This window comes from Lactuca virosa, chromosome 8 (genome assembly GCF_052849685.1).
Source record: "Lactuca virosa cultivar CGN04683 chromosome 8, Lactuca_virosa_CGN04683_v6, whole genome shotgun sequence".
Taxonomy (NCBI): domain Eukaryota; kingdom Viridiplantae; phylum Streptophyta; class Magnoliopsida; order Asterales; family Asteraceae; genus Lactuca; species Lactuca virosa.
The window spans coordinates 232844466-232916554 of record NC_136433.1 but is presented as its reverse complement, the minus strand read 5'-3'; the positions used below and the strand labels follow the sequence as shown (position 1 = coordinate 232916554).

The window sequence follows — 72089 nt, the reverse complement described above, 5'->3', positions numbered from 1 at the left end:
TTGATGATTAAACATAATAATTATATTATTGTGGGTTGAAAACCCTATGTGCTCACCAAGTTTCCCAACCTGACCCACTCAGGTTATTTGTATCACAAGTGTCGATACGAAGCTACATTACACTGAAAGATTAAAAGAGATGTGGATCATTAGTGTAAATGAATGTAAGGTCTGTTTATGCTTATGTTTCTGTATTGACAATGACATCCCAAACTTTTAATATAAACAAAATACATTTCTTCGGAAATGCTTTGATAATATATTTATCATGTTTTTCTGGGAACAAATTCCACAACACTTTTATTTAAAAGGATACTCTGATTTTTAAAATAAAGCATAAACAAATCGGTCTTTTCTGGCCGGGAAATTTGGGGATGTCATAGTTGGTATCAGAGAATTAGTTTAAGCGAACTAGGAATTTGTTGGATTTCTAGACTTAAACTTTGAATGCTAAGCGATGATCGTGAGATGAGTGTCAACCATAATTTAGACACAAGCACTAGTTTATTTTAGGAAAGATGCCTAAAATGCTTTTATGTGCTAAATGCTTTACGTTTTCCTTATATCCTATTATTTGTTCGGATCTATGGTCTGTTGCCGACCGGATCTGGAAACCTTATGTGCTCACGATTCTAAGCGTTCAATTACGATATTAGAACTAGCATGTAACGTTTCAGAGTAATAAGGAGGATTTAAACGCCAATTGTGAATAAAGATCTAAATTCAACTAATTTGGTGTATAGATCAAAATGGCAAGAACCTGAAGCGGAGCTGGAAACGCGAATGAAAACAGGAATCAACGATCTCAACCCGAAGTGATTGAGCAAGTACCGGTAGTAGCAGCTGCACCTGAGCCAATCACAATGGCTGGAGTACAAGCCATGATTCGGGCTATGATGGCCGAACAGAGGGAAGAGATGAGGCCGATGTTGCACGAAAATAAGGATGAACCTACTGTGCACATTGTGCAACCTGAGTTGATCGCCGAACAATCAGAGGAAGGAAATTACAGTCGCACTGTAAGCGAAGTTGAACCCCCAGTGGCAAGAAGGAATGACTCGGAGAGGGGAATCGACCGAGATAGACGTACGTATAAGAACTTCGTGGGTGCCAAACCACCAAGTCCTTCAGGAAGCCCAAAGCCAGTAGAGATTATGGACTGGATCTCCGAGATGGAGATGGTATTTGAAAGTTGCGACTGTAGTGATAAGCAAAAGATAGTATTTGCAGTCAGACAACTAAAGACTGGAGTTTTAAGTTGGTGGAAGTTGTTGGCAGATACAATGCCATAGGGAGAAGCCATGCAGATGTCTTGAGAAGCATTCATGGAGCAGTTAAAAATGCAATACTGCTCAGAAATATATCTGATAGACCTAAACAACGAGTTTCAGAACCTGAAGAAAGGGAAGATGAGTATTGATGAGTATGCCACCGCATTCACCTAGAGGATGAAGTTGTTTCCCTACTTGGTGACTACCGAGCTCTCCAAGATAGACAGGTTTGCTAACGGACTGCCAACAGACTTTGGACCAACGGTCAAATGGCAACTACTTTGAAGACAGATGTTAGAGCAGCTAAGAATGTAGAGACCCAGATAAGAGAAAAGGGTCTAGAAAAAGATAAGGCAGGAGAGAAGACGAAGTTTGAAGGATCTTCAAGATCCAACGAGAAGAGAAAATTCTTGAAGTCTGGAGGAGGAGGAGGTGAAGCAAGATGGTGCATAAGCAAGAAGAAACAATTTGGAAAATATGGTGAGGAGGTGACATGTTTCAAATGTGGAAAGTCTGGGCATTACGCCAATGAGTGTACATCCAGCAAGAAGGTGTGTTATGAATGAAACGAAGGAGGGCATATTTCAAAGAACTTCCCAAAGAAGAATGAATCAGAAAGGCCAAATGCACCGCCAAAGCCAAGGGCATTCCAAATGATCCTCGACGAAGCACATAACAATGCAAGGAATCAGGAGTAAGTACTTTATATCCTAAGATCAAGATATGAAGTAGCCAATAGAATCTGGTGGTGTAGCCTAATAGAGGCATAATATAGGTTAAACTAGAACATCTTTGTAATCGTTTCAAGAAATAAGATAAACCTTGGTTATGTTATATGATGTGTTAAGTTGCTATATGATTTTCTTATATGGTGACTTGGAGAACTATCAGACAATACTTGGGACGAGTATGAGTAGGTGTGAATGGTAGTAGAGGCCTATACTACTAGAAGCACAAGACTCACACTTGGATCAGGGAAAGTCACAAGGTTACCAAGGAGCTAGTAATTGATTCCATTTATTTCATGTATTTCGTTACCATCGTTTTGGTAATGACTAAGAAGATGATTGATATTCCGACCCTAGTGGTCATATCAAATCGAGTCCGACTAAGACAAGTATGTTACGTGGTTTAGAAAACCAAGATCGATGTAACATCCGACTTAAGCCAGAATATTTAAGTGAAAGATAATCAAAGCGATCAATAGAAGTATCGCGATCGTTGTTAAAGAAAGAAGCTTGTAGCTAGAAGTGCTACATGCTAGAAAGTGGGTATATCACATTAGAACATGAAGGTATATTCCATTCTGGATTTTGACTCTAAAAGACCTGAGTCTAAGCATTGCATCATGTGACGAGAAGTCATTAGAACATGACCCATCGGTCTGTTACGATAATCAAAGTAAAGAAATTCTCTTAAGATAAGTATGTTTAAGAAGAAGTAGGAGTCTCCAATAAGGATCTATTTTGTAACTCGAAGGTTACGATTGAAAGTCCAACATAGGATAAAGAGCAGGTGCAAGATTTAGCACCGCCTGCAGTCAAGAAGTCCAAGACTTAGATATTGATTCGAAGGAGGATAGAAGCTACGGTTATTACCTAGGATGAAAAGATAACGTATGGAGTCATTATACAAGCCCTGTTTCGTTGATGATTCTGGGACGTAATCATCCTAAGGGGAGATAATTATAACGCCCGCAGATTCGGGCTAGTCAATTTAGAGACGATAAGCGTCAAAAATGAATTTTTATAGAGGATTATTTAAAATAAATAATCTTAACTAAGTTATAGTATATGTCACAAGATTTCCGTACATATAAAGAACACTGAAATCTGAGTTATAACGAAGAAGTTATGACTTGTCGAAGTTTCGCGACAAAACCGACACGACACCGGGAATCGTAAAAAGCGAGTTTATGATAAAATACTTTTTAGCCTTAGTGATCTAAAAGAAAGTTGTATAGTACGTCTCCACCTACGTGTGGATATAAAGAACGTCAAAAACGGAGCTTGTATACAAAAGTTATGACCTTCCGAAGATACAACTGTCTGAGAGCATGACACGTGTCAGAAACCCTAATCTGACTGGACTCACGACATAAGCATGATTTCTCACGACGTGAGGAGTCAAAACACCACTTTTCAAGGCTAGAATGCAGATGCCAAGTCTACGTTTAAGGCTCACGACGTGAGCATGATTTCTCACGACGTGAGGAGTCAAACGGACACTAATCGAGGCTAGAAAACACCTAGGAAGGCTACGGGATGACTCATGGAAGCTCACGACGTGAGCATGTGAGGCTCACGATGTGAGAGAGCCAAAATCAGCCTATAAATAGCAAATTTGACCATTTCATTCTTTACACCAAAACCTCTTTCCTCTCTCTCGTTTGCTGAAGCCGTTTTCCTTCCCGAGCCTGACAATGACGAACCGCTGACCGTTTCTAGTTAGATTCTACCCAATCACGCTACTAAAGTGAGTGCATAGTTACTTTCATCTGACAAAAAGATATGAAGTATTTAATATAAATTATGTGTTATGTGTGCACATTATCTGTATACTTGCTATTTATGTTGGATGAACAATTTTATACATGTTTTAATTTATTTAAACTGTATATGTATTTTATATCTACAAATATGTTGGGTAAAACATGGGTAGATGAATTAGATGATGTGTGATGAAATAAAAATTGATGAGAGGTCTCGATGTTTAAGATGATCTAGTCATCTAACAGAGTATAGACAATGACCACAGACTATTCTAGACAGTCCAGTGGAATGTTAGCAGGCTCGTAACCTGTAGGTGTTTTTGAACTAGGTGTTCATTAGGTATTTTTGAACTAAGTGTTCACTAGGTGTTTTTGAACTAGGTGTTCGTTAGGTATTTTTGAACTAAGTGTTCAATAGGTGTTTTTGAACTAGGTGTTCATTAAGTATTTTTGAACTAAGTGTTCACCAGGTATTTTTGAACTACGTGTTTACCAGATGTTTTGAACTACGTGTTCACCAGTTGTAATTTAAGAACCCTGGAAGCTATGGACTTAGTTCATGTTAGATAAACCCTGGTAGCGATGGACTTTGTGCCTATTCCTTAGGAAGATCCTTAGGAATGAATGAATGAAGGACAGATGATTCTTAGGATAGATCTCTAAGAATAAAGAAGATAATAGGGATGTGTAATTGGGTTGATTGTTTGATGATTAAACATAATAATAATATTATTGTAGGTTGAAAACCCTATGTGCTCACCAGGTTTCCCAACCTGACCCACTCAACTTATTTGTATCACAGGTGTCGATACGAAGCTACATTACACTGAGAGATTAAAAGAGATTTGAATCATTAGTGTAAATGAATGTAAGGTCTGTTTATGCTTATGTTTCTGTATTGACAATGACATCCCAAAGTTTTAATATAAACAAAATATATTTCTTCGGAAATGCTTTGATAATATGTTCATCATGTTTTTCTGGGAACAAATTTCGCAACACTTTTCTTTAAAAGGATACTGTAACATCCCGAAATTCAGGTGCATCTCTTATACCCTTCTTCTTTTCCAAGTTGTCAAGTTTGGCCCTTAAAGGAAATATTAAAGCAAATAAGTACGATGGGCGCACTGAAGAGTACGCTGCGCGTACTCATGTGCTTAATTTGGACGCGGATTCGCCTAGGTACGCTGGGCGTACCCAAGGTTACGCCGGGCGTAACCGGCCCATATGCAAACCCTAAATTGTGGCTTGTGCACTATAAAAGGAATGTTAAGGCCTTATCCTCAGCCACCATTTCAGAGAGTGAAATCCTAATAGAGAGCTACCCTTCGTTCCTAGCTTGTGTGTGTGTTCTAAGCTTCAAAGTGTCATTTCAAGGTGGTGAAAGAGAAGAGGAGGCCATTTTAGGAGCTAGAAGTTGGTGGACAAGAGTAGATCTGAGTTCTACAGAGGTTGGAGCTTCTTCCTGAGGTAAAAAGCTCAAAGCTTTCCTTGTCATTTGTGATTTGTGTTTCTTGGACCAACTTTTAGGGTTTTTGGTCCCAAGGTGGAGACTTTATGAGCACATGGTCTCCATAAGCCTAGATCTGCTATATTTCAGAGTAAAATGAGTTGTAGGTTCATAAAAATCCAATCTTGGACGTGAATATTGAGCCATGCATGAGATCTAGACCTTATGAGGAAGAGGGAAAGGTGTTAAAGTGATTAGGGACCTTTACAGCCATGCAAAGGCTTAAAGGTCTCGACTTTATGGATTAAGTGGTCTTAGAGAAGTCAGATCTGGAGTTTGAGTTTATGTCTTAACCATTTAAGACCAAAATCCATGAATGCATGAAACTGAGACTTACGCTGGGCGTAAATCTCAGTACGAGCAGCGTAAGGGTCTGAGACCCCGATTCTGGATCGCCGGAGTACGCTCAGCGTACAGGAGCTGGTACGCGCCGCGTACTGCCCCTGTTGACTTTCGTTGACTTTTAGGGTTTTGGTCAACATTTGGACTTTTGGGTCAGGGAGGGGTAAAATGGTCTTTTACCCTTCTGTGGGATTGTAGGAAGGGATGTGATCTAGTCTTTGAGAGCCATTATTTATTCGAGAGTACTGTTTATGTGTTTAGGCGGGGACTAGATCAGTGTTTTCGTGTGCGAGATTATCCGAGATACCCGAGGTGAGTCTTCTCACTATACATTACCTAGAGTGGTATTTATATGTAGACCAGAGGGTCTTGTGTGCTATGTGTATGTATGGGATTATGTGCATTGTGTTATATGTATGCTATGTGTTGAACAGACCGGGCCGGAGGGCCCAACGATATAGACCGGACCGAAGGGTCCAACGACACAGACTGGACCGAAGGGTCCGACGAGCTATGACCGGACCAGAGGGTCCAACGAGCTACAGGACTGGGGGGTCCCGCTGAGACACATCGACCGAAGGGTCGTATTATAGCCTCGAGTGGCGTATGTGTTGTATGTGGTATTTTGGAGAACTCACTAAGCATTTATGCTTACAGTTGTTGTGTTATGTGTTTCAGGTACTAGCGAGGATCGCGGGAAGGCGCCGACATGATCCGTACACACTGAGAGGATTTATGTATTTGAGGATCTTGGGAATTGTTATTGTGATAACACGTGATACATTGGAATACTATGATATTTTATGAATGAAAGCATGTTTTTTTTAAAATGAAAAATTGTTTTGGAAATTTACATCGTTACAAGTTGGTATCAGAGCCTTGGTTTGAGGGATTCGGGTGCATCTTCGGATGAATCTGAACTCAAACTGAGGAATTGAGAAAGTTTTCATAAAATAAACAATTTTTCTAAGAGAGTAAAAGATTTTGAGAAAAGCAGAACGGAGCAGTGTGTACGATCAGCCAGCGCCTGAACGATGATTTCCCAAAATACCCTTACATTATGTGTTATGAGATATGTTATGATATGATATGCATACTCGAGTAGGCTAGGTGTTCTTATTAGGACGAGAGTGGCCTGATCTGTAATGCCTTAGCCTAGGAGTTACTGCTACTATGAGATGCTTCGAGAGTAAGTAGGTAGCAGCGAGGAACTTATGAGTGGTCTACTAGAGAATAGCCTGAGTTTAGTGAGATATAGAGTACTTGTGATCTGGGATCCTAGTAGGAGGACTTAGGGTGAATACTGATGCGCTGTGGAAGGTAGTATAAGGGCCCGTACTACTGGAAACACCGGATCGGTGAGCAGTCCAAGTAAGAATCCTCAGGGTACTAAAGAACAAGTAGGGTTGAGTATCGAGTGCGAGTATACTCGAACGAGTCTCTGATTCTTTTGTGTTGTGTTTCAGAGACATCATGGTTGGGACGCGCCACCACCCAGGAGGCAGTGGTACCAGTGGTACCAGCGATGAGGAGATTCGTAGGTTGATTCACGAGGAGGTGGCTGCGGCCATTCGAGCTGAGATACCAGAGATGTTCGGGTCTATCAAGACCATGCTGATCGAGATTTTTGATGAGCGGTACGCTGCTCTTACTGAGGCTGTTGTTGCTACGGCCACCGCAGCCGTCGCTGCTGCCAGGCCGCAGGGGGTGACTCGTTGCTGTACCGAGAGTTCAGCAACACGAAGCCACCAGAGTTTGATGGGACGCAGGACCCGATTGCTGCGATGAGGTGGATTTCTGATATCGAGGGATGCTTCTACACCTGCTCGTGTCCGGAGCATCTGAGGGTTCGGTTTGCGCTGAACCAGCTTCGCTTGGGAGCGAAGGACTGGTGGAAGTTTGTGACGGCAGACTTCACTACGGCAGAGCTTACTGCGGTGACCTGGGAGAGGTTCACCACGATGTTTCGAGATGAGTATGTTCCCCCTGTGGAGAGGGAACGTCTGGCCCAGGAGTTCTTATCCCTCAAGCAGGGAACTGAGTCTGTGACAGTGATTACGAGGATGTTTCACGAGAGGGCGTTGTTTTGCCCTGAGCACGTGTCGACTGAGCAGGCACGTATGAGCCGGTACTTGAGCATACTGAGGAGGGATATCCGGGAGTTCGTGGCGAACTCGTCATACCGGACATTTGTCGAGCTTCAGGCAAATGCCCGGAAGAGAGAGATTGAGTTGGAGACTCAGGTTAGGGAGGAGGCCGAGTCTCAGAGGAGGGACAGGCGACCGGCACAGGTGCAGCCGGCAGCCAAGCGGGCAAAGCCCGCTGATTCGAGATCTGGGGGTCCGAAGGGCCGCACTTGTGGAAAGTGCAGCAAGAGCCACGAGGGAGGGTGCAGGGCTGGGGTGTGTTACAAGTGTGGGAAGGAGGGGCATTACACGAGGGATTGCCCTAAGGGATTCTCGGTTTGCTTTCATTGCAACCAGACCGGCCATCGGAAGGCCGAGTGCCCACAGTTGCTGCAGGGATCAGCGCAGGGATCTGCACATGTTGCTCGAGCTACTGAGACCCGGCCAGTGAAGGCCGAGGCACCGAAGGCTCGCGGGAGAGCCTTCCAGTTGACAGCGGAGGAGGTCCGCGCAGCACCCGATGTCGTGGCTGGTACTTTTCTTGTGAGTTCTGTACCTGCTTTGGTGTTATTTGACTCGGGTGCGAGTTGGTCTTTTGTGTCGTTAGCGTTTAGTCAACACATCAGTATCCAGCGGGAGGCGTTGAGTCGACCTCTACGAGTTTCCATAGCTGACGAGCGAGCGGTATATGCTACGGAGGTGATTCGGGGATGTGTACTCGAGATCTTCGGGGTTGAGTTTCCGATTGATCTGGTCCCGATTGCGATGGGGGACGTGTGTGTTATAGTGAGTATGGATTGGTTGAGCCATTTTGGGGCAGTTATAGACTGCGAGCGACAGTTGGTGACGATACGAGACCCTAGTGGGGGAGTTCTTACGGTGTACGGCAAGGGTACCCGTTCAGGGTCAGCATGAGACTTCGAGGGCGAAGTCTGGTTCTAGTGGGGGAGAATTGTAACATCCCGAAATTAAGGTGCATCTCTTATACCCTTCTTCTTTTCCAAGTTGTCAAGTTTGGCCCTTCAAGGAAATATTAAAGCAGATGAGTACGCTGGGCGCACTGAAGAGTACGATGCGCGTACTCATGCGCTTAATTTGGACGCGGACTCGCCTAGGTATGCTGGGCGTACCCAAGGTTACGTCGGGTGTAACCGGCCCAGATGCAAACCCTAAATTGTGGCTTGTGCATTATAAAAGGAATGTTAAGGCCTTATCCTCAGCCACCATTTCAGAGCGTGAAACCCTAATAGAGAGCTACCCTTCGTTCCTAGCTTGTGTGTGTGTTCTAAGCTTCAAAGTGTCATTTCAAGGTGGTGAAAGAGAAGAGGAGGCCATTTTAGGAGCTAGAAGTTGGTGGACAAGAGTAGATCTGAGTTCTACAGAGGTTGGAGCTTCTTCCTGAGGTAAAAAGCTCAAAGCTTTCCTTGTCATTTGTGATTTGTGTTTCTTGGACCAACTTTTAGGGTTTTTGGTCCCAAGGTGGAGACTTTATGAGCACATGGTCTCCATAAACCTAGATCTGCTATATTTCAGAGTAAAATGAGTTGTAGGTTCATAAAAATCCAATCTTGGACGTGAATATTGAGCCATGCATGAGATCTAGACCTTATGAGGAAGAGGGAAAGGTGTTAAAGTGATTAGGGACCTTTACAGCCTTAAAGGTCTCGACTTTATGGATTAAGTGGTCTTAGAGAAGTCAGATCTGGAGTTTGAGTTTATGTCTTAACCATTTAAGACCAAAATCCATGAATGCATGAAACTGAGACTTACGTTGGGCGTAAATCTCAGTACGAGCAGCGTAAGGGTCTGAGACCCCGATTCTGGATCGCCGGAGTACGCTCAGCGTACAGGAGCTGGTACGCGCCGCGTACTGCCCCTGTTGACTTTCGTTGACTTTTAGGGTTTTGGTCAACATTTGGACTTTTGGGTCAGGGAGGGGTAAAATGGTCTTTTACCCTTCTGTGGGATTGTATGAAGGGATGTGATCTAGTCTTTGAGAGCCATTATTTATTCGAGAGTACTGTTTATGTGTTTAGGCGGGGACTAGATCAGTGTTTTCGTGTGCGAGATTATCCGAGATACCCGAGGTGAGTCTTCTCACTATACATTACCTAGAGTGGTATTTATATGTAGACCAGAGGGTCTTGTGTGCTATGTGTATGTATGAGATTATGTGCATTGTGTTATATGTATGCTATGTGTTGAACAGACCGGGCCGGAGGGCCCAACGATATAGACCGGACCGAAGGGTCCAACGACACAGACTGGACCGAAGGGTCCGACGAGCTATGACCGGACCAGAGGGTCCAACGAGCTACAGGACTGGGGGGTCCCGCTGAGACACATCGACCGAAGGGTCGTATTATAGCCTCGAGTGGCGTATGTGTTGTATGTGGTATTTTGGAGAACTCACTAAGCATTTATGCTTACAGTTGTTGTGTTATGTGTTTCAGGTACTAGCGAGGATCGCGGGAAGGCGCCGACATGATCCGTACACACTGAGAGGATTTATGTATATAAGGATCTTGGGAATTGTTATTGTGATAACACGTGATACATTGGAATACTATGATATTTTATGAATGAAAGCATGTTTTTTTAAAATGAAAAATTGTTTTGGAAATTTACGTCGTTACAGATACTCTGATTTTTAAAATAAAGCATAAACAAATCGGTCTTTTCTGGCTGGGAAATTTGGGGATGTCACACTTTGTTCTCAACAGTTACAACAACCCAAGTTATGGGGAACATGAGGTTATTGGAATCCCTACCCACGACAGCTAAGAGTTCACCCTTGCAAATTCCTTTGAGAAAGCATCCATCAATCCCAATGACTTTTCTACACCCCTCTACCCAACCATCTCTTACACATCTGAAGCATACATAGAACCGTTTGAACATTGTACTTCCATCATGCATATGGTCCTCTTCCATACTTACAGTTGATCCTGGATTAGCTCTTTTGATTTCTATGCCATAGTCCCACAACCTACTATAATGCTCTTTCAGGGTGCCCTACTATCTCAGACAATGCAAACCTTTTTGCATTTCTACATTATCCAATGCTAACTATGATATTGTATGTGTTTGAGATTTGTGCTTTCATCTTCCTCAAACTAAGCTTGGAGTTTTCTAGAAGTACATTGAAATTTTGTTTCCCTATCCACTTGTAAGTCACTAAGCCTATTTTAAAAACTCTACCAAAATTATGAGTTCATTTAAGTGACTTAATCTGAAAAGTCCTTTCCTCTTGCATCCAAGAAGCCCACAATCTAAAAGGACATGTAGGTTCTTTACCTTTGCAACACTTCACTAGAAGTTTGTTTTTATCATTCTTTTCATACCACAAATCATATCCATGCTTAACATCATAGTTGGTAAGACAATGTTTGAGTTCACTAGGATTGGTGAATTTTATACCTAACACAGGAGCCATTTGATCCCATTGTTGCTCATAATTGTGCACAAGGTATACAGGAGGTACTTGCAACATTAGGATCTTCTTCCTCGTCATCATTAGGGAAAAGTTTGTTCAAAAAGCTGTCTTGCTTCTGAATACTTGCTCTTTCCCTTTTCATAGAAAACTCCTCATCATCCACCTCGTGTTCCCAACCCTCTTTATCTATTACATCAACTTCGTCTTCGTTGGAGTTGGTATCATCTTCAATTTCAGGCTCTTCCATTTCAATCCAGTCAAATAGGGGTTCATGCATATGGTCCACATACATAGTTACTTTCTTTTTCTCATGAAGATACTCAAGAAATTCATGATAATCACAATCGTTTTGCAATGTGGCCAATCCTTGACACAATGTTTGGCCATCTGGACAATAGTATACATCTTTGCACATCTTTCTAGTAATCATCTCTAGGTGAGCAATGAATTCAGAATACCCTTTGTCCCTGAAATCGGCGTACCTTATCTCCTTTTTATCTGGATCAAAATACGTAAATGGTCTCGAGAAGAAGTTCCCGTTGTACTGGACTTCAACGACCAATGTATCATCTTCAACCATCTGATTGTTGGTTGCTCGAAGAAAGAACAGTGGGGACGATTGAGTGAGAGTGAAGAGATAGAGATGGGGGATTTGTCTTGCCCTAATTTATGGAGATCAAATATACATGTAACACTTAAATGCCACCTAACCATCCACGTAATGTCCTAATAACCACGTAACACTCGTGTATACCATGTATGCACTATGTAACCGGTTAAACAGGAAGAAACCGGTAAACGGGACTATTTCTAAACGGTAATAACAACCTTACTGGTGTAATATGCACAAAAAATATGTTAGGGACCTAATATGGACAAACGGGAAACCTTACTACCCTCCTAAGTCATTAACCCATTAAATAAAGTTTATATAATACCGCTAAAAATTATCGATTTGCCTTATATCACTTCAAAATCCTTGCTAATTTGCAAAAGACTTTAGCAGAATATATGGTCATTTAACTAGAGTCCCCCTCAAAAAAAAGTTTGATGGAGACTATAAAGCTCCTAAAATATGATAAATGAATAACGCTCCATTTTAATATAATACTCAGGGCAGACGCAGGAATTAGTAGTAGGGGTTGCATAATTTTTTTTTCCAGTCAAACATAATATAAAACATTAAAAAAAATTCCGGTCAAACATAATATAAAACATCTAATGCAATTTTTTTTCTGGTTAAACATAATATAACAACGATCTATTAGAATTTAAATTTGTCCTCTTCGTGCAGACATCTTTTGAAACCGCTCCATTACTTTTTCATTCTCAACTTTCGCAAGTGCTTCGGTCTCGACATTACAAAGCAATGTGTCGTTCAAAAATTCATCGCCAATTTTGTTACGCAAGTCGGTCTTCAAGAGCTTCATCTTTGAAAAACATCTTTCTACACTTACGGTCGCTACGGGTAATATCAAAGCCAACTTTAAAAGCTTATAAACCAATGGATAAGACCGATGCTTCCCCGTACTAACCATCAAACGAGAAAGGTCGGAAATTCCTTTCAAACTAGTGAAGCGCTCATCTTTGATGCAAGAGTGATCAAATATATCAAGTTGTCCTTCAAGGTCTATCATATCTGAATCATCAAAGTCATTCTTGTATAACTTACCCAACTTCAATAACTTTGATTTGTCAAATTGTGCAAATGAATCACAAGGGCTCAAAGCACCCATGTATTCTAGTAATTGGGTGCTTGTTCCACTAAATCGATCCCGATATTCTGTGAGTTGCATATCTACCACCGTGTTGAAGATTTCAACCTCAAAATGAAACATATTAGTCTTTGTAGTCCTACGGTTTCTCGCACCAATATACAACTCTTCCATATCTAAAGTATCAATTTTGTGTGTTTGACAAAAAGATGATACTTTTGGCAAAATGCTAGCAAACCCTGTGTTTCTAAAAGATTGCAATGCCTCCATTGTCCCTCTAACCATCGAAGCCGCTTCTAAAATGTCTAGATCTTTTCTTTGAAGTTGCTTTGACAATGTACCCGTGAGGTATAAAATGTCATACATCATATGTAAGTAAAACACGAACTCATATGATTTAAAATATGCTAAGATTTCAGATGCTTGTTGACGGTTTGCCAATGACCCTCCCTCCTCTTTCACAAAATCTAAAACTACAAGAACATCCGCAAACAACTTCATCAAACTTGTGAGTGTGTTGAAATGTGAACCCCATCTTGTTTCTCCCGCTCGAACAAGTGTAGTCTCTTGATTTAACCCTCTTCCGGTTTCAAGTTCACCACTACACAAGCCTTTTTGCACCCTTTCTCTTGTTTGCTCTCGTAGTAAGTCTTTTCTTTTACACGAGGCACAAACAACATTAACCACCAACGAAATTTGCTCAAAAAAGTCACTAACACCATCATGCTTCTTTGCTACAGCCACAACTACTAATTGAAGTTGGTGTGCAAAGCAATGTACATAAAAAGCCGTATCATTCTCTTGTAATATCAAAGCTTTCAAACCATTGAATTCCCCTCGCATATTACTAGCCCCATCGTAACCTTGTCCTCTTATCTATTAAAATTTAAAACAATTAATATATATATATATATATATATATATATATATATATATATATATATATATATAATTAAACTGAAATAACAAAAAAGTAAAGAATAAATTACATGACTAAAACTCAACTTATTACTTGTAAGTACTTCATTTATGGTGTTTTTGTGTGTCAAAGAGGATGTATCCTTCACGTGCACTAGTCCTATGAATCTTTCTTTCACAAAGCCAAGACTATCGACATAACGCAAAACAATAGTCATTTGTTCCTTTTTTGAAACATCACTAGATTCATTAACTAGTAAAGCAAAAGCATCTTGACCAATCTCTTCACGAATACTCAAAAGTACTTTTTGTGAAAAACATTGCACAAGTTCTTTTTGAATTTTAGGGGAAATTAGTTGATTGTTTTTAGGAGCATTTTCTAAAGTATTGTTGAAAATATCTTCACTAGTCTCTCGAATGGCTTTTAACACTTCAATGTAAAGCTCTCTATTTTCCGAGTTAACCGAATCGTCATGACCACGAAACGGTAAACCGATTTTCAATAAAAGTCTAACAACAATAATAGAAACACGTAATCGAGCTTTATATTTATGGTCCTCTGCTTCGGTTTTCCTCCTCAAGACTACATTAATAACTTGTTTTTCCTCATTAAAAACTCACACTTTTCTCTAGCTTTGTTGTGAAAACTATCAACACCACCCACATGAGTCCGAAATGCATCTTTTTTATTCCAAGTATCAAAACCTTGGGAAACAAATGCATCTCTCCCTCCTTTTTGTCCCATGAGGTCTCCACACACATAACAATATAAACAATATGCACTATTCTTTTTCACACTATATTCCAACCAATCAAAATCATCAAACCATGAAGGAACGAATCTTCTAAATCTATCACCTATTTTTTTTTAGGAAACTTATGTGCCCTTACTTGACACGATCCTTGAAGCAAATATGCTCTTCTTACATCATCTCTTATATTTGATTTGTAACTTGTAATCAATGGCCTATCCGCCGGGTCCTTTGGAAGATCTTTCAAGTCAAACATTATCATTAGGTTGGCTAGAGCATGGTGTTTGTGGAGTTGCATTAGAATCCGAAGGGATTGATTGATTGGTGATTGGTGTTTGTGGAGTTGCATTAGGATTAGAAACGGAAGAGATTGATTGATTGGTGATTGGTATTTGGGAACATTCTTCACCACTTTCATTAGGATTAGGTCTTTGTCTTTTGGTAAAAAAAACCACTTAGTTTAACCTATAAAAACATAAAAATTACACCTAATCAAACAATGACTTCAATAAAACAAGTTGCTTTCACCTAATCAAACAATAAATTCAATAAAAACATAACAATTACACCTAATCAAACAATGACATCAATAAAACAACTAAACAAGTTGCTTTCACCTAATCAAAGAATAAATTTAATAAAAACATAACAATTACACCTAATCAAACAATGACTTCAATAAAACAACTAAACAAGTTGCTTTCACCTAATCAAACAATAAATTCAATAAAAACATAACAATTACACCTAATCAAACAATGACTTCAATAAAACAAGTTGCTTTCACCTAATCAAACAATAAATTCAATAAAACATAGCAATTTCACCTAATCAAACAATAAATTCAAAAAAAAAACATAGCAATATAACCTAAGCAAACAATATAACTTCAATAAAACAAATCAATTTCACCAAGTCAATCAATAACTTCAAAAAAACATATCAATTTCAAATATCTAAATGAATTGGTAAAACTTACTTGCTTCATTGTAGGGCTTTGAAGTGGATTTTGTTAACCAAAACAGTAGAAATTGAAAGAAGTCGATTTTGTTACTTGCTTCAAGAGATTGACTATTGTTGAATACTTGAATGTTGATCGATCAACAATGAAATCGATCAAGAATTGTCCGAACAGGAGGTCACGAGTCACGACTGTCGACAGTAGCCAAGCAACGATTGAACGAATTTTGGAATCGGAAGTCGAGTAGTCGATGCCTCGATGGATTCTGTTATCGTGTGCCTTTTTTTTTCTCCATTGTACCGATAATACACAATTACACACTCAATTAATTAGGATTGGGCTTTTTACAAACAATTAGCCCAATTGCTAATTTATCAAATTAAGTTTTATTTTGGGCTTTGGACAATTGGACTATTAGACAATAATTGATTAAAACATTGGAGTCGTTATTATTTTTTTTCGTTTGGTAATTCCCGATAGAGTGACAATATTTTTTTTTATGTAGTTGCACAAAAAAAATTTAGTAGTTGCACGATTTTTTTTACGTAGTGACACTTTTTTCTATTACGTGCGTGGAAGCTAGGTCCCCAATATAATTTGAATATTCCGTTTCTTCTATAAAAAAAAACATTATTATGTGAACAGGTCCCCAATATTTGCGAAGATTTGATTGTTAACCCATGAACCAGAAGTGTATGATCAAAAGTCAAACTTTTAAGTCTTAACCCTTGAACCACAAGCTACCTGTTAATGAATATATCCAAACAAACTATTTTCACACGAAGGAAAGTTTTCGTTTACATGTAGAGGGACGAAACTTGTAATTTTAGTAATTTACATTCCAAGTGAAATTAACCAAAAAACTGGTTAATAGATATGGTGTTATGATCTCTTGGCTTGTTGAAGCGCGCATGTTGATCTCCAGTTAATAATCTTCTTACTCGCTACTCTAGGGTTTTTTCTTCATCCATTAATGGAATCCAAGACTTTTTCTCATGAGGTTTGTAGTCTTATACTCCAGTTATTTCGTTAATCCTACTACTTCAAATCAAAACTTGATAACCTGATAAAATTCTTTATTCCTGTTGATTGCTTATAATTATGCTTGTGAATTATAGCAAAAAAACCCCGACTTTGTAGTGTTTTTCGTTTAAAGCTTGACGTAGTACAGCATTGCGATAATTTACCCTAAGCCCTCTCTCCTCTATCGCCCCCAATTTCTACCCACTAGTTTAAAGAAACGGCTATGCTTAAGATTTGACGATCGAAGGGTTTATTTTTCGTATTTGGAGTTGTTATGGGTTTTAAAGTTTTGGTAATTGGACTTGATTTTGACGTCGGTTTTACTAAATTGATGTGGGTATTCTAGAATTTATAGTCGGAAACATAATTTTCTTCTTTGATATTTAAAAAAAGCTACATATAGGAAAGACATCTGTGTTATATTTGATGAAATTACTGATATTTTGTTAAAAGAGATGAATTCCCTAAGCTTCTTTTGTTACACAGATCAAGATAGAACAGAACACTCATGTTTTGTCCCACCCAAAAAGGTGGAACAAAGTTTGACATGTGTAAAAGACGTGAATGCCCTCCTTATTTTTATCACTGAAAATAGTCCTCACCTGTTACAAAAGCATCTATGCATATATTTTATATATGTCACCTGACATTGTGCTTGTTTCAAAGAACCATGGTACCCTTTTGCCTCAATAACAATGGTATAACTATAATCGAGCTATTGTAGTGTTTATCAATTATGATATGATATTTTTAATTTTTTATTTCTATAGGTTTTGGTATGTCAAACATGTGGAGACAAAGGATTCACCAATGCTTTTGTTTATTGTATCAAGTGTTTAAAATTTGTTATTCACAGGTACATACCATTCTTTTCATTTTTCCTATCTATTCTTCAGTGTAATTCATGCATATGCATGTACATTACCAACATGAATAAAATACAAAAGTATTATTAATGACAGAATTTTGAAATAAGTTACTATTTCACCTAAAAAATACTTTCTCTAAATGTAATGAACCACAAATTTATTGTCCGACATTCCCTTTTTGTTATTCAGATACTGTCTAAATGTAATACCAAAATCATTCGATGAATTTGTCGAATGGGCTTGTGAAGATTGCCAACAACCACTTTCAAATCCGTTCACTTCACATAAATTCAACCCTTCAAGGTCTGATAAACAGAATGCTGCAATTGCACCACAAGTAAAAACAAAGAAACAAAAGAAAAAACCAAAAAGGAAACCAAAAAAGAAAAGGAAAGTTGCTGTTTCACCATCAAATTCCCTAAAAGAATTTCGGTTGAAAAATTGTATTCTTGCTTTAGAGGCTCCATCGAAAAGAGAGGACAAAAGGAAAAGAGATGAAAGTTTATCAGGTGTGGAAAGAAATGAGAATAAAACTCAAAAGATGGTGGATTCCAATTCCAACGAGCATTCTTGCTGTGATTCCAGTTCTACAGATGTAAATTTAAAGAATAAAACGGGCATTCAAGAACCAGAGACCAGTCCTGAAAAGTTAGTTTCTAATTCTTCATCCTTTCGCTGTGTTTGGTTCCAACGGAATTGGAATACGAGATTCCATTCCAGGGTGGAAGTAATTCAATTCCGTTCAGTTTTACATATATTTACAATAACCAAAAGATATTTGATTGTAAAATAAAAGCTTCCATCTAAACGTGTGACACATTATGATTCCTTTGGATTCTAACTTCTCTGGATTCCAATTCCTGTGACAGATTCCATTCCTTTGAAAATCATCCTACGAATCAAACACCCGATGATCTCCAGGTTGAAACAGCAAACCAGATGCATAATGAACAAGAAATAAGAACAGACAAAACTAATGCTGATGTCACTCAATCAACGGTTGTTGAAAATAATGTAGATTACATCCCTTATCAACCTGCACAACCAGTCCTGGAACCAGTATGGAGGTAATGTGTTTCCGTTATCCTGCCCGGCTGCCCGACCGACCGGCCCGACCTTGCCACCTGTCATTTATTATTGTTGAAAAATTGCAGGGGAAGCTTTGATATTACTCAAACAGATTATAATCTATTTGAAGGATTTGTTGGGCATTTATCGAATAAAGCTTGTTTCAAGGTGTGTCAAGAGGCAAATGTGCTTCCCTCTTTACTTTCTCTAGAAATGCATCCAAAGACTGTTTTATGGCCAAAAAGCTTCTTGGAGTCTCAACCTTCTGATGAAAATATTGCTCTTTACTTCTTTCCAGGAGACACAAAGTAATGTCAAGTTTTTTTTAATCTTTCACTAATTCTATTTTCTCATTTATGTATTTATTTATGGTGATTATGTTCCAAATTTGACCCTAGAAATGAACGGGATTATGAGGACTTGGTGAGTGATATGATAGATGAAGAGCTTGCAATGAAAGCCCCTGCCAAAAATGCAGATTTATTGATATTTACTTCTAGAGTTCTGCCTCGACCTTTCTGGAGTGAGTTTTCTTTTTATTTATCCTTCTAAATTTGGTTCGCGGATTCCAACGGAATTGGAATTTGAGATTCCATTCGACGGTGTGTTTGGATGGAATTCAATTCCATCATTTGTGGAATTTACTATTCACTCCAAGGTTGGAAGGAATTTCAGTTCCATTTCATTCCGTTATTTGTTAAAAGACCAAATACCCTCATTTTGTATATAAAATTCAAATAATGTTTATATGACTAAAAGATGATTTGATTGGGTTTGCAGGATTCCAAGGGAAGAACTATCTATGGGGAGTTTTTAAAGGCAAAAAGAATGATCTTAAAGGATCAAACAATAGTGAGAAGAACCCTGTTGTGTCAGAAGATTTTCCACACAAAGTGACAGGTGGAAAAGAAATCCTCACAAAAGTGAAAACTTTTGATTCTCAGAGTCCTCAAAGTCCTTTGTGTAATTACAGGTATATTTTTTTATTCTTCTACTACATTCTGTTCCATTGAATTTACATATAATATAAAAAAGTACAAATGAAAGAAATAACAATGTACTTTTTTTTACAAATCTATCCATTTATAACAATGTTATCCAAATGTACAACAATTTTCACTGCTATAATTGGTTGGATTTTCCAAAGCGTCAATGATCCAAATAAAAAAAAAAAAAAAGTAAAAATTACAATTATGAAATACAAAGAAATTGCTATTTCTTGCATGAGTGAAAATAATTATTGGAACTGAACATAGGGAGTCGTGTTTCAGGTGACACACATGGAGGTGGAGGCTTCATCAATTTCATTGAAACAATATCATTTTGAAGATGGAGACAAGTTCCATTTTGAGATATTGTTGAGAATGTATTTTAGGATGTCTTTTGTGAGGATGTTTTGTATTTATCTAAATATTGAGTTTTTAAAGTATCGTTAGGCAAATGGGGTGTTTGGATGTGTGTTTGTAAAGTGGTTATTGCAACTCGAAGCATATTTAGGTCAAATTAGGTGATGTTTCATCTATGTTAATTATAACCCTTTAGAGTTTTTGTCATAGTTTTCTTACATGTGGCTAACACCATTAGTCTTCTACAACTGTTCGGTTGATATAACAAGAAATAATTTACTCTAAATGATTTTAACAAATGCATTTAACGATAAAAGGCTAATGGTATTAGCTAGAGAGACAAAAAGTGTGATAAAAGACTGTAGACGGATGTTATAGCAGGTAATATTGCCACCCACATAAGCGATTTATCATTAAGACGTGTTTGGCACAAAGTTTTTAAGACTTAAAAAACTTTTAACTTTCAGTTTTTGGGAAAAAACTCCGTAAAAAATTTCATTAGGCAACAGAAATTTTTAGCTTTTATTTTCTAAAAAAAACTCAGGAATTCAAAAGCCTCCTCATATAGCTTTTAAATTTTAGTTTTTAACTAATTTTAAACTAACAGCTGTAGGCTTCCGGTTAATTTTTTAAACTTTGGTTTGGATAAAACGCCTGGATTGTGGCGGCGTAACAAGAAGTGAACATAAATTAAAGGACGATCCAACTCACAAAAGCGGTTTTTGAAATGAATACTAAAAGCAAATGAGACCAAATAAAGATACCTATCAACTATCAAGTGCAATCCACTACATTATTCATTCATATTCATAGTCAATTAGTCATACACACACCTCACAACTGCAACTATCCTACAATCACCATGGATCGAAGCTTAGAAGATATGAAATTCATTGGCTTCTTCGGCATCTTCAAACAATCATTCAAAACTATCTTCTCATGGAAAAAAATCTTCGCACAAATCATTCTTACCTTAATCCTTCCTCTCACAATCATCTTCTTAGCTCACATCGAAATCTCCCGTTATTTGTTCTGGAAACTCGAACGAAATTCATTGCTGCTTGACACCGATTCCTACTATCGACTCCACGTAAGCGCCATCGAATGGCTCTACTACGTCCTATTCAAAATCGCCTACTTCATCCTCCTCACCGTCTTCTCCCTCCTCTCCACCGCCGCCGTCGTCTTCACCATCGCTTCCATCTACAGCGACCGAGAAATCGTTTTCCAAAACGTCATGAAAATCATCCCGAAGGTCTGGAAACGACTCCTTGTCACTTTCGTATTCATATATCTCGCGTTCTTCATCTACGACATAATCGGCGAAGTGGCACTCGTTATAACCAGATCTATCTTTCATTACTCAACCCTGAGTTTACTCCTTACGCTTATCATCCGAATCTTATACGTTATAGGTTTCTTATACATGACCCTCGTTTGTGAATTGGGTAGCGTTGTGACTGTTCTGGAAAATAGCCATGGATATAGAGCTTTGAGGAAAGGTAAGGATCTCGCAAATGGGAAGAAGAAAGTGGGAATGGGAATTGCATTCGTGTTGTATGGTTTTTTGGAGGGATTACTTGTTGTGTATCAGTGGTTCGTAGAATATGGGGGAGTAAATTTCAATTTGGCGATGGTTTGGAGGGTGATGATTGGAATCTTATGTGGGTTTCTGCTTTTGATGTTCTTGCTGCTCATCGTTGTGATCCAAACAGTGCTTTATCTGGTCTGCAAATCGCATCATGGAGAAGCCATTGATAAGCTTAGTTTATCGACGTTTTTAGGAGCTTATATGGGGCAGACGGTGGCCGGCGAGGAAGTCCAGCTTGGAAGACCTCCACATCAACAAGTGTGAAAAGGCTTTGTTGGGCAGTACCTTTTGCATATATTGTTGTACTTTAATGGTGAAACAAGCGTGGGAAATCAAAGCAGTCAAAGTTGTAATTTTGTAGTGGGAAAATGAATTATATGGATAACTATGTTTCAAAATCGTTCAAAAAATACCATTCAAGTTTGGTGTGTCTAAAAAGCATCATCCAAGTAAAACATTTGTATAAAAAACACCAACGAAGTACATTCTTTGTTCAAATTTGACATTTGATAACCGGCAATTACCGGTAAAAAATAAGTAAAGGAAAAAAAACAATAGGAAATGACTCAAAGAGGTAACTATGTTTCAAAATCGTTCAAAAAACACAATCCAAGTTTGGTATGTTCAAAAAACACCATCAAAGTAAACTTTTTGTACAAAAAACACCAACAAACTATATGTTTTGTTCAAATATTACCCACCGGTAACTAGTTCTTATAGGTTAAATGATAACTTGACTTAACTATTATGTCATGGCATGATAATGATTGACAAAACAATAAATGATATATTCCTCCTTTAAAAACCGATTTAGGGTTTCTTCATGAACGAATGACTTATTCTTCTCCTATGATTGCTCGTCTTCTTCTAAAGTGATGATCTCGAACTCAAGTCCAAAACCCTAATTCTTAACTTAAGGCAAAAAGGGCTCCTTTACCCCTGCCTCAATGGACCTCCCTCCCCCTAAGGCCCAAATCCATAAAAAGCCCAAAAAGGCATCCAAGCCCAACTACAAGGCATCTAAGGCCTAATATGGTCTAAGAACCCCCAACATGGCCTTAGCCAAAAAATGACCTGCTACAATCAGGTGGGCCCGAGGCCTAACTTAAACAAGTCTGTGCACAGTCCCATCATATCCGGATGTCGAGCCAGTACGTCCGGCGTACTCCTAGCGTACGCGCAACGTACTCGGCTAGGGTCAAGAACCGCCAATCTTCCGAAGGCCATAACTTCTTCATTCTAAGTGTGATTTCGTCATTCTTTATATCTACGGGAGCTAATTTAGGCATCAGACAGCCATCCTGAGGGTTATGGCCTTCAGATTGCAATTCTTAGTGTTACCTTAATGCTAAATTAGATTTCGTCATTCCAAGGTCCAACCGAGTAGGGACCGAGTGTTCGGTTTGTGTTTGAGCCCAAGGGCATATCAGTAAGTATCAGTTCGAGCCTTTATGAAGTTTAGGTTTATGTTAGAAAAGTTTTAGGGTTTTGGACTTGAGTTCGAGATCATCACTTTAGAAGAAGAAGAGCAATCATAGGAGAAGAAGAAGTCATTCGTTCATGAAGAAACCCTAAATCGGTTTTTAGTGGAGGAATATATCATTTATTGTTTTGTCAATCATTATTATGCCATGTCATAATAGTTAAGCCAAGTTATCATTTAACCTGTAAGAACCAATTACCGGTGGGTAATATTTGAACAAAACATATAGTTTGTTGGTGTTTTTTGTACAAAAAGTTTACTTGGATGGTGTTTTTTGAACATACCAAACTTGGATGGTGTTTTTTGAACGATTTTGAAACATAGTTACCTCTTTGAGTCATTTCCTATTGTTTTTTTCCTTTACTTATTTTTTACCGGTAATTGCCGGTTACCAAAGGTCAAATTTGAACAAAGAATGTTCTTTGTTGGTGTTTTTTATACAAATGCTTTACTTGGATGGTGTTTTTTGAACACACCAAACTTGAATGATATTTTTTGAACGATTTTGAAACATAGTTACCCATATAAGTCATTTTCCCTTTTGTAAATGTTCAGGTCATATTTTCATGTCTAAATCCAGTGTTTGAGCTTTATGTAAAAAGCAAAAACTATTGTGCATTTTTTTAAAAAGAATGATGTACGCAATTACAAGTACTTGACGAGAGACATTTTTCAAAAAAAAAAGTTTTCTTTTTTTTCTTTTGTATATTAAGTTCTATTAATTAAACTTTGTGGAACCTACAAATAAGTCATGAGATTGGTTTGTGTTATAGTACGAGTATTTTGAATGTTCTGGATTATATAATTATTATCTTTATGGCAAAATAAAATAAAAATAGAAAAAGTTGAATAAAATAAAGCTCTACAATCTAAAAGTTGTTTGCTAAAAGTTAAAGAAGGGTTTTTAGGTATTAATGATTCTTAAACCATCCCCAGTCATGTTATTAGGCTTTTAAACATTTCACATCATTTTTATAATTATTCATATCTATATCTTATACAACTTAAAAAGACTTTTGTCAGAGTTGTTGAAAACACCACATTTCAAAGCCACATGAATTTGGTATAATCTAACCTGTCGTCAGAGAGGACATTGGAGATCTTAGACGATGTCATTCTTTTAGGATTAGAAGCAATGGAAATGGAAATCGAGGGAGGTGGGTGGTGCGAGCTTGAAATGGGTGGGAAATAAGAGGCTTGGTGGAGATGAGAGGCGAGCAAGCAATTCCTTATTTTTCTTTGGCTGATCAAGAGCTATATGAAGCAGCATATAAAGATGATCATGAAGCTTTGCTTGAAGGTGTTTCCATGGTTGGATCCGTTGGCATTCTCCGTCAGCTTGGTGACCTAGCAGAGTCGGTACATTTGTTATTACATTTGTTAGCTTCATCTCTACTGATTTCTGGTCATCTAAAACAAGCCATAAAATGGAAATCAATAACTTTTTTTTGCCCGCCATGTGTTTGTTAAAATGTCAAAGTGAAATGAAACATCTATGCAAGAGCAGGATTTGAAGTGAAGGCTTTGTTCAATACAGATTAAACATCTAAAACAAACCACAGAAATCAGTCAAAGCTTAGTCTCTACGGATTTCCGGTCATCTAAAACAAGCCACACAAATGGAAATCAATAAATTTTCTTTTTGTCTGTCAAGGTTGTGAAAATCGCTCGACGGTCGATTGACGTTAAGCGATTAATCGGACTAGACGGCGATTAATCGGGATCCTCAAAAAATTAGTATTTGAAAATCTGAAAATTCGAAAATTTTAGTATAATATTTTAAAGGGAAATCTCCAGAAAAGTCCTAAAATTTTAGGTCAATTTATGAAAAAGTCCCAAACTAAATTTTGTTTACAGAAAAACACAGAATACTGGTTAAAACTTCGAAAAAACCCTTTTCGGGCGGTTTCGCAGATTTAACCGGTATTTTGTCCTTTTTCGTTAGTTTGCTCAAAATTTTGTGACTTTTTAAAAAATTACTTGATAACCAAAATATTGAGACTTTTCTGAAAATTACCATAAAATTAATGGATATTATTATTAACAAATCATTTATAAACACAAAAAATATTTTTATTATAAAAAAGGAAATACATTTATTGCTAATTTCTAGGAATAAATTGGTTGTCTAAGTACTCATCTATTGCTTGTTGACCACTCAAACTCTTTACGTTCCTCCTATGAATTGTTGTGGATATGATGGTGAGATGTACTCGGATAATGTTCCTTTAATGTTGGTGTTCATCTTATGTTTTTTAACCTAACTACCACTCAACATCCATGCCTCACATGTTAACAACCATCAACTAACACACATCTATCAAATGCGAAAAGTGATCCATGAATGATAGTTTATATGGAAACAAGTGAAGGGTGATTATCTATTTAAATTGTCATTCAAAGTTTACTTTTCACTCTCGATAGATGTGTGTAATTTGATGGTTGTTACCGGGTAATGTATGGAGGTTAGGTGGTAATTAGGTTAAAGAACATAATAAAATATCTATATGTTCAAGAATCGTTGTGTAATGATATTTTCTAATAACATGTGATCATATAGCGTCATGTCTAATAGCACGTAGACACTTATTGCTTGTGTATTAATAAATATCAAGGTTCTAAAAAGCTCGCCATGGCGCGCCATGGCTCCAAGGCTTGTGCCTGCCGCCAAACTTTACCAAAACGCCGCTTTAACTCATATATGTATATAAAATAGAATAATAGATGAAAATACATATAAAAACATTAATTATATACAAAATTGCCGCCTTAAGTCACGCCTTACAAACGACGTGGCTCGCCAAGGCTCGGAAAAGCTTGAGGCTTGACATTGCCGCCAAGTCACGCCTTACGTTATTTAGAACCTTGATAAATATTATCAAATCTTGTATTGGTCACGCCTAACAAGTTAGTTCTTACTATGACACCCACAACGATACATAGGAGGAACATAAGGACTTTGAAGTGGTCAACAAACAATAGAGAAGTACATAGTCAACCATTCTATTCCTAGAAATTAGCTAAATGTATTTCCTTTGTTTATAATAAAAAAATTATATGTTTATAAATTATTTATTAATAATAATATTCATTAATTCCATAGTAATTTTCAGAAAAGTCCCAATATTTTGGTTATCGGGTAATTTTCAAAAAAATCATAATATTTTGAGTAAACTAACGAAAAAAGACAGAATACCGGCTAAATCTTTGAAACCGGGCAAAAAGGGTTTTTTCGAAGTTTAGCCGGTATTCTGTGCTTTTCTGTAAACAAAAATCAGTTTGAGACTTTTTTTATAAATTAGACTAAAATTATAGGAGTTTTTCATAATTTGAAAACTTAAAAATTTGAAAATTTAAAATTTTGGTGTAATATTTGAAAATAAAAAATTTGAATTTTTTAAATATTTACCGTCTATGACCGCCAAGGACCGACCAAGGGCCGTCAAACCCGAGTTTGACCGATTTTGACCAATTTCCGCCAAACACCCTAAGTGTAATCAGTTCAAGGCTTCCAAACGATTTATCGCCGATTTCTGCAACACTGTTATCTACTACATGCTTAAGAGAACATATATGATGCATCTGTATCTCAAATAGAAGAAGAAAGCAACTGATAGCTCATTTTGCCTTTAAAATTTCTATATGTGCACATGTACTTGCTTTTAATAACCATATTGAACATTGTTTATATAGATTTGTATGTGAAATTTATCATTAAACCCGTATAATGACACATTAGTGTATTGTAGATTCCATAAACGATGATGACTCAATCAAATGTAGCTATAGTTGTGTGTGTGAGAGAGAGAGAGAGAGTATATAAGTTAGAGAAAATTTCATAAATGGTCCGTTAGGTGAAATGACGAAAATGCCCTCATGTGCAAGGCACATGAGACATGTTAACGGTGCATCAAACGAACATCCACCCGAAGGGCCATTTGTGTGCAATGTTTGGTCCTTAGATACCATCTCAGAGGAAAAAGTTTTGTAATGACCATTTTGGGGAAAAAGTGTAAGGCTAAAGGACCATTCATGTAATTTACTCTAAAAAAAGGTTTTTAGGGTTTAATGATTCTTAAACTATCTTGTATCATGCCATTACTCTTTTAAACATGTTACATCATTTTTGTAATTATTTATATCTATATCCTATATAATTTAAGAAGACTATTTCCGAGTTGTTGAAAACAATGTATTTTAAGGCAACATTACATGTCTAATTCGACGTTATTTATGGAAACGACATTTAGGAAGCTGTCGTTTTCCGACGTGCCATTCAATTGGGAGATGCTTTTCATTGGGTTACATAAGTGGTGTTTGTTTGTTTTGTTTTGTTTTTTTAAACAACTCTTTTTGAGCATTTATGTTATGTATGCTGGAAGACTGTTTGCTTTTTAGAATACCACATAGCGTCCTCTTATCCATAAGACATTGACTAACGTCTGCGGACGGAAAGACATTTCTCTCAAATGTCATCTAGATTTAAATAAACAAAAAACATAAAATATATAACATAAACATGCTAACGTTGCTCTTTTAATGAGAATGGTTGAATCGGATGTTTATTTTCTACTCGTAATTATCCAAATAAATTTTAGATGTATAATGATAAAAAAAATCATAATTGTTATTTGATTTCATGGTTAGATTATTATTTATTTATTATTATTATTATTATTTTTTTGTAATCCAAATATTGAATGACAAATAAATGAAGAATAACAAACATAAATATCTTAATTACAATAAGTAATATTTGGTTAGTAACAAAAGAGTATTATAAAGAATAATACACAGAAATGTTAGTGGTAATTGAAATAAAACTATCAATTTTTAATAAATAAAAATACATTATAAATTTTGAATGATAAACTTAAATACCTTCCTAAACATTGGATTAAAATTCGGTTTTTTCAGTTAACTGTCCATTACAAAAAAAAATGAATTTTAACCGAATAAAAAAACTAATATTTTACCGGTTTGGTTAATAAAACTGGAAAACTTAAATATACTAGTTTAGTTAAACTGAAATCGGTACGGTTTATCGGAATAACAATGTCATGTTTCGAAATAACAATGTGCGCATTGATAATAATCAAGACGAGGTTGTTACACATGGTACTACAGTGAACCGTAAAAATGTAATTCAATTACGAGATGAAATTGTTAAGCAGTTAATGCAAAATATGAAATGAATTGTTATTGTAAGACTAGAATTATTATGTGGTTATGTCACACCCCGAAACCGATGACGGAAACGTTCCTGGGCGGAGGACGTCATGCGTAGTATCACAACAGTTGTGTCATAGTAAGCGAAGTAAACACAACCATTACATTATAATATGAATATTTACATTGTTCAAAAACATGATTTGTACATAACAGTATATAGCAAAAGTAAAAGACGTGACTTCAGAGTGTTCCGTCTTCTCCAAAAGTTGGCAAGAGTACATGTCTATTGATGCCCTGAGAATACAAGCAGTTTTAAAATATATTAGCATAAAGCTGGTGAGTTCATAAGCATTTGATTCTGGTGAAGGAAATGTTTCTTTGATTATTTGAAAAGTTGTTTCCCAAGAAAATCCCATATTTTCTTATGAAAGAGATTTGATTATCCATTGGTTACACGTTAAACAACCTGCTTTATGAAAGGTTAAGTTATCCCAGGAAAACCCTATATTTTCCTTCAAAGTTGATAGTTGATTTTTGATTATGATACGAGGTGTACAGGTATCTATCATACTTGTATCGATAGATGTAGTTTCTTTGAAAAACCCTGGTTACTCACTGTGAGATGTATTAGCCTTATTACGTAAATAAAACTAATAAGATAGGTAGTGAACTAGATCCTAAGGGCGTTACTGATGCCCTCTAGTAATCAAATCGGTTATTACTTTGAGGTTAGTTCACTGATTTCATTATTACATAAGTAAATTCTCGTTACCTAAGTTGTGAGTGCCATAACCGTACTTAGACTGGATAAGGCACGGACGGGGGCCAGTATCTTTTATGACTTTGTCACCCCTGAACCTAATGGTTCCGCTGTAGCTAGCAACGAGGGTGCGGGATAGTCAGTCCCATATAGATTTATACACAATAGTCACGTTCTCCCTCCAAGAGATTCTGGTTATAAGTCGTAGTCCTCCACTCACGAATCCGGGGGAGTGTTACCAAGGACATGTCTCAAACTTAGCCTAACAAATTTACAAGTAATAATACGAAAATCCTGTTTATGATTTGCATGAATCCTTTGTAAGATAATACATATTATTACATGATTCATAAGTTTCTTGCTTTAGATATGAAAACTGTTTCTACAAGTTGATTTCTTTAATCGATTGGTAAAACGGTTTTCTGAGTTAAAAGCATACTGAACATAAAATCATTTTATGCAAAACGAGATAATTTTGAGCACAAGTTTCCTTGTACTTTTGCTTGTATTCCCCCCTAAAAACATTAAAAACACGAAAAATGTTGGGGTATGAACTCACTGTTTATCGTAGATTCGAAAGCACAGTTGGTTACGAGTGTTGAGTGTCAACCGATGTTTCTCACGCAAATGGATCCTATTAGCATGTGATAACACATATGTGTGTTAGAATTAGGGTGTTTTATGGCTAAACATGACCTGAAACCACCCTAAAGACTTGGAAATGCTTGTCGGGACCCTATATGATCAATTAAGGGAGGTGTACGGCCATTTGAGTGGGTGTGCGGCTGGGTGTGCGGCTGTCTGGCCGCACACGCGGGTGTGCGGCCGCACACACCTTCTTTGGTGTGTTTGGCCCGATTTTGTGATGTTACACACTTTCTAATCCTTCTTAAGACTCATATCTAGGTTATACTAAGCCTAGAGCACTCATATGGACCCACAATTTCGTTAAAAGATGATAAATTCGAGTTTAATATTGATATACAGATCAATTGCACAGGATAAAAGTTTCGGGTTGTCACATCATCCCCCCGTTAGAGGGAATTTCGTCCCGAAATTCGAACATAGAATACAAATCATGAAGTAGGAAAGAGATGGGGATATTTCTGGTTCATCTGATCTTCGCGCTCCCAAGTGAATTCAGGTCCCCGCTTGGCATTCCAGCGAACCTTCACTATCGGGATGCGACTTTGTTTCGTTCGTTTGATCTCTCTATCCATGATTTCGACTGGTTCTTCCACAAAGTTTAGATTCTCGTTGATTTCGATCTCATCGAGAGGGATTGTAAGGGTTTCATCGGATAAGCACTTCTTAAGGTTCGAGACGTGGAAGACGGGATGAATGTTACTAAGCTCTTGAGGTAATTGGAGTTTGTAGGCTACAGGACCGATCCTGGCGAGGATCTCGAACGGTCCTATGTACCTCGGGTTTAGTTTTCCACACTTTCCGAAGCGTATCATGCCTTTCTAGGGTGAGACTTTTAGCAGGACACGGTCTCCAACCTGGAATTCCAAGGGTTTTTGTCGTTTATCGGCGTAGCTCTTTTGTCTATCTCGAGAGGCCTTAAGTCGTTCCCGGATTTGTACGATCTTTTCGGTGGTTTCGCGGATGATTTCTGGACTAGTGAGAGTGCTGTCAGGGACTTGTCCCTTGGCTAGCTGCGTGTCGCCCACCTCAGCCCAGCACAGAGGGGATTTGCACTTGCAACCATAGAGGGCTTCGAAAGGCGCAGCCTTGATGCTGGTATGGTAACTGTTGTTGTATGAAAATTCAACCAAAGGAAGATGAGTGTCCCAAGACGCGCCGAAATCGATGACGCAGGCTCTCAACATGTCTTCCAAGGTTTGGATGGTTCTCTCACTCTGTCCATCTGTTTGAGGATGGTAAGCTGTGCTCATATCCAGTTTAGTTCCAAGAGCCTTCTGTAGTGACTGCCAGAACCTCGAAGTGAACCTGCTATCTCGATCGGAGATAATGGACACAGGCACACCATGCAGTCGAACTATCTCTCGGATGTAGATTCTCGTGAGTCTCTCCATTTTGAAGTTTTCCTTGATTGGCAGGAAATGGGCGGATTTAGTCAGTCAGTCGACAATTACCCAGATGGCGTCGTACCCACTCGGAGATTTGGGTAATTTGGTGATGAAATCCATAGTAATCCTCTCCCACTTCCATTCAGGTATCTCTGGCTGGTGGAGTAGACCTGAGGGCTTCTGATATTCGGCCTTCACCTTGGCGCAAGTCAGGCACTTGCCCACGAAAGTAGCGATCTCTGCTTTCATGTTCGGCCACCAATACAGTTTCTTGAGATCGAGATACATCTTGTCTGATCCTGGGTGAACGGAGTATCTGGTCTTGTGAGCTTCGTTCATTACAACCTTTCTGTAACCACCGAACTTTGGGGTCCAGATCCGGTCCATGAAGTAATAGACTTCGTCTCCCTTGATCTCTAGGTTCTTTTCCATTCCTCTCAAGGCTTCACCCGGCATGTTCTCTGGTCTTAAGGCTTCCAACTGAGCCTCCTTGATTTATGCGGATAAATGGGAATGGATAGTCATGGTCAGTGCCTTCACTCTACGACCTGAGTACTCCTTCCGGCTGAGGGCATCTGCCACCACATTGGCCGTGACGGGATGGTAGCGGATTTCGCACTCGTAATTGCTGAGTAGCTCAACCCATCGCCGTTGTCTCATGTTTAACTCCTTCTGGTCGAAGATATGCTGCAGACTTTTATGGTCAGTGAAGATGGTGCACTTGGTTCCGTAGAGATAATGTCTCTATATCTTCAATGTGAAGACTACTGCTCCCAATTCCAGATCGTGTGTTGTGTAGTTGACTTCGTGTGCTTTCAGCTGTCTTGAGACATAAGCAATGACTTTTCCCCGTTGCATGAGCACACAGCCTAGGCCCTGATTGGATGCATCACAGTAGACAACGAAGTCCTCCGTCCCTTCGGGCAGGGACAAAATAGGTGCGCTGCATAGGGCTCGCTTCAATGTTTGGAACGCAGTGTCTTGCTTCTCACTCCATCAAAAGGGTACGCCTTTCTGAGTCAGAGTGGTTAAGGGTTTGGCAATTCTGGAGAAATTATGGATAAATCTACGATAGTAGCCAGCGAGACCCAAGAATTGACGGATTTCTGTGGGTGTCTTCGGTGCTGACCAGTTTTCTATCGCTTTGATTTTGGAGGGGTCCAGGTGTATGCCTTCCTCGCTTACCACGTGACCTAGGAAGGTTACTTTTCGAATCCAGAATTCGCACTTGGAGAACTTCGCGAACAACTTCTCCGTCCTTAAAGTTTCCAGCACTGATCTCAAGTGTTGTCTGTGATCTTCCTCGCTTCTTGAGTAGACAAGTTTATCGTCGATGAACACGATGACTAACTTGTCCAGGAAAGGACGGCACACCCGGTTCATCAGGTCCATGAACACAGCCGGTGCGTTGGTTAGACCGAAGGGCATAACTACGAACTCGTAGTGACCATGTCGAGTCTGAAATGCTATTTTAGGAATATCACCATCATGGACTCGTAGCTGATGGTACCCTGATCTTAAATCTATTTTCGAGAAGCAACTGGCTCCTTGAAGTTGGTCGAAGAGATTATCGATTCGAGGAAGAGGGTAACGCTTTTTGACTGTGAGCTTGTTCAGCTCCCGATAATCAATACACATCCGAAAGGATCCATCCTTCTTTTTCACGAACAAGATCGGCGCTCCCCAGGGTGAGGAACTCGGTCTGATGAATCCTTTGTTGAGCAGCTCATTGAGCTGACTAGATAGCTCCTGCATTTCTGCTGGTGCTAGGCGATATGGAGATTTAGCTACGGGAGTAGCTCTGGGGAGTAAGTCGATGCGAAACTCGACTTGGCGTTCGGGAGGGATTCCCGGGAGATCTTCGGGAAAAACATCGGGAAAGTTGCAGACTTCGGGGATGCTCTCGAGGTCTTTAACCTCCTGCTTCTCGTTAATGACGTGGGCTAGGAATGCATAACACTCCTTCTGCAGGAGTTTCTAGGCTTTGATGCACGAAATGATGCGAAGGTTTGAACTGAGTTTATCGCCGTAGATTACAAGAGTTTCATCCGGGGAAAGGTTGAGACATATAGCTTTTTCGTAACAAAGGATATCAACATGATTGGGGCTCAGCCAATCCATGCCGATGATGACATCGAAGCTCTTTATGTAAACTGGCATAAGATCGATGGGAAATGAATGGTCGCTCAGAGTAAGGGTACAACCCACGAATATGTCATTAGTGCTCTCTTTCTCACCGTTAGCCATTTCGACGGTAAACGTTTTGGTTAAAGGTTGGGATTTATGTTTAAGAAAATGCTTGAATGCATGACTAACAAAACTTCTTTCAGCACCAGAATCGAAAAGAATGCATGCATAAGAGTTATCGAGGAGGAACGTACCCGTCACAACGGTAGGGTCAGCCACGACCTCCTCTTGCCCCATAGTTAGTACTCTCCCGGTGTTGCCAGTTGTTACTGCCTTTGGGCAGTTCCTCTTGTAATGCCCGATTTCCCCACAGCCGTAACAGGCTTGACCAACACCTGCTCCAGAGGCCTGATCAGTTGGTTGGACTGGGTTTTTGCAGCCTCGAGCCAGGTGGCCCTTTTTACCACAGTTGTTACAGAGCATCTCACGACATGGACCAGGGATGCGGTGATGATAACTGCACTTATTGCACCAAGGGAGGGTACCAGTATACCTGCTAGCAGGTGCTTGAGTAGCAGGAGCAGCGATAGGGGTAGTAGTAGCGTGGACTGCTACCGTTTGTTGTTTCTTTGAGGGTTCCTGCAAAGACTGACCCTTTTTCTGTTTCCAAAATTTTCTTTTCTCACCACTCCCTTTAGCCGGTTCAGGAGTGGCTGTCACTTCATCGAGATCGACTCAATGATCTATGAGGGTCTGCGCCAGAAACTTAGCGCTGTCGAAGGTGTTTGGCCTGGCAGCCAAGACATTTCCTTTGGTCGGCTGGGTCAGCCCCCAAATGTATCTTTCAACCTTTTTGCTTTCCGGGGTGACCATCCCCGGGCAGAGAAGCGCTAGGTCTTTAAATCTAGATGTGTAGGCGGCAATATCAGAACTCTTCATCTTTAGGTTCCAGAGTTCGTGCTCCAGTTTCTGCATTTCGACCCGAGGGCAGTACTCAGCAAGCATGAGCTCTTTCAAGCTCTCCCAACCCATAACATTTGCCACTGGTAGGGTTAGGGATTTGACCCGACCATTCCACCAGGTCAGTGCCCTGTTGGCGAAGGTGCAAGCGGCGAATTTTACTTTGTTGACCTCTGAACAGGAGCAGATTTCGAAAATGGACTCGATCTTTTCGAACCATCGAGTCAGGGCAATAACACCCCCAATGCCGTCGAAGGATGTGGGTTTCGCGTTCATAAAGTCCTTATAAGAACACTCCTTCTGGTGTCCTTGGCCACCTTCCTGATTTTGGGAATAAGTACCACTTCCTTGCCCACTAGATCCGCCAGAATTAACTTGTGCCATTGCGGCAGTCACAGCAGCAGTAACAGCTGCTTGGAACATAACGGGATCGAACTGAGGGGGCGGTGGTGGTGGTGGAGTGTCGTTGTTCCTTCTGATAGGTCTTCTTCGGGGAGGCATCTTGTTCTAAAAAGAATCAGGAAGAAGAGGGTGGTAAGTCCTCTGAATCGAACCAAGAGATATGAAGCAAGAATATATATCTCATTACGATGGTTGGAGTGTTCTACTAAGCGATAAGCAAGGGAAAGTTACTAATGCAAGTAAGTTATCGCTAAGAAATGAATAGGTAGCAATACTAAGAATGAATTTCTACCATGTATTCGGCTCTGACTAAAATACTCCTATAGTATTTTAAGTTGTATGGATACCGGGTAAGTTTAGGCCTGTTGCAACACCAAAGTCACTCCCAAACACATGTTGGTCATGTCTCGAATGAATATAGTTGATCAGGCTATATTGACCCTAGACATGATTACGTAACTACCCAGGTTTAACCGCAGTGTTCAACATCCAAAATACTTTTGTTTTGTTCTACTCGTGATACGGATTCTGGTATGTAGGTATACTTGTATACTTTTTGTAAAAATACTTATATTTTTAAAAGTATACTTTTAGTTCAGAGCACTTCAGCCCCTTAGTGTTTATAGTTGTATACCATGTAAGGTTCGGTATACTTAGTTCACTATAAACAATAGCTCTGATACCAATCTGTCACACCCCGAAACCGATGGCGGAAACGTTCCGGGGCGGAGGACGTCATGCGTAGTATCACAACAGTTGTGTCATAGTAAGCGAAGTAAACACAACCATTACATTATAATATGAATATTTACATTGTTCAAAAACATGATTTGTACATAACAATATATAGCAAAAGTAAAAGACGTGACTTCAGAGTGTTCCGTCTTCTCCAAAAGTTGGCAAGAGTACCTGTCTATTGATGCCCCGAGAATACAAGCAGTTTTAAAATATATCAGCATAAAACTGGTGAGTTCATACCCCTACATTTTCCGTGTTTTTAATGTTTTCAGGGGGTGTCACACCCCGAAACCGATGGCGGAAACGTTCCGAGGCGGAGGACGTCATGCGTAGTATCACAACAGTTGTGTCATAGTAAGCGAAGTAAACACAACCATTACATTATAATATGAATATTTACATTGTTCAAAAACATGATTTATACATAACAGTATATAGCAAAAGTAAAAGACGTGACTTCAGAGTGTTCCGTCTTCTCCAAAAGTTGGCAAGAGTACCTGTCTATTGATGCCCTGAGAATACAAGCAGTTTTAAAATATATCAGCATAAAGCTGGTGAGTTCATAAGCGTTTGATTCCGGTGAAAGAAATGTTTCTTTGATTATTTGAAAAGTTGTTTCCCAAGAAAATCCCATATTTTCTTATGAAAGAGATTTGATTATCCATTGGTTACACGTTAAACAACCTGCTTTATGAAAGGTTAAGTTATCCCAGGAAAACCCTATATTTTCCTTCAAAGTTGATAGTTGATTTTTGATTATAATACGAGGTGTACAGGTATCTATCATACTTGTATCGATAGATGTAGTTTCTTTGAAAAACCCTGGTTACTCACTGTGAGATGTATTAGCCTTATTACGTAAATAAAACTAATAAGATAGGTAGTGAACTAGATCCTAAGGGTGTTACTGATGCCCTCTAGTAATCAAATCGGTTATTACTTTGAGGTTAGTTCATTGATTTCATTATTACATAAGTAAATTCTCGTTACCTAAGTTGTGAGTGCCATAACCGTACTTAGACTGGATAAGGCACGGACGGGGGCCAGTATCTTTTATGACTTTGTCACCCCTGAACCTAACGGTTCCGCTGTAGCTAGCAGCGAGGGTGCGGGTTAGTCAGTCCCATATAGATCTATACACAATAGTCACGTTCTCCCTCCAAGAGATTCTGGTTATAAGTCGTAGTCCTCCACTCACGAATTCGGGGGAGTATTACCAAAGACATGTCTCAAACTTAGCCTAACAAATTTACAAGTAATAATACGAAAATCCTGTTTATGATTTGCATGAATCCTTTGTAAGATAATACATATTATTACATGATTCATCAGTTTCTTGCTTTAGATATGAAAACTGTTTCTACAAGTTGATTTCTTTAATCGATTGGTAAAACGGTTTTCTGAGTTAAAAGCATACTGAACATAAAATCATTTTATGCAAAACGAGATAATTTTGAGCACAAGTTTCCTTGTACTTTTGCTTGTATTCCCCCCTGAAAACATTAAAAACACGGAAAATGTTGGGGTATGAACTCACTGTTTATCGTAGATTCGAAAGCACAGTTGGTTACGAGTGTTGAGTGTCAACCGATGTTTCTCACGCAAATGGATCCTATTAGCATGTGATAACACATATGTGTGTTAGAATTAGGGTGTTTTATGGCTAAACATGACCTGAAACCACCCTAAAGACTTGGAAATGCTTGTCGGGACCCTATATGATCAATTAAGGGAGGTGTACGGCCATTTGAGTGGGTGTGCGGCCAGGCTGCGTGTGCGGTTGCACACAGGAGTGTGCGGCCGTACAGAGTGTGTGTGCGGCCGTACACAGGAGTGTGCAGCCGTACACTCCTCATTTGTGCCCGAAATGTCGATTTTGAGGTGTTCTTGTGCTAATACTAAGTCCTACTAGTAAATGAAGGCCAAACTCTTCACTTTGGAGAGTTTTAGTGTGTGTGCGGCCACCTTATGAAGGTGTGCGGCCGTACACCTTCAAAGGATGAAGAACACGAAGAACACTATGAGTTTTAGGCTTAGATTCAGGTGTCTTACCACTATAACAAGCTGAATAATGGAGTAGTTCACGTTTTTGAGGCCTTTAGAGTGTTCTTGGATGATGTTTCTAGAGAGAGAAAGTAGAGAGAGAGAGAGAGAGAGAGTAGGGTGCAGCCAAAAGAAGAAAATAGTGAATGAAGGGGGTCTCCTTCAATATATAGGGTCGGGTGTGAGGCTGGAGGGTGTGTGCGGCTGGGTGTGCGGCTGGCTGGCCGCACACGCTGGTGTGCGGCCGCACACACCTTCTTTGGTGTGTTTGGCCCGATTTTGTGATGCTACACACTTTCTTATCCTTCTTAAGACTCATATCTAGGTTATACTAAGCCTAGAGCACTCATATGGACCCACAATTTCGTTAAAAGATGATAAATTCGAGTTTAATATTGATATACAGATCAATTGCACATGATAAAAGTTTCGGGTTGTCACAGGTTATATGAATTTTATTTAAGTTTTGAGTGTTGTAGGACTGAAATTATTTAAATTTCAGTGTTGAAAAACTATTTTATGGTTGTAAAATAGTTTATTTGAATTCAAGTTTATTTTAGCAGTCTGCAAACGTTAAAAAACAAACAGTCTTCTTCTTACAGATTGTAGATGTTTGATTAACCTCTTTTTCTACAGAGGTTTGCGGATATAGTCTGTAGACTGCAAATATTTTATCCCTGGAAAAACAAACAACAATATAATGTTATCTTTATGGTAAAACAAAGTAGAAAAAGTTGAATAAACAAGCTCTACAATCTATTGTAGATGTTGTTTGCTAGAAGTTAGAAAAAAAAGGTTCTTAGGGTTTAATGATTCTTAAACCATCCCATATCATGTCATTAGTCTTGTAAACATGTTACATCATATATATATATATATATATATATATATATATATATATATATATAAATAAAAGAATACTTTTGTTGAGTTGTCGAAACACCGTATTTAAATGCCACATGACATATCTAATTCGACTACTTGTGAAAACAACCTGTAGTCAGCCGTCATTTTCCAAAGTGTCATTCAATTGGGAGATGTATTTTTTTTGCTAAATTACGTAATGTTATCTTTATTGAAAAACAAAATAGGAAAAAGTTGAATTAAAAAGCTCTACAATCTATTATAGATGTTGTTTGCTAAAAGTTGGAAAAAAGGTTTTTAGGGTTAATAATTCTTAAACCATATCATGTCATTAGTCCTTTAAACATGTTACATCATTTTTGTAATTATTTATATATAAATATAAGAGTAACTTATGGTTTTGGTATGGTTTACATCTATCTATTGTTTCAGTCTAAATTTTCAAAAATTAGTCATCTCCATGGTTTCCAAAAATTGCATGCGTGGTCCCTAAGAATGTTATCGTCTAAAAACCACATTAAAAGACAAGATGTGCTTCCAAATGACATTTGTCTTAACGGTATTAAAAGTTGACGGATAAGAGTCACTCAGTTAAAGAGGTTACGTTCAAGTCTTGTGGATGAAAGATAATAATTTAGAAGTAAAATAATAAGTGTATGTGTATGCTCTTCTAAAAAATGAACATGTGGTCCTTACATAGGTTAAAAAAAAAGAGGTCAAGGATGAAGTGGGTCACGTATATGAGATTTTAGTGAAAAAAAGAGAACATGTGTCACTTACATAGGTTTAAAAGAAAAAAAAAGTGGTCAAGGGTAAAGTGGGTCACATATATGATACAACCAATGCAACTTTTTAATCTTCAAATTTCGTTTGTCTATATTTTCCTAAATAATTTCGAGCCTACAAACTTTAAAGTAATAACTATAACATGGTGTTTGGTATGATAGAACAAAATGAACACAATATAATAACAATGTAATATAATGAATTATTACATTTTATTGTCATATTTGGTTTTTTGAAATGAATCATTCAAACATGTTGTTTGTTTGTTATGATAAATAAAAAACTAAATAAAGTAAAATTGATAAATAAAGGAAAAAAATATTATCTTATCAAAATAAATTTAATTAAATGAAAAAATTGCATATAAACTGGTAAACATATATTATTTCATTCAAAATACGCAATAGTTGATTTTTTTTATCAATGATCTTAAAAAGTTACAAAATAAAAGGAATTGCACACCATAAAATCTTAAAATATAAATATAATAGAAAAGTATTTTCTTTATCTTAAAAAAAAAAGATTATCAATTTTAAAAATTTCAAAAGGGTTAGTATTTATAGAAGATTATACGAATGCAAATAATTTATACTTATAGTATATATCATTCTATTGCCTAAAGTAATAAAAAAACATTCTTTCCCCATACAAAGAAAATCAACCTACAAGGATTCACATTTCATGAGGAATGTTTCATTCCATTTCTTAATGATAACCAAAAATGATTTTTCTTTATTCCACTGTAATGTTCCATTTTATTCTTTCTTTGATTAATGCATACCAAGAGCTAATTAACTTATCCCATTAGTGATGTTACAAAGAGAGTAAAAAAATAAAATAAAATCAGACGAAACAAATCGGTTAATATTTTTTAGTCGTAACACTATCACATAACAATATCCGTCTCAGTTTTTCGTCTTTGGATCATAAATGACCGAAACATAACGTACTATAACAAACACAACAATTAAATCCCATTATACACAACCCAAAACAAACATTTTCCTACAAAATGTTTACTCTTCCAAGCAACCACAGCCACAACAGCTATCATGTCAGATGTAAATCAGATACACAACAACCCACAAGATACCTCCCATATAACAATTCAATCCACATTGGCACTGAAACTCCACACTGCAGCTGCTGAGATTCGAACCCTTAAACAATTTTTGCTATATTTTCTTAATTCAAGTACAATGACACCGTTGCGGGACCACCACATTCGCCGGTTTCCTCTTCGCTCGAACCACCGCCTCTTTAATCACCGGCAACTTCTCATGCACTTTCCGCCATATAAAATTCACCGCACCATTAACCGGGACCGGACCAACACCACCCGGGTAACCATTATCGTACTCAAAAAACGACTGCACCCGAGCCATGTTTTGTCTAAACTCATCTTTTTGCAAATTTGTATAGCTTTTGAGCCGATTCACAAGCCGATTTGGTTGTAGGGCTTCACTCACGGCTACAAATACCGAAAACTTTGTGTAGTCAATTGTTCCTTCGAATGGGAGCTCGATGTTGTCACTTACAATCACCGGAATACAAAGACTTTGAATGGCATCAAAAAGGCGGCATGAGGTCGGAGTGTCGCCAGCTGGATGTAAGCAAAAGTCGGAATTTCTCATTCCTTTTATTGATTGGTCCTTTCCGGTTGCATTCGGGAATCCTTCTTCCATTATGACTTTGGATTCATCGATTAGTAAATCCCATAGTTTTTCTCGTATTAAACCCCCCTAAACAAAGCAATTTTCACTGAGGATAATGTTGTAATATGAAAATTAAAAGTATGATGAAAAGTAGAAGAGCATGAACATACCCTGTGTCGATGTTTAGCTCCTTTGAAATAAAGAAGAGTTTTGCGTTTTTGATTTTGTGAAATGTCCAACCTCGGGAGCAAATGAGTGTAGGGCACAATAACATCTTTCAGCAATGAAACTTGTGTATGTTGTATCATATGATCAGATGTGTTTCCATTAGCAGCTTTTGAGTCAACCCTATACCACCCACCAAAGTCAACAACAAGCAGAATGGATGAAGCTATCTCCTCTCTAACATGCGACATTGCAACAGGGTCTGTTACAAAGCTTATAATGTAATGCATATGAAATCATAAAAAGGAAGAGTTAATTAAGGAAACAAGAAGAAAGATAATAATACCTGTAACAACAAACACATGATCTCTACCATTTGATCGTTTCCAAGCTTCAGTCCCTTTAACAAAATCCAAAACTTCCCTCTGTCTTGCATAATCCTCATTTCCATCTTTCTTTCTAAAAACCCCTTTTGCAACACCAAGTTGTAACTCAGCACTTATTGTTGCAAAAAAAGGGACAAAAATGACATCAGCTTCTTCAGGAGCAAAAACCCGTTTAGCAAAAGATGTAGTTCTTAATTCTTGTGGTGTTGCCAGGTCACCCATGATCCAGTAATCTGCACTGTACTGTTTGATCAATGGACTCTCGGGATACATTGGAATGTTTTTGATTTTGTTATTGTTCCAAGAATTGGTTGATCGGATTTGGTTGTCTACTTCACTTCCTAACCTTGAATCATGGGACAGAGACCAGTATTTTTCTAGAAGACCATAGTTGAGTGATCGAGGTAGATCTGAAACATATACTTTAATTGAATTGGGGGTAGAAGTGGAAATGAGACATGAAGAGAGTAATGTGGATTTGGATGTTTGATTAGATGATAGAAGAAAGAGGGAGAGTAAGATGGCAAAAAGGAAGGAGATTGAGAGAAAGAAAGTTGAAATTGAACATGTAAAAGGTTTGTTGCTATTGTTATATTTGGGCGCCATTGTTTTCACTTGATTTTAGCTCATTTTTCCCTGAAGAGAACTCTAATTACTCCTGCAACATAAACGCCAATTTTATCATTAGGTTCATTCGAAAGTTTGATGCTACTATACACGTATAAATAAATCTATGCTGCTATTTCTTGCATTTAGCTCTAAACATAAAACATAAATTAGGTTCCAGAACAAAAATAAGACTCATGATTTCAGTAGTGATAAAAATCACTCTCAATAATCAATGAAATATTATTTTTTGCGGAAATACAGCAAATTCGTGTTCATCTTCAATAATGTTAATCTATTTGATTGATCTGCATTTCGCTACAGAAGAAACGGGATCCAACTGTGACATTTTTAAATCACAAACCTCACCAGATTCAAACACAAACACAGAGGGTAGAGAAGTAAACAAAAAAAATCCAAAAAACTGATAATCAGAAGTTTGATCAATTCAAGAAAAGAATCCAGTAGAAAATTCGTAACTGATCAGAACGTAGTAAAACCTAAATTGGAGTGTCGAGCTGTCATTGGGTGAGATCTGGATAAGCACATAGGATTCTGATACAGATAACATAAATGGTGTCAGTATAACTTACTTGATTGCCGTCCGGCCGGAGGCGGAGAGGTCGGCGAGATACTGCCGGAGACGGCGTCTATTGAACTGTGGAATCTGGACCCGTGCAGGGGAATTGAGAGGCTTCTATGTGACAAATTGATTTAATTTAATTTTATCATTGGTCCTCTAACTTTACATGATCTTTCACTCCTCCCCTTGTACTTTTGTTATTTTTATACAAATAAACTGCACTTTTACAACCATAATTCCTCCGGTTCTATCCAAAATTTCAGCGCTTGAACAACTAGTGACCGTTTACACAACGAGATATGATTATATGAATTTGTTTTCTTCTCCGAATTTTTCTGCAGATATTTTCATGCTCTCTCACACCGATTCCACGGCAACAGAAGGTCTATCTTCATCTCGTCAGTCGAATTCTAGATGTAAGTTTCTCTTTCTCACGATTATTTGCAACAAAAACCACTTTAAGAATTTTACAGGAAAGATAATTTATCGACGAGTGATTAGCAAAATAGGAATTAATTGAATAAAATCGCAATCGAAGTACAATGCTTACGAGATTGTGGTGTTTGACAATCCATAAATGAGTAATTAGCATTTTCAAGTTGTGAATTTTACAGGACATATGCATTTACTATTTAGTGATGAGTGGTAAGGAAATAAGAGATGAATGGAACAAATCACAATCGAAGTACAATGCTGATGAAGTTTTTGTATGGGTGCAATGTACATTTTCTGAAGTAATTCCATATCTTTTTCTTAGTGTTGAACTTGCTGTTTGTAGGCTGACTATCAAATTTGCTGCAAATTATTTCCTTATCTACCCAAGAAGTTGCAAGTGCAACCATGGATGGACAGCCAGAAATTCTGATGCTCAGCCTAGAGACAAATTCAAACGTGATAGTCTTTACATAGACAAGCAGGGGAAATTAAGAAACTTCAATCACAAAAAAGTTTCAAGGAAAAGAGGTATGTAAAAAAGTTCTTTTTTCATTATCTTAGAATCTAAAGTATTGTTTTAATAATCTTATGAAATGCATATTATATTATTTCTGTATAGGGGGTTCTTTAAGGGGACAGGGATGGAAATATGGATCAGGGTTTGTGGATGGAATATTTCCAGTGTTAAGTCCTGATGCACAACAGATTTTGAACTTCATGAAAAAGGAAAGTGATGTGAACAGGGTATGGGATGCTCTTAATAGTCTTCCTCCCACTCACACTACATGGGATGATATCATCAATGTTGCTGTTCAATTTCGTCTCAATAAAAGATGGGATCCAATCATATTGGTAACTAACAACCATTTTGGTGTCTTTATATTACATTTGTGACATATTTGTTTGATCATTTGTCAACATCTACTCTCATTACAGATGTGTGAATGGATATTGTACAGGAGTAGTTTCCAGCCAGATGTCATTTGCTACAATTTACTTATAGATGCTTTTGGCCAAAAGTCATCCCCTGAAAAAGCAGAATCTACTTATTTCAACCTACTTGAAGCTAGATGCATTCCTACTGAGGACACTTATGCCCTTCTTCTAAGAGCCTATTGTACATCTGGATTACTAGACAAAGCTGAAGCTGTCTTTATGGAAATGAAGAATTACAGTCTTCCACCAAGTATTACAGCATCCTTATTACATCATTGCAATTTCTATCGGATGATATAAATTATAACAAATATAAATATATGAAAGTATATTGCTATTTCTTGCAGGTGCTGTGGTGTATAATGCCTATATTGATGGGCTGATAAAGGGAAGAAACTCACAGAAAGCTGTAGAGATTTTCCAAAGGATGAAGAGAAATTGCTGCCAACCCTCTACTGATACCTATACAATGTTGATAAACTTATACGGGAAGGTGATAAAAATTGCAGTTTTCATTTATTAAAAAAAAACAATATATTTTATCTATTGAAGTTCTTTTCTTGTTCACCTTTTTGCAAGGTTTTAAGTTTGTTTTGTATACTTTCCAGGCAAATCGTTCATACATGGCTTTGAAGGTGTTCAATGAAATGAAAAGTCAAAAGTGCAAACCGAATATTTGTAGTTATACTGCTTTGATAAATGCATTTGCTAGAGAAGGACTTTGTGAGAAAGCAGAAGATGTATTTGAGCAGCTACAAGAAGCTGGAATTGAGCCTGATGTTTATGCTTATAATGCACTCATGGAAGCTTACAGGTCATCATTTAACATTTTCATCTTGTGGGTCCCTTTTATTATGATCTTTTTTGACATAATGTAACAAATTTTGTATATTTTTCCAACAGCCGGGCAGGTTTTCCTTATGGTGCTGCAGAAATCTTTTCATTAATGCAGCATATGGGATGTGAACCAGATAGAGCATCATTTAACATCATGGTTGATGCGTATGGAAGATCTGGTCTTCATGAGGGTAAGAAAAAGCTTTTTAATTCTTTTTTCACGTGGTTGCCAAGTTTAGAAATTTTTGTACAAAGTGATTTTTTTAGTCAAAACTACGTCGTTTTGGGTGCTTCTACGCCAAAAATTAGATGCATAACAACCACATATTCACTATTCATATATATGGGGACAGTGAATATGCAATTGTACTATGACATTCACATTGCTATAATTAGGTAAAATTTCAAAGTACAATGTTGTAAATGTCATTCTCGATTGTTTTTATTTCTTTGTGTAGATGCTCGATTAGTATTTGAGGAAATGAAAAGGCTAGGAATTGAGCCAACAATGAAATCACATATGGTGCTTCTATCTGCCTACTCAAAAGTTGGCAACATTATAAAATGCGAAGAAATAGTGACAAGAATGCACAAGTCCGGACTCGACCCCGACACATTTGTGCTCAACACCATGCTAAACGTCTACGGGCGTTTTGGTCATTTCAAAAAGATGGAACAAGTTTTATCCGTTATGGAAAACAACAAACCATACGTACCCGATATCACAACATACAATATCTTGATCAACATTTATGGACGTGCGGGATATTTTGAACAAATGGAAGAGATTTTCCGACTGTTGCCCTCCAAGAAGTTGCAACGGGATGTGGTGACGTGGACTTCTAGGCTTGGAGCGTATTCTAGGAAGAAACAATATTCGAAGTGTTTGGAAATATTTGAGGAAATGATCACGGATGGATGTTATCCGGATGGGGGAACTGCGAGAGTGCTTCTTTCGGCTTGTTCCACTAAGGAGCAAGTCGAACAAGTGTCGTTGGTTCTTAGGACAATGCATAAGGATATGAAGTTAGATGTATAAGTTTCATGGTTTGCTTTTGTGTATAAGCAGATGAAGGTTTGAATCTCAGCAGCTGCAGTGTAAGAGTTTCAATTCCATTATGAATTGGGTTCGTTGGATACTCGTGCTACCCACTTGTTCGCTGCTGTATACATGATTTACATCTCACATATGTAATAGCGGGCCACTAGGTTTTTTGGTTATTTATATATGTTTTTTATTTTTATAAAGCATATATAAAAATTATAAAAAGTTAGAAATTTCTAGACAGTTAATATAAAACCTTTTTTCTATAAAGTTACAAATACAAAAAAAAGTTATTTCATCACAATTAAATATAAAGAAGAATAGAATCAACATTTCTCTATATAGCATGATAAGTGTATATATAAATTTTAATTCTAAATATATTTTTTGTAAGACATATTAGTTGATTAGTATGTTAGTCTACTCGTTAGTTAGAATTTTCTTGCCCACTTTGGAACCTGGGGCTTCTACTCCAAAAGGTATTACTCTCTACCAGCCAGGCTAGCCCTAGTTGGCTTAATTATGAATATATTGATTTATAAAAAAAAGATATAAATTAAAATTGGTGGCATCCATTTAGAAATGTTTTTTCTTATAAAAAAAATATGTTAGAATTTTTAGTTTATTGATTGACCATTTTATACATGTGAGCAAGTTCATTAAAAGTTCATTATTTTAAATTGGGAAAACTGCACTAAAGTCATTACATATTGACTTCATAATCGATTTAGTCATTATGTTTTTTTATTCAGTTAAGTCCCAAATACCGGTAATCGTATTCAACTTAACCCTTTGACCCGGTAAATAGGTCATCCAACTTTCAAAAATTACATTTTTGGCCCAGATTTAAAAAATTATTACAAATTTGGTCCAAAATTTACATTTTTGGCCCAAAATTTTAATTTTGTTACAAATTTGGTCCAAAATTTACCCTTTTTGCCCAAATTTTAGAATTTTATTATGAATTCAGCCTAACTTTAGTTTTTGTACAATTTTTTTTCTCAAAAAATTGTTTCTAATATGTTTTTTCTTTATAAACTCATATTTATACAAAAAAACATATTTTCACATAAAAAACTTATATTTTCTATATAAAAACTTTTTTTAAAAACTTTTTTGTATATGAAATATCTACTTATAAAAATATGTTTGGATTATTTGTGTGATTTCTCTTAAAAAATCAATTAAGAAATTAAACGTAACCCTAAATTATACTATCAAATTATAGTTTGTCAAAAACTAGTTACACTCATTTTAATATTATTTATTTGTTCTTTAATCACATTTATAGGAAAGTTTAAACTAGTTACATTATATATGAAAGTTTAAAAAATATATATAATATATAAATATATATTTTATTCGTAAGAATTTTTTTAAGAAAAAAGTTAAAATCATAACTTTGATATATTTTTTTATAACTTTTTAATAAATATATTATCTAAATAAAACATATATTATCAACCTCTCCTAGTAGATATTTCATATACAAAAAACTTTTTAATAAAAGTTTTTATATAGAAAATATAAGATTTTTATGTGAAAATATGTTTTTTGTTGTATAAATATGAGTTTATAAAGAAAAGACATATTAGAAACAAATTTTTGAGAAAAAAAGCTGTAAAAAAACTATAGTTAGGATGAATTCATAATAAAATTCTAAAATTTGGGCAAAAGGGTAAATATTGGACCAAATTTGTAACAAAATTTAAAATCTGGGCCAAAAGTGTAAATTTTGGACCAAATTTGTAATAAAATTTGAAATCTGGACCAAAAATGTAATTTTTGAAAGTTGGATGACCTGTTGACCGGGTCAAAGGGTTAAATTGAATACGATTACCGGTATTTGAGACTTAATTGAATAAAAAAATATATAAGGACTAAATCGATTATTAAGCCAATATGTAAGGACTTTATTGCAGTTTTACCTTTTAAATTCTTATAAGTTTTGAATTAATTTATGTAGGTTTTGTGTTAGGGTTACTATATAATGTCCCTATGGTATTTTCTTTCTTGAATCCACCAATGCACTCAACTAGTTTTATGCTTAAAGAACTTTAAACTGAAATCTAATAGTCTAGTATTACATGGGACATTCCCATATTCAAGTAAATCACAATATAAACACACACGTTTATAATATTGTGGAAGCTTGTTTAGCTTGCAATATACATAATCTTTCTGTATTTTGATGGATTGGCGTTATTGATGAGCTTTGGAATTGACCCAACCTCACACTCTAACGGTGGCTCTTAGAACATTGGAAAGGACATTCTTGTCTTCTTTTTACTCACTCTTGTCAATGATACATACTATATGCACAAAATAAGATATATATATATATATATATATATATATATATATATATATATATATATATATATATATATATATATATATATATATATATATATATATATTAATTTCATTAGATATAACTAGCGCAAAATTCTTACATTTAAAGTTGACATCTTTGTTTACCTATTTTTTAAAAGCGCTCCATTATTTGTTCGATCTTTACATCCATAAGTACTTTGTTCCTACACTACAAATCAAAGCATCGTTCATAAAGTCATCACCCATTTTATTATTCAAGTCGGTATTCAAGAGTTTCATAGTGGAAAAACATCTTTCACCAGTTGCGATTGTACCGGAAAAAACCAATGTCAACTTTAATAACCTATAAACCAAGGGAAGTGTCAACGCTTCCCGGTTTCCACCCTCAAATGAAAAAAATTCCTTGATGCCCTTTAAATTAACAAATCTCTCATTATCAATCAAAGATTGATAATAGGTTTCAAGTCGACCATCAAGATACAACCTTTCCGAATCATTAAAATCCGTTTTGTACAACTTAGTCAGATTCACCAACTTTGATTTGTCAAACATAGAAAATGAATTACAAAGACTCAAAGCTACCATGTATTCTAGCAAATCGGTGCTCACTTCACTAAAATAGTGCACAGATTCTTGAATTTGAATATCCAAAACCATGTTGAAAACATAAACTTCATAATGATGTTGATCGTAACCTTGGTCCTACCCTTTCTTGGAGTAACACAAAATTTGGGCATTTCCACAATTTTAATTTTATGTTTATGAAAAAAAGAAAATATATTCTCTAACATTTTACGAAACCCATTATTTCTTAAAGCTTTCAATGTTTTCATTGTCACTTTCACCAAAGAAGCTGTTTCCAAAATATCTTGATCATTTTTTTGAAGACGTCTTCATAAGGTATCCGTGAGACCAAAAATGTCCAACATCAAGTGTAAATAAAACACAAAATCAAACATCTTGAAATATGAAAAATATCGTTCACCTAATTTTGGTTATGTAAAGTAGATCCCTCATCTTCAACATAATTAAGAACATTGACAATCTCCAAAAACAAATTCTTCAAACTTGTTATTGTTTTATAATGTGGGTTCATTTTGTATCTTCGGTTCGAGCAAGAGAAATTTCTTGGTTTGACTGTCTTCTAGTCTCAATTTCAGCTTTATAAATTTCTTTTTGAATCCTTTTCGTGTAACTATCTGTCACACCCCAAAACCGGAACGACAGAAACGTTCTGGGGCGGAGGACGTCATGTTTAGTATCACAAGACATGCATCTTAGTAAGCAAGTAATAAACAACCATTTCATTAGAAAGAAAATGTTTACAAAGTATGTGATCCACATAATATAGAATACATAGCAAATAACAAAAAGACTTGAAGCTATACTGCTCCATCTTCTAAATCCCAGTGCGCGAACCTGTCTACTGGTCTCCTGAGAATACAAGTTATTTTGAAAGCGTAGATCAGCATTTAAGCTGGTGAGTTCATAAGATTTTAGTGATGTAGTAAGTAGTAAGAAAGTTTGTAGAAAGTTGTAGTAAGCTGTAGTAAGTTCTTGTTTAGAAAAGTTTGCCTGCTCCTCCAGAAAATCCTATATTTCCTGCTTTGATGAAAGATAAGTAAAAATGACTCTACAGTCCTTTCTATGAGTATTAAATGGATACAAGTTATATAAAACCCAGAGTAAACAAACAATCGGTTGTGTGTATCTGCCCTAAGCCCACAACCAAACAAGGAACAGGAAATGAGGCGGAAGACACACATCCCATTGTTTGTTAGATCATCGTTGTATATAACCCCTGCGTGTTCACTCGGTACTCACGGAGTTAACTGTAATAGTTCCTTTATATTTGATAAAAAGATCCTTTAAGAAAACCCTTATTTCTTATAATAAAATGATAACCATAGTAGTTCCTTCTATAATCACTTAGTTTATACTAGTTATATATAATCTAATATCGAACAAATAGTTAATTGTGTGAATCTACCCTAAACCCACAACCAAACAAGGAACAGGGAATGAGGCGGAAGGCACACATCCAACTACCTATCGGATATTAATTATATATAACCCTGGTGTATAAACTAAGGTATTATAGAATTAACCACCTAAGGTCCTTTAAGTTTTACTGGTTTAATAAAATGGATTAAACCCTTTACTGGTTAAGTTTCTAGTTTTGTATTCTAAAAGTTCTTCATTTGAAAAGTAAGTTTTGTACTAGAAAACGGTGCATTGAATTAGTGTCCTATGACCTGACCCATACATGGTACCCCTTATGATTACTTGGTGTATACAGAACATATATATAGCTAAGCTCGGATAGGTAGTAGGCTGGGTGTATCTGCTCTAAGCCCACAACCAAACAAGGAACAAGAAATGAAGCGGAAAGAACACATCCTACTACCTGTCGGACCCGATTAATATATATCCCTGAATGCATACACTAAGGAATCATAAAGTTAGCATTATAGATCCCTTTCTACTGAATGTACTAGACTCGATTGTTCTGTGTGTCGTTTGTAAAATGTAAGTTTTCCCTAGTTTATAACTATCTTGACTCGAAACTAGTTTGTATTAGCTTTCAAGTGGAATTGTCACTTACTGAAAGTAATGGGAATTTATAAGTACGCATTTGTCTTTTGAATTGACATCCTGTAGTACTAATTACCTTAAAACATGTTTGTTTTAGTAAGGTCATAATGTGAGGAATAATACCCATACTATACGCTCTCCTTGCAAGAGATTCTGGGGACCAAACACGACTTCCGCAAACAAATTGCTAGGTCGTGCAGAATTCACATTAAAGTTATGTGATCATGTATACCCAATTTTACTATCACCTTTTGTTTAGGACAATGAGTTAGTGATTCATTGGTATAGTTAGATCCTGTAGTGTTCTCATGCTAAAGCATCTTAGTATGTTCGTTCTGTTATAGTGTATAGTGTGTTTCTCTGATGTATTGTTTCTACCTCCCTGTTTCTCTTTATGTTATCGTGTATTGTATTTACCTCCCTGTTTGTCTTTATGTTATCGTGTATTGTATTTATCTCCCTGTTTCTCTTTATGTTATCGTGTATTGTATCTACCTCCCTGTTTCTCTTTATAGTATGTTCTAGCATCTAGTATGAACTGAACCTCTAAACTATACCCCTTATAGTTTACTAGTGTTTTACTTGAACTGTTATTGAAAAGACTCATTTTACTACTAAGTTATGCTGGTACTTTAAAAATGGAGTTTTGTTAAACTATAAAGTAACATAACTTTAAAAGAGTTTTTGAAATGTTTTGACTACTTATAAATGACATAAGTAATCTTTTGAAAATATTTATAACAAAAAATTACACAATTATCATTGTGTTCAACTTGTATTCCCCCCTTAAAAGCTTTTAACACAGTTTAAAAGATTGATTTCGGGGTATGAACTCACCTTATGTGGGTGATTCAATCGAATATGCGCGTAAGGATGAGAAGTTCCACGAATGAAGTCCCGAGACACAACATGTCCTAAATGAAATATAAAGACATATATTGGCATGAATATAGTGTTTATAAGCAGCTATATGAAAGGAAACACCCCTAGGGACTGGGAAACACTTGGACCAAGTGTTAGAATCACATGTGATTCATCCAAGGGATGTTTAAGGCCAATGAATGGTGTTTTCGGCCATGGAGCTTTGGGCCGTAAACTCATGGTAAAAGGTGTATAAGAGGGTGTTTGAATGCTTGGGAAGCTTGAGGGACTATTGCTCTATAAGAAGATGAGCAAAACCAACTTTCTAGAAGGTGTTGAGGTGTTTACGGCCACACTAAAAAGTGTATGGCCGTAAACTCTCAAAATGGTCTCATTTAGGGTCTTAAAGGCAAGGAGTTTCAAAGGCTCAAGTGTCCCAAAGGTTAGCTAGTGTCTAGAAGTGTTTAAGGTTCAAGACTTGGCCATAAATAGGGTTTACGGCCAAGGGAGATGCTCTTGGCCGTAAACACCTCATGTTCTTGGGAAAAGCTTGTTTTCAAGGTGCTAAGCATGAGTTCCTACTAGATATCAAGTATAGGGAAGTAATACTTACGATATGAAGGCAAAGGAGGGTGTTTTCGACCCAAAACACCTAAGTGTTCTTGATCTTCTTGAGGATCTTGAAGATCTAGACTCAAAAGATGAAATCCATGGATGGAATCAAAGAATGATACATGTTAAGGAGATGTATCAATAAATAGATGGAAGAAACACTTACGCTTTGAAGATCTAGAATGAAGAACTCGATGATACTTGAGAGAGAATGGAGAGATTTCGGCCAAGGAAGGAAAGCAATGAGAAAAATGGCTAAGTGTTACTTATATAGGGGTGAGTTTACGGCCACCTTGAGTTTACGGCCGTAAAATCTTGGTGTCTTGGCCGTAAACTCCTCTTGAATGAGTTTATGGCTTGATCTTTGTACAGTGGCTCTAGCAGATACTTACTAACACTCATTCCTTGAATGTATTAGGCTCAGAACACTCAAACAGACTCTAGACAGTGCTAAAAGATAGCAGGAGCGAGTCTGACTTAAGGTTGAGTGTACTGGCTTTACAAGACAAAAATTTTCGGGTTGTCACATCATCCCCCCGTTAGATGGAATTTCGTCCCGAAGTTAGCTTTCTTATCAGTAAAACTGGGGTTGCACTCCTATGATTGGCAGAATACCCACTCATAGACCTGGCACTTTGCCCTACTGTTCATGATAGGATTCATACTCGGTCCAACTATAATTATCTCGTGTATACAAGTCGTATATAATTAGGATTAGTTAGATAGTGTAAGGTCCTGAAACGGATCTTTAGTAATGATCAAGCAATCAAACAATCAATAGCAAACAGAATAAGAATAGAAGAAGAAGATTAATCAAGCTTGCACACGTTTATTGCAGTAAAACGTCTGGTACAACTCGATACAGTAAACCGTAAACTCTCTGGTATCAACAACGGGACAAAGACCTACAACTCCTCTATATATACTTGACTTGGGCCGCAAACTGGGTTTACGGCCGTAAACGGGTTTACGGTCGTAAACTCACTCTTGGACCATAAACAGCTAAACAACACCCAAAACACACTAAAGACTCATAATGAACTATTACAATGAAATCCTAGACCAAACCATTAACTGGACCCTTCAATCTCCCCCTTGGTTTGGTGCTAGCTTGGACTCAGTTTTTGTCAATTACCAGCACATCAGATTTTCCCATAGCTCCATTCCACATCTCCTTCTCAATAATCTCAGCAACCATCGAAGTGTACTCCTTAGCAGCGGACTCAAAAAGGTCTTCAGCCACCTTGATCTGATGAATTGAGAGCTGATGTATATCCCACCTACCAAACTGAAGTAGATCCCTCTTGTCATACAAGCGGATACAATCCTCTTTAAGCTTGATGACAGCAGAAGCTGTAGTTTCATCAAATACCCAGTATTGCATGGATTTGAGAGATCCATCTGGATGATTTTGAAGGACGGGAATTGCTTTACTTGAGCAGTAGCGGGCCACATCACTGACCGAAGTGGCTGATTTGTTTTGGGATCAATGACGCTAGGGTAAATCTTGATGATAGACTCAACAGTATTCATTGAAGGAAAACCCTTAGCCACTTGATCTTCCAAAAATGTCTTGAACTGAGTCGCCATGGGATTATTTGATGGATTTGAGAAAGGAGCATTTGACAGCTCCGTAAGGTCAATCCTAGTCAAGGAGTTAAAATTGTGAGCATCTTTGTATAGTTCAGTATTGCCACTCTTTCTTCTCACGATCCACATGTTCATAGTATCATGGAATCCCCACGAAATGATCCCTGACCTATCACCATAAATGTCTCTGAAACGATTTTCTCCCAGATCCGTAAAGGTGATCTATGATTGATCCCGGGGAGCATTGTGATCTGAGCTCCTTTTGAATAGAAATTGACCCTTTTCAGCTGACTTGGCCAATTTAGCTCGTTTCAATGCCACTACATTCGGAGCCTGCGTCGGTTCCTTGTCAAAACGATCAACACCGGTGGTTGTTCTTGTAGATTGTGGAACTATGGGAGCATCTTGATCAGGAAGATAGATCTTTGGCTCATCGACAGATGACTTGAATTTGTCGCCAAAATCTTCTTCCAGCTTCTTCTTTAGATCGTAATAGCTGGCGGTCAATAAGCCAAAATGCGTCTGAAGATCAGTAATCTGCTTCGTCTTCAGAACTTTATCTTCAATAAGTTCGGCAACTTGAATATTGAGCTTTGCATTTTCAGTCTGAAGGTCTGCAACCTTGATATCCAGCTCAATATTTTTCTGATCTAAATCAATATTTTTCTGATTCATTGCATCGATCTCCTTCTGAAGTCCAAGTATTGAAGGATTCTCTTCTCCTGAGCTGCCAACCCCAATAGAAATTCCTTTGCCACGTGAGGGAGGCGTTGTGAATTGTTCTTCGGCCAAATGCCTGGCTAGCCTCACAGAAGCAACATCATGGTCTGGCCTGGGAGGAGAGAAATCTGTGGGGAAGGAAGAGCCACCAGCTTCATAGAAGGTGCTAGGACCTTCACTGACGGGTTCAGATGAAACAATGGCAGGAGTAGTTGTTGGTGGAGTTGTAAAGCTTTGAAGTACACCCGAATCAGGAATTCCTTGTCTAGGGTCAAGTCTTCGTCTTTTTATTGGAGGTTGAGAGGCCTGTGTAGTTGTGCGATCACTTTCCAATGGCTCAGATGTAGGTGGAACAACATCAAGGGGAGGAGTCCCTGACACTGTCACCATAGGAATTGCTATTTCCGCCATTGGATTGGTAAGAGGAGGCGTGGCTTCGAGAACGTCTTCAGTTTCCCTTATCTCTGTTGCTGGATGAGCAACTTCATCGATATTGTCAAGTAGTGTGTTGAGGTTTTCACCGGTCATGAAGTCTTCATTACTACCAAAATTTAAAGGAATTTCATCCTTATCGAACCCAGTGAGATCGAGGTCTTCATACAAATCAGTCTCCGTTCCGCCTTTTGAAGACCCCTCATTATAATCACTTTGGACCTGGACAGATGTCAGTTCTTGTTCCTCAGCTACTTATGCATTAGGAGCTGGAGTTTCTTCCTCTTCAGAACAATCTGACACTGTAATAACATCATCTTCCGAAATGACTCTCTCAGAAGAAGTGGGCTCAGATGAAATTTTGTCTGACGTTCCATGAGATTCGGAAGATTCATTTATCTCAACAAATTTTCCGAATTTCACTAGAGGATGTAATCCTTGGAAGACGACCTTGCCCTTGCGATTCTGCTTAATAAGACCAACAGTGTGGGGGCCTAACGACTTCATATCAAGTGTGTCTCCCTCTTTGACCATCTCCGAAAATTTGGTGTCAATGAACAACTGAATGAACCTAGGATACAGCAAGAAAGAATCTCTGGTCTCCCGGTTTATGGCATTGATGTTTACTATGAACTCATCCAATATAAACTTTGAGAAGTTGAAGTGGATTCCTGCAGCTAGTGAAACAATTGCCCCTGTGTTCCTTAGCGAGATTTCATCAGCACCTGATCTTCTGCCCGAGATACAACTTTTTCACAGTGGGAGGATAGATGCCTTCATACCCCATCTTCTTGAGAATCTTTTGCACATCTTCAATCCCGATTTCAGTAGGAAAATCAGGTTGATCATTAATCAGCAATGTTTCTCTGATGTACTGCTCAGTGATCATAATCTTGCATCCTTTCACAACAGCTTCAACGGTAACTACTCCATTGTCTCTTGTCATCTTAGCAGTCTGCCAGAACTCCCTGACGATCTTCTGATAGATGATTGGGTTCACAGTAATGACAAAGGCTAGGCAACATTCTCTCGGCCTGTAGATCATTGACCTAAAATCTCCATGAGCAGCAGGAGGATCATCCAGTACAATAGCCAAGTTATGCATGTCAGCAAACTTCAAACTCGCCATTGATCTGCACTAAACCAGGCCAAGTAAGAAAAACGAAATATTTGAGCAGTTAAAGCTTTAAGTTTTCTTAATTAATCAATTTCATTTTGGCCTTAAAAAGAAATATTTTGATCAACAATTTTGAGTTTACGGTCAAACATGGTCAAAATTGGGTTTACGGTAAAAAATGGTCAAAGTAGGGTTTACGGTCCAGATTGGGTTTACGGCCGTAAACCCACTGCAGTAATCTCCTGACCATAAACCGAGTTTACGGTCGTAAGCTTCAAAAGGAGTTTACGGTCGTAAGCTTCTAGGCCGTAAGCTCAGACCGTTTACGGTCGTAAGCCCTCCCTAAACCGTAAACGCCGACGAACTGAAAAACCTCGATTAATCCCCCAGTATCAGTCGAATCGATGAACAAACACCATTTCCTCAGTCGGTTTTAGCATACCTTTGATGTGGACTAAACGATTTTGCAAAAACACACAATTTTTTTTCGAGATGAGAGAGAGTGAAGAGGGTTTGCGACCGGAAGGATGAATAGAAGGGTGGAAAGGGTTTCCAACAGTAAACTCCACCTTTTATACCTCCTTTGAATTTTACCTGTCTCCCACACAGTATAAGGCACAGTCCAAATCCCAATTAATTTTTCAAAAATAAAGCCTTTTGAGGATTTTAAAATTAAAATTAAATTAAAATTAAAATTAAACTAAAAATAAAATAAAATAATTTCTAAAATTTAAGAATTAAAAAAAATAAATTTTGACAATTATAAAAATAAAATAAAATTAAAAATTAACAATGAGATAAAATAAATACAGACAAAAATTTATCTCAAAAATCACTGAAAATAATTTTGTGACACTGGGATCAAAGTTGTTAGACAGCCTTAATCCACTTGTCGGTACCTTTATCTTCACGTCTTTGTCTGGCCGATCGCCGGTATTGTGGTCCACTTAAACACGAAAAATTGTGACAGAATTAGGACATACCATTAGTTACAAGACAAAGTGATCCTAAGTTCCTAGATAATATTTCTTAAGGACCATTCAGCTGACGACGACCAGGGATATTGTTGTCCACCTAAATTGAGCAGCGAGATCTATAGACAATCTGTAAGTGTTCAATTTTAATTGTACTAGAACATGTTTCCCGCTTCCTGATATGCTCCAGTAATCAAGGATTTCCAAAATACTCCTTACATCGGGTGAGCAGACAATTATTAAGAGAGTAGATAGATTTAGAATGTATATGCTATACACCCAGGTCAGATCTCTTCCAATCACGCAGAGGGTGAAACATATGACTAACTGAAGTTTTAGAGGGATTGAGAAAAAGAATGATGCATATACTGTGTACCAGGTCGGATTGTGAGTCACGCAAAGGAGACAATATATGGCTAACAGATAGAAAGAGTTGCATAGATAGAGAATGCAGAGAAATAGAGTTGCATATGTTACAGTCCAAGTCGGATCTCTCGATCACGCAAAGGAAGCAACATATGACTAACAGACAGATAGAGATAAAACAATTTTCTACAGACCTAATTTATCGGAATTCACCAGTCACCCCATCAATACCGGAATTAAGGACAGAATCCGCACATCGAGGAAAAGTTAATCCACGGTTCCAGATACAAGTTCTTTTAATGTGACTAGTAGATTCCCATATATATCTCCCTGCTCAACCTATCCAAGCGTCGGATTGTCAGGCTAAACGGATTTAACTAGGTCAAGATTTGTCAAGTCTATGAATTCCTTAAGTTCAACTCTGCCTAGTCAAGTCCATTTAGATTCTTTCGTGGCTACCAGCGCATCAAACACAGAGCATAGACAATTTAATTTTGGGTACGTTACGCAGACTCAGATTGCCTGTTATCACTTGATAATATCACTTCCCAGTACAACATCCACAAGCAAGACTAACAGAAACATATTTATTTATTTATTTATTTTTTTTGACTTTTTTTTATTTGATTTATAATGTTTTTTGGATTTTTTAAGGTTTTAAAAAAAATAAAACAGAAGCACAATATTTTTGGATTTTTCATATTTTCTGAAAAAATAAAACAGAAATAAAATATTTTTGGATTTTTCATATTTTCTGAAAAAATAAAACAGAAATAAAATACTTTTGGATTTTTTGTTTATTTCTCCCCCTAAATTTGTGCATGGGTGAGAATGAAATCACTAAAATGCGCAAATTTAAACTAACCTAACCAATAACAAAAATTTAATCCTCAAAACGAATCATTTTCAAAAATCCCACAAGCACATCGAATCGAGCTTTGTTAAAAGGCTTGGTGAACAGATCCGCCACATTATTAGCAGTGGGAACCTGTTCCAGCCGGATGAGCGAGCGCTCATAACAATCTCTGATAAAGTGAATTTTGATGTCAATGTGCTTGGTTTTGGAATGTTGGACATGATTTTTAGTAATTTGAATTGCGGCCTCATTATCACAGTGAATGGGGGTTTCTAGATAATTCAAACCGTAGTCCAACAGCTGATGTTGGATCCAGATAACTTGAGAGCAACAAGCAGATGCAGCAACATATTCCGCTTCTGCTGTTGAGGTGGAGACGGTATGCTGTTTCTTGCACTGCCACGACACCAGCCTATCTCCAAGGAATTGGCACCCTCCTGATGTAGATTTCCTGTCAAGCTTACAGCCTCCATAATTACTGTCAGCAAAAGCATATAAATCAAATTCAGAATTCTTCGGATACCAAAGACCCAATTTTGGGCTGCCTTTGATATACCGAAAAATCCTTTTGACAGCAATAAGATGTGAAAGTTTAGGATTAGTCTGATAGCGAGCGCATTGACAAACTGCAAACATGATGTCGGGACGACTTACAGTAAGATACATCAACGATCCGATCATCGATCTGTAGTGTGTCTGATCTACGGATTCACCATCAATATCTGGATTTAGCAAGGGTCTTTCAGCCATTGGTGTCGATGCAGGCTTTGCGTCTTGAAACCCGAACTTCTCAAGAATATCCTCCACATACTTAGCTTGATGTAGTAGGATTCCGGTTGAATTTTGTTTGACCTGAAGCCCCAGAAACATGGTCATTTCGCCCAGTGAACTCATCTCAAACCTCTTTTTCATCACGCCTTCAAACTCTTTGCATAGCTGTGGACTGGTAGACCCGAAGATAATGTCGTCAATGTAGATCTGTACTAGAATCTGATCATTACCAACATGCTTGATGAACAAAGTTTGATCAATGGTGCCGCGAGAGTATCCATGCTCGAGCAAGTGCTTTGTTAGAGTCGCATACCATGCTCAAGGAGCTTGATGTAACCCATACAACGCCTTGTCCAACTTGTAGACATGATTACGAAACTTTGAGTTAATGAACCCATGAGGCTGATCAACGTAGATTTCTTCCTTCACCTTGCCATACAAGAAGGCAGTCTTGACATCCATTTGGTAAACCGTGAATTTCATGTAGGAAGCATATGCAAGGAAGATACGAATAGCCTCCAAGCGAGCCACGGGAGCATAAACCTTAGTATAATCAAGACCCTCGACTTGTCGAAACCCGCGAACCACCAACCTTGCTTTATTGCGTACTATTACACCAGAATCGTCCTGCTTGTTACGATAGACCCAACGCGTGTCAAGAGACCTTTTGCCCTTTGGTAACTCAACCAATTTCCAAACCCCGAGCTTTTCAAACTGATTTAGCTCTTCATGCATCGCATCTACCCAGCTGGGCTCATTCAAAGCCATTCAACGTTCTTGGGCTCTATTTGAGATATAAAGCAAGAATAGAGACATGCATTGACATCTCCACTCTGACTTCTGGTTTTAACTCCATCACCCAGCTGGCCAATGACGTTTTCGATCGGATGATCGTGTTGAATTCTTGAGGGTATGTCTTGGCTGATATCATTGAGTGAAACAGGAAGAGTGTGAATGTTGAAACCTCCATCATTTGCTGATTGATCCATATTAGATGAATCTGCTACAAAATCATTAGCAATTTCTTCAGGAAATAGTAGGTCCATAAAAGTTGGAGTGACAACGGAAGCATATCTAGACATGAACTCTCTTTCAATAGGGGTAAGAGGTGTAGTGTCAGCATCAGGAGTTTCCTTTTGAACTTTAGACTATGGACTATCAAGTCGAACAGATGACTCCCCCTCAGGTGGAGTAGAGGACTCCCCCTCAGATGGAGCAGAGGACTCCCCTTCAGATGGAGCAGAGGACTCCCCCTCAACCGTTGGAGGTCTGTAAACAACTTCTTCGTCTTCGTCTTCAGAAACAATCTTTAAACCAGAAGAGGATCCATTTGAACCATCTGAAGACACATTTAAGGATTTGAAAAGCGATGTGTAATCAAATAACCAGTCAGGACCCGCTCGAGCGTCTGTTTCATTCTCCTCCAACCAGCGCACGTCATAGGATTCGACAATCTGCTTAGTCTTCTTGTTGTAAACCCTATATGCGGTGCGCGCAGCATACCCTACAAAATAACAATCATCGGCTTTGGCATTGAATTTAGGGTTGGATTCCAAGTGAAGAAGGGTGCAAGGGCAGCCAAATACACGGAAATGGCTGACTGAAGGCTTGTGTCCATAGAGAATCTCGTACAGTGTCTTCATCTGAGCTTTGTTGATTAGAACATGATTCTGCACGTAGCAAGCAGTGTTAATCGCCTCGGCCCAAAAGAAAACAGGTAATTTAGAATCACAAAGCATTGTCCTTGCAGCGTCTTTTAAAGTTCTATTTCTCCTTTCAGCAACACCGTTTTGTTGAGGCGTGTGAGCAGAGCTGTATTGACGCACGATCCCTTTTTCTGCGCAAAAATGGTCAAGAACCGCATTCTTGAACTCAGTTCCATTGTCAGTACGAAGCGCCTTCACCTGGTTGTTGGTTTGATTTTCAATCATCACAATGAACTTCTTTATCAGATCAGCAACCCCAACTTTGTTGGATAAGAAGAAGACCCACGTAAAACAAGAGAAATCATCGATCACAACTAGACAGTACAGACTTTTGTTGATGCTCAGGACGTTGACCGAACCAAATAAGTCCATATGCATTAATTGGAGCACCTGACTGATTGAGTTGACTTGCTTTGGCAGGTGTGGTTTTCTATGATGTTTTCCTTGGGCACAGGACACACACTTCTCAAATGTAATAAAGTCTCTGACAGGTAAGCCTCAGACCATCTCATTCTTAGCAAGGCGATTTAGTTTTTTTGCGTTAGCATAACCGAGTCGTCGGTGCCACAGCATTGCGTTTTGTTCGGAGACTTTAGAAAATAGGCAAGTGACTTGTTCAGGTATGTTACTGTTCATGTCAATAATGTAAGCATTCCCATCCCGCTTAGATTTGACGAGAATCCACTCTTCCGGGATGACAATGCCTGGCTTGAGGATCATGCATTCTTTATCGGTAAAATGGGTAGAATAGCCTTTGTCGCAAATTTGGGAAACACTCAACAAGCTATGCTTTAACTCGGGAGCAAAGTTGACATTTTCAAAGCTTAGAACTCCATTTGTAACGGTTCCTCTCTGAGTGATCTTGCCACCATCTCCGCCCGCGAAGGAAACATACCCCCAATAAAAGATTGAATGTCGCTCAATTGGGAGATGTCTCCTGTCATATGCCGGGAGCAGCCGCTGTCGACGTACCAAGGTCTGACGACATTCCTCCGCAACTGTCCCTGCAAAATGAGCGGGATTATTTAGATTTAGGAACCCAGGTCATCACTGTCCTGGGTTTCCTTTTCGATTTCTCTGATTCATCTTTTAAAGTTTTCAATTTAGGATCCTCATATCTAATCATTTTAGAGGATGCTGATGATTGATTGGAAGTTGATTTGGGCATCCATTGGTAGTTTGGTTTTCTAACAGTCACCGGTGAAATGCGTTTCTTATCAGTTTGCACTGAGCATCTGGATGTTTTATCAGAAGAGATAGAAGATCCAGAACTACTATTTGACGAAACCGATTTTGGCGGAGCCTTGTTCGGTTTTGGCAAACTATTTGGGACTGTGTTCTTAAAAACCTTTTTATCCTTTTGAAAAACAACCCTTTTTCTGCTTCGATCATCTTTCCAATCATCATTTCGAGAACGAGTTCTTGAGGACTTTCTAATTAAAGACCTTCCTCTAGATTCGTTCTCTCCTCTTGGCAATATATAGTTCAGAAAGATCCTATTTTGACAATTCCTAGCTATATGACCACCAACACCACAATTAAAACAAATCTGTTTATTATTTGAACTTGTACTGCATTTCTCAGATTTATTTTTTTGACAGACACTCTTACTCTTCTCAAAAGAACATGCATGAGAAATAGATTGTGAGATAAGTGAGGGTGCCTCAGATGGTGTGACTTGAGGAATTGATGGATTTTCATGAGAATCATAAGCATCAGAATTACCAAACAGTTCATCAAACATATCAAAGAAATTAAGTTCAACAGTAGCAGATGTGGAAGCATCACAAGAAACATTCTCAGTTCTAATATCAGAAACAAAAACTTTTTCATTTGAAACAAAAATATCAGAATTAGAAATAGAAACAAATTCTCCAACTTCATGCTTTGCTTGATCTAAGGATTGATCTGCAGGGGAAGTAGAAACGTTAGTACTTTCAACATTAATAAATCCTCCTGAAATGAAACCAGATGGCTTGCCATAAACCATGAATGGTTCGTTGGCAATCTCATCCTTGGATAGGGGTTGATACTGATATGTATGATTATAAGGAGGAGGTACACTATCATATCCTAAACCCTTTTGCTGGTTTCATTTAAACTGCATGCAGTGATCAATCATGTTGGCACCTACCTCGCTTGATCCATCAAATTTTCTAAAATCAAAATTTGCAGTTTCAAATTGTCTCTTTAATGTATCAAGCTCGGTAATTAACTCATCATTTTGTCTCTTAATATAATCATAAAGTTCACATTTTTCACTGTATTCTGTCTGAATTCTCTTGAAGTCCTTTATTTTTGTTTCTAACTGGGCCTTAAGTGGTTTTTGTCCTTTCCTGAGTTGATAGCCCTCATATCTAAGGTCCTCTACTTCTCTACGTAATAATTGAATTTCATCATGAAGAAGTTTAACATATTCATTACATGCCTGAGAACAAGAAGGTAGATTTACCTCACTCTTCCTGGGCTCGGAAGTAGAAGACACCATTAGAGCAAACTGCAGCTCCATTATTTCTGCTTCAGGATCAGCTACATCATTCTTCAGGGGAGCATCATCAATTTGAGATAGGTGAGCGTTTTCTGGCCCTAAAATAATCAGAGCCTGAATCTGGTCCTCCTAGTTAAAGGACTGAGCGACCATAGCAGTTTCACCATTAACCGCAACACCTGCACGATTGTTTCCCACTGCAACCATTGTCCTGTTGTTGTTCGTCCTACGATCTGGTTTTGGACACTCACGAGCAAAGTTACCCGGCTCGTGGCAGTTGAAACATCACAACATGCCCTTGTTGAACCCCACCTTCTTGTCAGCATTCATGCCCCAGTTGTTCTTCCCTGTCTTTTTAGCAAACTGCTTGGCCCTGAAAACAGCCATAGCAATCTGCCATATAATGTCTATCTCTTCCACGTCTTCTGGATGAATCTGATCCAGGTCAGCAAATGACAGCTGAGGTGGAAGCTCTCCAGCTATAAAAGCATTGTAGCAGTTAACAAGCCCAGTGGCTAGAGCCAGATTTTCATCAGTGTCTTTCGTGTTTGAGGAAGAGGCTACAACTGGCACATTTGGAGGGGGAACAACTTATGGAGTGACAAATTGCTGGCTTTGTGAATGAGGAATGGATGATGCAGCAGCGAAGGTCTGAATCTGAGGTTGTTGAGCAGCAAATACTTGACCTGAGGAAGACATGATTGATGAGAGAGCATTGTTGGATGAGATTCCAAGATTTGCAGTTGAGTACGAGTTCACATGGTTAATCTCTCTATGTTTGTCATCAATATCACAAGCTTTGATGATCGCCATGATTTCAGCAAGAGTGAGGCAATTTAGATCCTTGGTCTTCTTAATCACAACAATATTCATGTCCCATGACCTAGGAAGAGCATTCAGAAGCTTCTTGTTAATCTCTGACTTGGTCAAGAAAATCCCAGATATATTCATGTCAGTGGTGAGAGTTGTGAACCGCTGCAGCTGCGCCTCAAGAGTCTCTCCGGGAATGTAGTTGAACATTATGAACTTTTGTCGCAACATGTCCTGGCGACTCTCCTTCATATCTTCATTGCCTTCATATACCTCAATTAGGGCTTCCCACAAATCTTTAGCTGAAGTATACTCTCGGAAACCTTGAGCAATATCAAGAGATAATGCCATGGTTAGAGTGGCTAAAGCCCTTTCCTGTTCTTCCACCTTTTCAAACTCTTCATCTGTGTAGTTTTCAACAGCTTTGTCAATCACTTGTCCTCCAACTGTCATAGTGATTCTAACAGTGCCTCTAAGAATGCTTCTCCAGACTTTAAAGTCCTTCATTTTAATGTACTTTTCAATCCTGTATTTCCACTCAGGAAAACCATCTGCAGACATTAATCTTGGAATACGCGTAGTAGTGCCCATGACAGTATCAAGTTCGTGAAAATGAGTTTGACTTTGAGATTCCATCAGAAAATTAAAGCAAATTAATGTCAGAAAGAAGTTTACGGTTGATATGATTACGACCGTAAACGACATTTACGGTTAATGTGTTTACGGCCGTAAACTGAGTTTACGGTTGGATGATTACGGTTTGGATGTTTACGGTTTAAGTGTTTACGGTTATTGAAGCTTAGTTTACGGTTAATAAAGATTCACAGTTTACGGTTGATTAAAGTTCTTGAGTTTACAGCCGTAAACTGAGTTTACGGTCGGCAGTAAACTCCCAGAAGTTCTTCAAAAACGCGATTTTGGAGTAGATTCAATCCCTTTAACCACGAAAACACTAAAACTAATCTCGAACAATAAAGAATGTCAGTCTAAACAGCCGAAAACTCGATTGAATGAAGCTTTGACACCGGTTTTGCTCTGATACCAATTGTAAGGTCCTGAAACGGATCTTTACCAATGATCAAGCAATCAAACAATCAATAGCAAACAAAATAAGAATAGAAGAAGAAGATTAATCAAGCTTGCACACGTTTATTGCAGTAAAACGTCTGGTACAACTCGATACAGTAAACCGTAAACTCTCTGGTATCAACAACGGGACAAAGACCTACAACTCCTCTATATATACTTGACTTGGGCCGCAAACTAGGTTTACGGCCGTAAACGGGTTTACGGCCGTAAACTCACTCTTGGATCGTAAACAGCTAAACAACACCCAAAACACACTAAAGACTCATAATGAACTATTACAATGAAAGCCTAGACCAAACCCTTAACTGTACCCTTTAGATAGTCGGATGTGCGACTCTGCCCCAGGTCCACAACCAAACAAGGAACATGAGATAGGGTGGAAACACACATACTAGATCTGCGTAATCATAATCATATACTACTCTCGCGTATATACTTAATAGTGATAGGTGGGCTGCATTCGTCCTTAGCCTCTGTGCTTGAACTTGGTCTGCTGGACGAGTGGTATTTCGGAAAGGTCTGCAGACATACGATGGCAAGGCTTCGGAGGACAAAGTATTCTTCGCACGAGTACTTCGGGGTTTAGAATACGAAAGACAAAACTGAGGTTTTAGGTCGGACTGTCGTTAGGAATGACGAAGGTTTCGGGAATTTGACGGTCGAGGTGATAGGAACATATGAACTTAGTATGGTGAGGACCACGCGAACTCATGACGAATGATAGAAACGGACTCTCTACTGAACAAAGTTTTGGCCGATTTGAAAGAAATGTATGTTATATGATGATGTACTTCCCTAGTTTGCTCGAAAATGTACTCTTTGTAATTGTTCTAGTGCTTTTTGTTTTCCTCTTGTTGTTAACACTTCTACGTATCGTACCACGATGTGCGCGTACATACCGCGAAAGTGCTTTGTTATCTAATATCGATACTTAAACTACGACCCTCCTTGGTACCACTACGATCGCCTGGAATACACAAGTTATGAATACTTAAGATGAATTGGATGGTTAACTGAGTAACTCTGCCTCAAATCCACAACCAAACAAGGAACAAGAATTAAGGCGGAATCAATCACTCTGAGTCTGCAAAATCTTAGCTATGCACAACCCTTAATGTACATACTAAGCCATCATAGCTTCTCAGAACGGATCTCTTAGTTCTTTTGAATACTGTGACCTACTTCATTATGTGAGTTATTATAATTACTTTTAAGTGTTATCCCCAAGTTTTAATCTTATATAAATATAAATTAATTTTCAAAGCAATTACTATTTTGAAAACGTACCGCTGCTCGATGGCGACTCCGAGGTCGATTCTCCTGCGGTGATCATCAGAATTCGTCCATCCGCTCCTGAGTTCTTTGTTATCGGGCAGTCCTCCTGGTAGTGTCCAGTCTTACCACAGCCATAGCAGGCTTGGTTTTCTTCATCTCCGGGGACTTGGGAGATCGGTTGAGCTGGTGCCCTGCAGAAACGGACTGTGTGTCCCTTTCTGTGGCAGTTCAGGCACTGCATTTCCCGACATACTCCGATGTGGTGATAGTTGCACTTTCCACACTTCGGGAGGGTTCCAACATATCGACTGGCAGGTGCTGGAGTAGCAGGTGTTGTGGCGGTGTACATAGTACTCGTTTGTTCTTCCTACGGGGTGTCCTGTGTTGTTCGCTTCCTCTTCCTCTTGTTCCCCGACTTCCGTTTATAGTCCTCTTACCTCGATGGCTCGGGAACAGGGACTTCCACACCATGACGGACTCCGTGGTCGATGAGTCGCTGAGCCAGGCGTTTACCACTATCGAATGTGGATGGGTTAGAAGACAGCACATCTCCTTGGATCGGGGCAGATAGACCCCAGATGTATCTTTCTATCTTCTTGCTTTCCGGGGTAACCATCCCAGGGCATAGAGTTGCTAGATCGCTGAACCGGTCAGTGTAGGCTACTATGTCTGAGCCGACCATCGTGAGTTCCCACAGTTCTTGTTCCAGCTTTTGAACTTCGCCCAACAGGCTGTATTCTTCCAACATCAACTCTTTTAGGTTCTACCAACCTATTGAGTTAGCCACTGATAGGTTCAGTGACTTAACATGGCTGCTCCACCATGTCACGGCTCTGTCAGAGAAGGTGCATGCAGCAAACTTCACTTTGCTCCCTTAAGGGCACGAACAGATTTCGAAGACCGAATCTGTTTTCTCGAACCATCGCATCAGAGCGATGACTCCACCATTTCCATTGAAGGGATTTGGCTTGCAGTTCATGAAGTCTTTATACGAACACTCCCTTGGGTGTTCGTGAGCAACTCTGGGGTTGCTTAAGTGGGTACCGCTACCAGATCCGAGGGTACCACTTTCACCGAAGTGAGCTAGAGCAGTTGCCACTACGGAGGATATCGCTGCTTGAAGAGCAGCAGGATCGAATTACGGAGGTGAAGTTGGAGTTATCGGAGTAGTGCGTCTGTTTGATCTGCGAGGAGGCATCTTTGCTAAAAGAATACAAAGATCAGTCGGAATAAGTCTAAAGCAATGGATACAAGCCGAAAGCTGAAAAGACAAGGTTATCCTAGTTCTGGGTGTATCGGGTCTTGACTTCCACAGGGTTCTAGAATTAATTCATAATAGAGTCTATACCTAATAAACTTTATGAATTCGAAATGGCTATCCTCGAATGAATATCTGTTGCCTGAATAACTGTTACCAGCTGCATGTAAGAAAATAATCCTACCATATAATGTGAGCAGTGTCTCCACTCGCTCATTAAGTTAACAAGATTATTATTTATTATTGTGATGCATAAGACGTTTTGGTTACTTCGGCTGATCCTTCTTTGAAAACTTCTCATGAACTTGCTCTTGTTCCTCCTGGACTCTTCTGTTGTCTACTATGAGGAAGTGGTTACATCTATCTGGGTTTGTCGTGCGAGAATGGAAGTGTCTAAAGAATCTATGAGATTAAGTGAAACATTATGGGGTGATCCTTACAGAGTCCTCCTATAATTGCACAATGTATACAAGTTGTATATAATTCAAGATTAAATAGACCTTCGAATAAGTGATCCTACTCCAAAACCACAACCAAACAAGGAACAGGTAGTGAAGCGTAGATCACAAATTCTAAGTCTATAAAATCTCAATTATATATAACCTTGGGAGTATACACTGCAAGATTATAGACCTATCCGTAACGGTCTTTTAAGTTATCACATAAGTTATTTATTTAGTGCCTAAAATACTCCTATAGTATTTTAATGTAATGTACTTGGTGTGTTTTAAACTTGTTATCGCGTTATAGTATCATAGAATACTCCTATAGTATTCTAACTCTAATGTACTTGATCTAGTATTCTCTTGACTAGTATTAGGTAAGTTTTAAGACCGTTGCAACACCACATCACTCCCAAACACATGTCGGTCACATCTCGAATGAATATAGTTGATCAGGCTATATTGATCGTAGCTATGATTACATAACTGTCCAGGTTTGACCATAATGTTCAACCATTAACTTCTTCTGTTCTGTTCTTCTCGTGATACTTGTTCTAGTAGGTATATATGTATAAGCAAGTATGTATACTTTTATAAGGTATCATTATATATTTAAAATATATTCTTATCCAGAGCAGTTCGGCCCCATTGTATTTATAGTTGTATATCTTTTTTTTGGTCAATATACTTAGTTCACTATAAACAATGCTCTGATACCAATCTGTCACACCCCAAAACCGGAACAGCGGAAACGTTCTGGGGCGGAGGACGTCATGTTTAGTATCACAAGACATGCATCAGAGTAAGCAAGTAATAAACATCCATTTCATTAGAAAGAAAGTGTTTACAAAGTATGTGATCCACATAATATAGAATACATAGCAAATAACAAAAAGACTTGAAGCTATACTGCTCCATCTTTTGAATCCCAGTGTGCGAACCTGTCTACTGGTCTCCTGAGAATACAAGTTATTTTGAAAGCGTAGATCAACATTTAAGCTGGTGAGTTCATAAGATTTTAGTGATGTAGTAAGTAGTAAGAAAGTTTGTAGAAAGTTGTAGTAAGTTGTAGTAAGTTCTTGTTTAGAAAAGTTTGACTGCTCCCCCAGAAAATCCTATATTTCCTGCTTTGATGAAAGATAAGTAAAAATGACTCTACAGTCCTTTCTATGAGTATTAAATGGATACAAGTTATATAAAACCCAGAGTAAACAAACAATCGGTTGTGTGTATCTGCCCTAAGCCCACAACCAAACAAGGAACAGGAAATGAGGCGGAAGACACACATCCCATTATTTGTTAGATCATCGTTGTATATAACCCCTGCGTATTCACTCGGTACTCACGGAGTTAACTGTAATAGTTCCTTTATATTTGATGAAAAGATCCTTTAAGAAAACCCTTATTTCTTATAATAAAATGATAACCACAGTAGTTCCTTCTATAATCACTTAGTTTATACTAGTTATATATAATCTAATATCGAACAGATAGTTAATTGTGTGAATCTACCCTAAACCCACAACCAAACAAGGAACAGGGAATGAGGCGGAAGGCACACATCCAACTACCTATCGGATATTAATTATATACAACCATGGTGTATAAACTAAGGTATTATAGAATTAACCACCTAAGGCCCTTTAAGTTTTACTGGTTTAATAAAATGGATTAAACCCTTTACTGGTTAAGTTTCTAGTTTTGTATTCCAAAAGTTCTTCATTTGAAAAGTAAGTTTTGTACTCGAAAACTGTGTATTGAATTAGTGTCCTATGACCTGACCCATACATGGTACTCCTTATGATTACTTGGTATATACGGAACATATATATAGCTAATCTCGGACAATAGTAGGCTGGGTGTATCTGCTCTAAGCCCATAACCAAACAAGGAACAGGAAATGAAACGGAAAGCACACATCCTACTACCCGTCGGACCCGATTAATATATATCCATGAATGCATACACTAAGGAATCATAAAGTTAGCATTATAGATCCCTTTCTACTGAATGTACTAGACTCGACTCTTCTGTGTGTCGTTTGTAAAATGTAAGTTTTCCCTAGTTTATAACTATCTTGACTCGAAAATAGTTTGTATTAGCTTTCAAGTGGAACTGTCACTTACTGAAAGTAATGGGAATTTATAAGTACGCAGTTGTCTTTTGAATTGACATCCTGTAGTACTAATTACCTTAAAACATGTTTGTTTTAGTAAGGTCATAATGTGAGGAATAGTACCCATACTATACGCTCTCCCTGCAAGAGATTTTGGGGACCAAACACGACTTCCGCAAACAAATTGCTAGGTCGTGCAGAATTCACATTAAAGTTATGTGATCATGTATACCCAATTTTACTATCACCTTTTGTTTAGGACAATGAGTTAGTGATTCATTGGTATAGTTAGATCCTGTAGTGTTCTCATGCTAAAGCATCTTAGTATGTTCGTTCTGTTATAGTGTATAGTGTGTTTCTCTGATGTATTGTTTCTACCTCCCTGTTTCTCTTTATGTTATCGTGTATTGTATCTACCTCCCTGTTTCTCTTTATGTTATTGTGTATTGTATCTACCTCCCTGTTTCTGTTTATGTTATCGTGTATTGTATCTACCTCCCTGTTTCTCTTGATAGTATGTTCTAGCATCTAGTATGAACTGAACCTCTAAACTATACCCCTTATAGTTTACTAGTGTTTTACTTGAACTGTTATTGAAAAGACTCATTTTACTACTAAGTTATGCTGGTACTTTAAAAACGGAGTTTTGTTAAACTATAAAGTAACATAACTTTAAAAGAGTTTTTGAAATGTTTTGACTACTTATAAATGACATAAGTAATCTTTTGAAAATGTTTATAACAAAAAATTACACAATTATCATTGTGTTCAACTTGTATTCCCCCCTTAAAAGCTTTTAAAACAGTTTAAAAGATTGATTTCGAGGTATGAACTCACCTTATGTGGGTGATTCAATTGAATATGCGCGTAAGGATGAGAAGTTCCATGAATGAAGTCCCGAGACACAACAAGTCCTAAATGACATATAAAGACATATATTGGCATGAATATAGTGTTTATAAGCAGGTATATGAAAGGAAACACCCCTAGGGACTGGGAAACACTTGGACCAAGTGTTAGAATCACATGTGATTCATCTAAGGGATGTTTAAGGCCAATGAATGGTGTTTACGGCCATGGGTTTACAGCCATGGAGCTTTGGGCCGTAAACTCATGGTAAAAGGTGTATAAGAGGGTGTTTGAATGCTTGGGAAGCTTGAGGGACTAGTGCTCTACAAGAAGATGAGCAAAACCAACTTTCTAGAAGGTGTTGAGGTGTTTACGGCCACACTAAAAAGTGTATGGCCGTAAACTCTCAAAATGGTCTTATTTAGGGTCTTAAAGGCAAGGAGTTTCAAAGGCTCAAGTGTCCCAAAGGTTAGCTAGTGTCTAGAAGTGTTTAAGGTTCAAGACTTGGCCATAACTAGGGTTTACGGCCAAGGGAGATGCTCTTGGCCGTAAACACCTCATGTTCTTGGGAAAAGCTTGTTTTCAAGGTGCTAAGCATGAGTTCCTACTAGATATCAAGTATAGGGAAGTAATACTTACGATATGAAAGCAAAGGAGGGTGTTTTCGGCCCAAAACACCTAAGTGTTCTTGATGTTCTTGAGGATCTTGAAGATCTAGACTCAAAAGATGAAATCCATGGATGGAATCAAAGAATGATACATGTTAAGGAGATGTATCAACAAATAGATGGAAGAAACACTTACGTTTTGAAGATCTAGAATGAAGAACTCGATGATACTTGAGAGAGAATGGAGAGATTTAGGCCAAGGAAGGAAAGAAATGAGAAAAATGGCTAAGTGTTACTTATATAGGGGTGAGTTTACGACAACCTTGAGTTTACGGCCGTAAACTCTTGGTGTCTTGGTCGTAAACTCCTCTTGAATGAGTTTATGTCTTGATCTTTGTACAGTGGCTCTAGCAGATACTTCCTAACACTCATTCCTTGAATGTATTGGGCTCAGAACACTCAAACAGACTCTAAACAGTGCTAATAGATAGCAGGAGCGAGTCTGACTTAAGGTTGAGTGTACTGGCTTTACAAGACAAAAATTTTCGGGTTGTCACATCATCCCCCCGTTAGATGGAATTTCGTCCCGAAATTAGCTTTCTTATCAGTACAACTGGGGTTGCACTCCTGTGATTGGCAGAATACCCACTCTTAGACCTGGCACTTTGCCCTACTGTTCATGATAGGATTCATACTCGGTCCAACTATAATTATATCGTGTATACAAGTCGTATATAATTAGGATTAGTTAGATAGTCGGATGTGCGACTCTGCCCCAGGT

At 37.9% G+C, this 72089-nt stretch overlaps 6 protein-coding genes across 6 annotated transcripts; 3 read left to right on the top strand and 3 right to left on the bottom strand.

The window, feature by feature from the left end:
* Positions 1-12447: 12447 nt before the first annotated feature.
* LOC145131322 (uncharacterized) lies at positions 12448-15549 on the bottom strand. Its single transcript, XM_079066028.1, has 8 exons — positions 15541-15549; positions 15376-15388; positions 15230-15267; positions 15077-15089; positions 14701-14996; positions 14406-14596; positions 13881-14319; positions 12448-13767 (listed from the first exon to the last, which is right to left on the bottom strand). Exons 1-8 carry the CDS (start codon positions 15547-15549, stop codon positions 12448-12450), a joined length of 2319 nt encoding a protein of 772 aa, XP_078922154.1.
* A 761-nt stretch (positions 15550-16310) lies between these two features.
* Positions 16311-20004, top strand: LOC145128766 (PHD finger-containing protein 1-like). Its single transcript, XM_079063570.1, has 8 exons — positions 16311-16522; positions 17316-17401; positions 17604-18062; positions 18284-18481; positions 18569-18790; positions 18881-19005; positions 19263-19455; positions 19754-20004. The coding sequence occupies exons 1-8, from the start codon at positions 16496-16498 to the stop codon at positions 19755-19757; spliced, it is 1314 nt and encodes a 437-aa protein (XP_078919696.1). The 5' UTR covers positions 16311-16495; the 3' UTR covers positions 19758-20004.
* A 1250-nt stretch (positions 20005-21254) lies between these two features.
* On the top strand, positions 21255-21683 carry LOC145131321 (uncharacterized). The gene has a single exon (XM_079066027.1). The coding sequence runs from the start codon at positions 21255-21257 to the stop codon at positions 21681-21683; it is 429 nt and encodes a 142-aa protein (XP_078922153.1).
* Positions 21684-39630: 17947 nt separating this feature from the next.
* LOC145129610 (Exostosin family protein) lies at positions 39631-42319 on the bottom strand. The gene is made up of 4 exons (XM_079064380.1): positions 42193-42319; positions 40954-41651; positions 40613-40869; positions 39631-40529 (listed from the first exon to the last, which is right to left on the bottom strand). Exons 2-4 carry the CDS (start codon positions 41597-41599, stop codon positions 39978-39980), a joined length of 1455 nt encoding a protein of 484 aa, XP_078920506.1. The 5' UTR covers positions 41600-41651; positions 42193-42319; the 3' UTR covers positions 39631-39977.
* A 110-nt stretch (positions 42320-42429) lies between these two features.
* Positions 42430-45638, top strand: LOC145129609 (Tetratricopeptide repeat (TPR)-like superfamily protein). The gene is made up of 8 exons (XM_079064379.1): positions 42430-42598; positions 42961-43145; positions 43237-43469; positions 43554-43803; positions 43901-44046; positions 44162-44367; positions 44457-44581; positions 44849-45638. Coding segments are annotated over exons 1-8 (1728 nt in total). The 5' UTR covers positions 42430-42596; the 3' UTR covers positions 45430-45638.
* Positions 45639-47952: 2314 nt separating this feature from the next.
* On the bottom strand, positions 47953-48429 carry LOC145131319 (uncharacterized). The gene has a single exon (XM_079066026.1). The coding sequence runs from the start codon at positions 48427-48429 to the stop codon at positions 47953-47955; it is 477 nt and encodes a 158-aa protein (XP_078922152.1).
* Between the last annotated feature and the right edge of the window lie 23660 nt (positions 48430-72089).

Excerpts from the sequence above, each read along its gene's own strand:
- LOC145131322 (XM_079066028.1), bottom strand. Across the intron at positions 14,320-14,405 it reads TTTTTAATGAGGAAAAACAA|ACTTTTATTGAAAATCGGTT; the intron begins GTTATTAATGTA and ends TATTGTTGTTAG. Across the intron at positions 13,768-13,880 it reads ATAAGTTGAGTTTTAGTCAT|ATAAGAGGACAAGGTTACGA; the intron begins GTAATTTATTCT and ends AAATTTTAATAG.
- LOC145128766 (XM_079063570.1), top strand. The coding sequence starts at position 16,496 with ATGGAATCCAAGACTTTTTCTCATGAG. Across the intron at positions 16,523-17,315 it reads CCAAGACTTTTTCTCATGAG|GTTTTGGTATGTCAAACATG; the intron begins GTTTGTAGTCTT and ends TTATTTCTATAG. Across the intron at positions 18,482-18,568 it reads GTCCTGGAACCAGTATGGAG|GGGAAGCTTTGATATTACTC; the intron begins GTAATGTGTTTC and ends GAAAAATTGCAG.
- LOC145131321 (XM_079066027.1), top strand. The coding sequence starts at position 21,255 with ATGACCCTCGTTTGTGAATTGGGTAGCGTTGTGACTGTTCTGGAAAAT.
- LOC145129610 (XM_079064380.1), bottom strand. The coding sequence starts at position 41,599 with ATGGCGCCCAAATATAACAATAGCAACAAACCTTTTACATGTTCAATT. Across the intron at positions 40,870-40,953 it reads TCATGTGTTTGTTGTTACAG|ACCCTGTTGCAATGTCGCAT; the intron begins GTATTATTATCT and ends GCTTTGTAACAG. Across the intron at positions 40,530-40,612 it reads GAGCTAAACATCGACACAGG|GGGGGTTTAATACGAGAAAA; the intron begins GTATGTTCATGC and ends TGCTTTGTTTAG.
- LOC145129609 (XM_079064379.1), top strand. Across the intron at positions 43,470-43,553 it reads GATGGGATCCAATCATATTG|ATGTGTGAATGGATATTGTA; the intron begins GTAACTAACAAC and ends CTCTCATTACAG. Across the intron at positions 44,047-44,161 it reads TGATAAACTTATACGGGAAG|GCAAATCGTTCATACATGGC; the intron begins GTGATAAAAATT and ends TATACTTTCCAG.
- LOC145131319 (XM_079066026.1), bottom strand. The coding sequence starts at position 48,429 with ATGGTTTTGGATATTCAAATTCAAGAATCTGTGCACTATTTTAGTGAA.